The following is a 70,500-nucleotide window of genomic DNA, read 5'->3' on the forward strand; positions in this document are numbered from 1 at the left end:
CAACAAACTCTCAACCAACAAAATATCTTCAAATTGTGCGAACGTCGGACCTCTTGGCTTCACTACTTTCTTCCTTTTAGTTTGTGGTGTTTGTCTGCCTTCAAACATAGGGGAATTGACATCCCCCATGTCAAATTGCAAAGGTTCCTGACCATCATTTATCATGTTTAGCACTATTTGGTCCTGCAATATGCATCACAATTAAACTATCAACCTATAAGTACGATCGAATGGTATAAGGAACAAAAGAATCAAGTAATGCAAAATGGCATAGGGGTGAGTCGGCCATCATGGCCGCAACGGGGGCATCTTCTGGAAACCTCAAATTTGGATGCCCGTCCACTATTGATGAGTAGTTTTCCCTGCGTCCATGACAGATGAATTGGTTTGTGTCACTACACTGCTCGGGCCAAAGTTCATGTCATCATAACCGGACACCTCCGTACAGGTCATCTCCGCAACTACCTTCTCCGCTGCTCCACGCTCGTGCTGCTTCCGGCGACACTCCCTTTGGGTGACGTTCTCCGCCTTGCAACTGACTGCTACGGTTGGGATCCTGACCTATTCTGTCAAGGCATCATGCATGCTGGTGGTGGCGTACAGGGTTGTCGGCGACGACGCCAGTGATGGTGGACGAGGAATACTATGCGGAGGTCAAGCAAAGGAGGAGGTGTGCGACATAGAGGCGGGAACTGGAGGACAGAGGCATGAGGAGTGCGGTTGGAGTGGTGGACTAGTCAATTTTTAGAGGATTTGGGATAGGTATGGCTTCTCGGAGCCGATGTGGTGAGCGCGCTAGGGCGCATCTGGACGTCCCCATATCCGCCATAGGTATAAGCTAGGTATGGGGATTATCGGCCAACCCGGGCATGTGGGCCGAATTTTCCTGGTCCAGTTGGGTCGCTTTGACGAGCCGGGGTGTTTGCCGGTGCTGGAGCTCAAGAAGCAAAGATGGGAGGAAAAGTTGCGTTGAGGCAGATGAAAGATCGTGGATGTCGCCTAGAGGGGGGGGGGGTGAATAGGCGTTTTAAAATAATTACGATTAAGGCTTGAACAAATGCAGAATAAACCTAGCGGTTAATTTGTCAAGCACAAAACCTAAAACAACTAGGCTCACCTATGTGCACCAACAACTTATGCTAATCAAGATAAGCAACTATTGTGATAGCAAGATATATGACAAGAAACAATATGGCTATCACAAAGTAAAGTGCATGAGTAAAGGGGCTCGGGTAAGAGATAACCAAGGCACGCAGAGACGACGATGTATCCTGAAGTTCACAACCTTGCAGATGCTAATCTCCGTTTGGAGCGGTGTGGAGGCACAATGCTCCCCAAGAAGCCACTAGGGCCACCGTAATCTCCTCACGTCCTCGCACAATGCAAGATGCCGTGATTCCACTAAGGGACCCTTGAGGGCGGTCACCGAACCCGTACAAATGGCAACCCTTGGGGGCGGTCACCGAACCCGTACACTTTGGCAACCCTTGGGGGCGGTCACTGGTACCCGTCAAATTGCTCGGGGCGATCTCCACAACCTAATTGGAGACCCCGACGCTTGCCCGGAGCTTTACACCACAATGATTGAGCTCCGAACAACACCAACCGTCTAGGGCGCCAAGGCACCCAAGAGGAACAAGCTCTAGGGTGCCCAAACACCCAAGAGTAATAAGCTTCTCAAACTTCACTTCCACGTATCACCGTGGAGAACTCAAACCGATGCACCAAATGCAATGGCAAGGGCACACGGAGTGCCCAAGTCCTTCTCTCTCAAATCCCACCGGAGCAACTAATGCTAGGGAGGAAAATGAGAGGAAGAACAAGAAGGAGAACACCAAGAACTCCAAAATCTAGATCCAAGGGGTTCCCCTCACATAGAGGAGAAAGTGATTGGTGGAAATGTGGATCTAGATCTCCTCTCTCTTTTCCCTCAAAAACTAGCAAGAATCCATGGAGGGATTGAGAGTTAGCAAGCTCAAAGAAGGTCAACAATGGGGGAAGAACACGAGCTCAAAAGGTTAGGTTCAATGGGGAAGAAGACCCCCTTTTATAGGAGGGGAAAAATCCAACCGTTATGTGCTCAGCCCGCACACGAGCGGTACTACCGCTCCTGGTCCTGGTACAACCGGGACTCACAGTATACGTGCATAACCCTACCAGGCGGTACAACAGGGCGACCAGGCGGTAGCACCGGTTGAGAAGAACAACCGGACCAACCGCCCAGCCACCGCTCAACCACCGCATAGGAACAGAAGGGAGTCACCCCTGAGTGCGGTAGTCGAGCGGTACCGGGCCGGTGCAACCGCATGGCCTTGAGCGCTCGGGCGGCTAAGTCCTGAGCGGTAGAACCGCTACGGACACCGGTGGTACCGGTACGACCGGACCAAGCGGGCCACCACCGCCCGAGTACCGCATCAAAACAGAGGCCTGCCCGGTACTTGGGCGGTGCCTGGCCGGAACAACCGCCCAAGTCTTTGCTGAGCAAGTTGGCGATACCACCGCCCGGAAGCAGCAGTACACCGGCTGAGAGCTCCAAGCGGTACTACCGCTGGGGCACGCGGTACTACCGCTGGGACCAGACAAAAACCACTCTCAAGAAAACCAGAACTGCCAAAACTTCTGCATATGAGCTCCGAATTGAGCAAACTCAAGCTTGATGGAAACAAGACGACGAGTAGCATCAAAACTGCGACTGGATATAGAAGAAGAGTCAGGGGAGGTATGCCAACAAATAGAGGAGTGAAACCTCCAACCGAGAAGAACCGGCAAAACCTCCAACATCGAAAACATCATAGAAGATGCATGTGAACTCCGTTTTCGATGAACTCGAGCTTGTCATCAAGATGACCATAAGCTCTAAGACTCTCAAAGAGAACCAAACAAGAACCAAGAAAGATGATGCAAGGATGCAATGGTTTGAGCTCTCTACGAACGATACGATCAAGCTACTCATCGAGAGCCCCCCTTGATAGTACGGCAATCGATCCTATAACCCGGTCTCCCAACTACCATCATGAGACCGGTAAAATAGAAAACCTATCAAGGGCAAACCTTTGCCTTGCACATGGTCCACTTGAGCTAGATGATGACAATCTTGACTCCCTCAAGTTGGACCACCTTTCTTGATTGTGTTGACTCGATGAAGACTAGTTGATTGCTCCCCCATACTCCACTATGGGTGAGCCACTCTTCCGCACATCTTCACAAGTCCATTATCACCACAAAGGACGGCAAGCTTCAAGCATTTGATCTCTTCGTGATGCTCCACTTGAACTTGCACACCGCAACCTAACCCCACAAAGAACTCTCACGAAGACCATGGGTTAGTACACAAAGCATAATTGACAATTCTTACCATACCATGGGATCACTTGATCCCTCTCGGTACATCTTCTGTGCTTTGTGAGTTGATCAACTTGATTCACTCTTGACTTAGTCTTGATCATCCTTGAACCTTTCCAATTCTCTTCATTTGAATGATGTCTTGAAGGTAGACATGAATGATCACACAATCTTCTTCTTCAAGACATGCTTGCAATAAGCTCAACTCTCACATGACCAATCTTTGGATAATTCCTTGAATAACACCTTGGTCGACACAAACTCTCCTTGAAACCAACACATGTACTCCAAGAAAAGCCTATGGACAAAACCTTCAAATATAACTCAAGGCAACCATTAGTCCATAGAGATTGTCATCAATTACCAAAACCAAACATGGGGGCACCGCATGTTCTTTCAGCAGGAAAAGCAACATGCAGGGTGAACGGAAAAATTACCTCCCCTGACACTTTATACCCACCACGATAAGATGGGTCATGATGGGACTTTCAAGTCTCCGATAGTAAATTTGTGTGTTCCCCAGGTGTTATGCCTTGTTTGGAGCACGGATTGAGGAAAAGAAGTTAAAATTTTCGTTAAAAGTGGATCACCGGGCCCACCATGACTCCTTCCCGCAGTCATGGTAAGTTATGGGACCACAAAAACGACCAAAGGTCGTCGAGAGTCCTTGGAGAATAAAACTTCATTTACAAGGAATCAACCTCGTCCCTCCGCCCTTGGACCAAATAAAAATATATTACTTGCACAAAGGATCTTGTTAAAAGATGCCCGGATATCCGAAGTACGTCATCACTCGGATCTATACCTGAACATCGACAGCCAAGCACAAAATGAGGACCTCGGATCTAGAAACCGACGTGGAGGATGGAACTCGCCTACGAAGCTGAAGACCACAAGGCTGAAGTTGTTATGAAGATAGAACCCCAAGTCCTCGGCTTGACGACCAGTTCTGTGACTACTGACGGTATCCTAGATTAGGGGGTGCACACCATGTCGGCTCACCGATCATGGGCCAGGCCGAGGACCCGTTCACAACCAAAGAATGGGACTCATATGCCATGACCCTCAACGTACTCAAGATGGAATCCTCCAAAGACTTGACGTACACTTCTAAGACGTATTTGAATTATCAGCATGTTTATCCCTAGATTGTAACCGGTCATGTGTAAACTCTAAATACCCCGATGCCTATATAAGCCGAGGGGTTTGGTGTGTAGAGACATGCATTGAAGACTTAGAGGTTAGAACTCATTCATACAATCTCAAGATAGATCATCTGTATTTTTTACCACATCCAGAACCAATACAATACAATACAGGCAGGATGTGGAGTTTTACCTCTTCAAGAGGGCACGAACCTAGGTGAAATTGTGTCCATTTTACTTCTAGTGTACCAAGATCATCAGCTCGGGACCCCCCTGTCCGAGATCCGCTGGTTTAGCACCGACATATGTGATGACTTTGTCAATCTCAAATTGTGTCGGCTCTGTATCTCCGAGGTAATAGGGGTAGGATGTGTGTGCATACGTTCATAGAGATGAGTGTATGTGCATGTATGTGAGGTTCTGCGTTGTACTGTGTTCATAATAATAATAATAATAATAATATATGGCATGCGGAGGCTTTGGTGTTATCCTCCGTCTTGGAAGAAAATTAATGATCTTTGGTTTTGTTGTTCGTGTCCGTGGACTGTACTGGTACCGGTACCACCCGTATTTCTACTACTGCTCACTCGTAGTACTTGTTTTGTCTTTACCTGGCAAAAATATATGCGAACAAAGATATAAATCCATGAAATGTCGTAGTACTATATCCGTTTTGCCGCCTTAAAAATCGCTCCGCCGGTTCACTCCAAAGCCATCGAAACCTCCACCAAACGCAGAGCGAGCGAGAGCCACTTGGATCACCATGACCGCCACCTCGCGGCCACAGCATCCCAACGGGAGCCTAGCCCCGGCCTCCGACGGCGGCGAGTCCTTCGCCAAGTTCTTCGAGTGCTGGATCTTGGAGCAGTCGCGTGACCTGGCCGCGCTCCGCGCCGCGGCCACGGCGCGGCCCGACGACGCTGACCTCCGGCGCCTCGTCGACCGTGTCCTCGGCCACTACGAGCACTACTACCGCGCCAAGTCCGCGGCCGCCTCCGCCGACGTGCTCCCCATGTTCGCGCCCTCGTGGATCTCCGCCACCGAGAGCCTCTACCTCTGGTGCGGCGGCTGGCGCCCCACCGCCGCGATCCAGCTGCTCTACTCCAAGTCCGGCGTGCAGCTCGAGGCCAAGCTCCCGGCCTTCCTCGACGGCGGCAGCCTCGGGGACGGCGACCTCGGCGGCCTCTCCGCCGAGCAGCTCCAGGCCGCGGACCAGCTGCAGCGCCGCACCATCCGGGGGGAACGGGAGATCGAGGAGGCCGCCGCCGGCGCGCAGGTAAACCGTTTACCAACCCCTGCCCCCTCCTTTTTTTTGATCGGTAACTAATGTGAACATATAGGAGTCGTTGGCGACGACGAAGATGGTGGAGCTCGCCGGAAAAGGAGGTGTGGACGCGGCGGAGGGGATGGAGCGGGAGATGGATGCCAAGGCGGAGGCGATGAAGCGCGTGCTGGAGATGGCGGACGCGCTGAGGCTGGAGACGCTGCGCGGCGTGGTGGGGCTGCTCCGGCCTGCGCAGGCCGTGCACTTCCTCGTGGCCGCCGCGGAGCTCCACCTCGCCGTGCACAAGTTCGGCCGGCGCAAGGACGGCGCCGCCGCGGCGGAGTGAGCCTGTAGGCTGCTGCGGCGCGCGCGCACGTGGTTGCTCTGCTCCGCGCAACGCTCGTCGTCTAGCTAGCTCCGAGCTGCCTTCGTTTCGCCTGGTCAACGCGAGGTGTCGCGATAAGCTTTGACCATGATCCCCTTCTGCTTGGTCAACATGTGCGTTCTGCCGCAGTGTCAAATCTGTGGTAAAACTTGTACGAAGTGGGCATGTATAATGCACAAGGTCATGCCATGTTGGCTTAGCTACTTTGTATGTATGTATGGAGGCGTAAGAGCATAAATTTGGAGATGTAAAATAGAAGATGTAAAAATTTACATCTCTAAAATATGCTTTTACATTTAAAAAAAAATGTGACAACTCCAACAGATGATGCATATTGAAGTTGTAAAACTGTAACTCGAACAGATGATGCAAAATGGAATTAGGTGTAAAAACTAGTGGGCTCACATGAGCGGCCATGGTGTTAATGGCCAAATGGTTGACGGCCACGTCTACCCCGGCGCGGTGGTGTGTGGAGGCTGTGCTGCTTCAAAACCTACCTGTGGCACGAGGAGGATGAAGCTAAAACTTCGCTCCCGTGCTGACAATTGGGTTCGGAGTGAGCTCCAAACGAGTCCCCCGCGGTCTCCAAATATGGCGTTTGAGAGGTGGATACTAGAGAGCTGTTATTTTTTGTGCTCCGTGATCAGTATGATAGTTATTATGCAGTTTGAGATCTCCTTTGGTTTAAAGAAATTTCATAGGAATTCTAGAGGATAGGATTCTTATAGGATTTTTTCCTTTAGAGCCATTTGGTTCATAGGAATGGATTCTTATTCCTACATAGGATTGGTTCCTATCCTCCACATTTCATAGAAAAATAAAAAAGAGCCTAGACTCAATGAAAAAATTCCTTTGGTGTCAACCAAATGACATCTTGTTGAACCAAAAGAGGCCTGAGTGGATATGATAACTCTAATAGAGTTGCTCTTACATACTCCAAGCCACTCCAGGGCACACCAACAGGACACACACAAAGTAACATAAATTTGACTCCCCGAGGGAGTCCTGGATTAGGGGGTGTTCGGATGGTCGGACTATACCTTCAGCCGGACTCCTGGACTATGAAGATACAAGATTGAAGACTTCGTCCCGTGTCTGGGAGGGACTTTCCTTGACGTGGAAGGCAAACTTGACGATATGGATATGCAAATCTCCTACCATTGTAACCGACTCTATGTAACCCTAACCCTACCCGTGTCTATATAAACCGGAGGGTTTTAGTCCATAGGACAACATACACATCAACAATCATACCATAGGCTAGCTTCTAGGGTTTAGCCTCCTCGATCTCGTGGTAGATCAACTCTTGTACTACCGATATCATCAATATTAATCAAGCAGGACGTAGGGTTTTACCTCCATCGAGAGGGCCCGAACCTGGGTAAAACTTCGTGTCCCTTGTCTCCTGTTACCATCCGGCCTAGACGCACAGTTCAGGACCCCCTACCCGAGATCCGCCGATTTTGACACCGACATTGGTGCTTTCATTGAGAGTTCCTCTGTGTTGTCGCCGTCAGGCTCGATGGCTCCTACGATCATCGATAGCGATGTAGTCCAGGGTGAGACCTTCCTCCCCGGACAGATCTTCGTCTTCGGCGGCTTCGCACTGCGGGCCAATTCGCTTGGCCGTCTGGAGCAGATCGAAAGCTACGCCCCTGGCTGTCAGGTCAGATTCGGAAATTTAAACTACATGGGTGACATCCGCGGGGACTTGATCTTCGACGGATTCGAGCCACTACCGAGCGCGTCGCACTGTCACGACGAGCATGATCTAGCTCTGCCGCCGAACAGTGCCCTGGAGGTCGCATCCGCATCGGCTCCGACCCTTAATTCGGAGCCAACTGCGCCGATCGGGGATGGGCGGTTGGACGCCACCTCGGGGGCTGCAACCCCAACGGCGATTGAGCCAAGCACCAGCCCCGTACTCCGCGAGACCCGTGACTCCAAGGATCCGGACTCCTCTTCGGACTCCGAGCCCCCCGTGCCCCTGCCGATCAAATTCGATTGGGCGCCGATCATGGAGTTCACTGCCGCGGACATCTTTCAGCACTCGCCTTTTGGCGATATCCTGAAGTCACTGAAGTCTCTCTCTTTATCAGGAGAGCCCTGGCCGGACTACGGTCAGCAAGGTTGGGGTACGGACGATGAAGAAATTCAAAGCCCACCCACCACCCACTTTGTAGCCACTGTCGACGACTTAACCAACATGCTCGACTTCGACTCCGAAGATATCGACGGTATGGACGCCGATGAAGGAGATGATGAAGAACCAGCGCCTACTAGGCCCTGGAAAGCCACCTCGTCATATGACATATACATGGTGGACACCCCAAAAGAGGGAGATGGCGATGGAACAGCAGAGGATGACCCCTCCAAGAAACAGCCTAAGCGCCGGCGTCAGCGGCGCCGCTCAAAATCCCGCCAAAACAAACACGGTGATTCCAGCACGGGAGATAATAATACTCTGGGAAGCGCCAAAGAAAACCCCCTCCAGCAAGATTTAGCATAGGAGGATGGAGAAACCAGCCCTCATGAGAGAGCGGCAGACAGAGAGGTCGAGGACGATAATTATATGCCTCCCTCCGAAGACGAGGCAAGCCTCGACGACGATGAATTCGTCATGCCAGAGGATCCCGTCGAGAAAAAGCATTTTCAACGCAGGCTTATGGCCACGGCAAGAAGCCTCAAGAAAAAACAGCAACAACTTAAAGCTGGTCAAGATTTGCTAGTCGACAGATGGACTAAAGTCCTTGCGGCCGAAGAGCATAAACTCGAACGCCCCTCCAAGAGCTACCCAAAGCGCAGGTTGCTACCCCGATTAGAGGAGGAAGCACTTGATGCAGCTGACCGACCACCTTGTGGTCGCGACAGAGAGGCCTCTCGGCCCTCCACTCAAGCCGCACCCCGTATCAAGGCACGGGAATATGCGCCGAACTTACGAGACATGTTGGAGGACAAGGCAAGGCAAACAAGATCGATCTACGGATCGCGTGGGCGCCCCACGGCTCGAGACGGTAACCGTCACGCCGGCCACAAATTCGGTGGAGCCGAACACAGTAGACAAGGCTCATTGAAGCTACGTCACGATATAGCCCAGTACAGAGGCGCCGCACACCCACTCTGCTTTACAGACGAAATAATGGGTCATCAAATCCCCGAGGGTTTCAAACCCGTAAACATCGAATCATATGATGGCACAACAGATCTTGCGGTATGGATCGAGGATTATCTCCTTCATATCCACATGGCCCGCGGCGATGATTTCCACGCCATCAAATACCTCCCACTCAAGCTTAAAGGACCAGCTCGGCATTGGCTTAACAGCTTGCCAACAGGATCAATCAGTTGTTGGGAGGACCTGGAAGCCGCATTCCTCGACAATTTCCAGGGCACTTATGTGCGACCCCCAGACGCCGATGACCTAAGTCACGTAATTCAGCAGCCAGAGGAATCGACCAGGCAATTCTGGACACGGTTCTTAACAAAGAAAAATCAAATAGTCAACTGTCCGGACGCTGAGGCCCTAGCAGCCTTCAAACACAATATCCGTGATGAGTGGCTGGCCCGTCACCTTGGACAGGAAAAGCCGAAATCTATGGCAGCACTCACGACACTCATGACCCGCTTTTGCGCGGGAGAAGACAGCTGGCTTGCTCGTAGCAACAATATGACCAAGAACCCTGATAATTCGGACACCAGGGACAGTAGTGGTAGGTCGCATCGCAACAAGCAGAAGCGCCGCATTAACGGCGACAATGCTGAGGATACGGCAGTTAATGCCGGATTCAGAGGCTCTAAATCCGGCCAGCGGAAGAAGCCATTCAAAAGGAATCCTAGGGGCCCGTCCAGTTTGGACTGAATACTCGACCGCTCGTGCCAGATACATGGCACCCCCGAAAAGCCAGCCAATCACACCAACAGGGATTGTTGGGTGTTCAAGCAGGCAGGCAAGCTAAACGCCGAAAATGAAGACATGGGGCTGCATAGCGATGACGACGAGGAGCCCCGGCCGCCGAACAACAATGGACAGAAGGGTTTTCCCCCACAAGTGCGGACTGTGAACATGATATACGCAACCCATGTCCCCAAAAGGGAGCGGAAGCATGCGTTAAGGGACGTATACGCGGTAGAGCCAGTCGCCCCAAAGTTCAACCCATGGTCCTCCTGCCCGATCACCTTTGATCGAAGGGACCATCCCACTAGCATCCGTCATGGCGGATTCGCTGCATTGGTTCTAGACCCAATTATTGATGGATTTCATCTCACTAGAGTCCTTATGGACGACGGCAGTAGCCTGAACCTGCTTTACCAGGATACAGTGCGGAAAATGGGTATAGATCCCTCCAGGATTAAGCCCACCAAAATGACCTTTAAAGGCGTAATACCAGGTGTAGAGGCCAACTGTACTGGCTCAGTCACACTTGAAGTGGTCTTCGGATCTCCAGATAATTTCCGAAGCGAGGAGTTAATCTTCGACATAGTCCCGTTTCGCAGTGGTTATCACGCACTGCTCGGGCGAACCGCATTCGCTAAGTTCAATGCGGTACCGCACTACGCATACCTTAAGCTCAAGATGCCAGGCCCTCGAGGAGTAATTACAGTCAATGGAAACACCGAACGCTCCCTCCGAACGGAGGAGCACACGGCGGCCCTTGCAGCGGAAGTACAAAATAGCCTCTCCAGGCAGTTCTTCAGTCCGGCCACTAAATGACCGGACACCGTCAAGCGCGCCCGGAGTAACCTACAACAAGACCGCCTGGCATGATCCGAGCAGGTGTAGCAATGCGGCCCCAACCCCAACCCTTGCAAAAAGGCGACGCCAGTACTTCGCGTACATAACTACGCTCTAGAGATACCATGGGCACAGGGGGAGGGGTGTCGTGGTTCCAAGTCTGACAGCAGTGTAGGGGGGTAAGTATGGAGAGGCAAGATCTTAGCTATGGAGAAGTTGTAAGAACGCAAAGTTTACGAGTTCAGGCCCTTCTCGGAGGAAGTAATAGCCCTACGTCTCGGAGCCCAGAGGCGGTCGACTGGATTATGAGAGTATGAATTACAGGGATGCAAACCCTTTACACTGATGAGGGGGTGGCTTATATAGAGTCCGCCAGACCCCTCCGGCCCTCAGTTATGCAGGGTTTTAAGTACATTAAGGTCGGGCGTTACTGGTAACGCCCCTAATAAAGTGCTATGATGACCATAAAAGCTACTTAATGACCGACCGTTAGCGTGCGGAGTGACTTTAGGTCTCCTGGCCGTCGGGTGGTTGGATCTTGGTCGAGTGGTTGCTTCTTGGTCGAGTGTCTTCGAGTCCGTTGAGTGAAACACCGCCAAGTCGATTGAAATGTGATTTCTTCTGGAGGTGTCCTTGGGTAGGTCAGTTTGGACAGGTCCACGACCCTACCCTAGGTACATAGCTTCATCATTAGCCCCCGAATGGATCGAGGTTTGAGTGGGAAAGGGTTTGAGCACATCTCCGACTCATTTTTCATGTCGTGAGCATACCTTGTTTTGGATCAATGGACCAGAGTGATGACAACAACTTTCTTTCCAGTCGCCTTGATCCATTCTTAGGTTTTGTTGAGTGAGTTCTTATACTTGAAGAGTTCTGAGTGACGGTGCGGAGGAGATCTTCGGTCCGACGAGTTGTTCTGCTGCCCGCGGATTTCGTGGGATCCAAATTTCGGGAAGCGCGCGGGACGGGAGAGGCCGCAGTAAACGGATGGGATAGCGCGGAGCCGCCTCGATCCCCGCGCCACCTTTTTCGCCACGTATCGCGCGCGCGATCGCCACGGGATTTGGCAGGGCCGTCCGGGCCTACCAGTCAGCCACTCGGAAGCAGCCTCATATAAGGCGTTGGGCCGGGGCTCTGTTCCGCACGCCACCATTCTCTCTCTGTTTTCTCCCGATTTCTCCACCACCCTTGCTCCCGTCTCATCGCCGGATCTCCGCTCGAGCTCGAACTGCCACCATGGGGAAGGACAAGACAGCGGCGCTGGAACGCGCGAAGAAGGCAACCGCGAAGGCGAAAGGCAAGCGGACCAACCGGGGCGGATCCTCGTCGAGGTCCGGCCTGCCGGCGGGCTGGATCCAGGGCGACTGGATCCGCTCGGCAATCACGCAGGACGACCTCGACGACCTGGTGGAAGGGGGGTTTATCCCCCACAAGTCGGCTCGGCTCCCGGGAGACGAAACTGAGGCGCAGCCCAGAGAGGGTGAGTGCGTCCTCTTAGCAAATCACATAGATCGTGGGTTCTTGCTGCCTCCCCACCCTTTCTTCCGGGTTTTTTTGAACTTCTTTGGGGCTCGGCTCCACCATTTTACTCCGAATACCATAGTCTATCTGGCCGCTTTCGTGTCTATGTGCGAAAACTTCTTGGGCTGTCGACCGCACTGGGGGCTCTTCAAACATATCTTCACTTGCCATTCCCAGTCGGTCAAAAAGACCAAGTCGAGTGACGAGAGGACTCGGGTGATCCAGATGTGCGGTGGTCTGGGGATCCAGATGAGGAGCAAAAGTACTTTCCCAACGATGATCCTTCCTGACTCGGTCCGGGGCTGGTAGTCGACTTGGATTTACTGCAAGGATCAGCCGATCCCTGGCCAGTCGACTGGGCTTCCTCCTTTCTCCTTGGCTCGAATGGAGAAGCCTGCTCCCCTGAAGATAGTTCCAGAAGAGAAGGCGCAGTTCAAGGAGCTGGTCGAACGGGTCGTCCAGCTCGTCCGCGACGGAGTGACCGGGATGGATCTGCTGGAGGTCTTTCTCAGTCGACGCATCCAACCCCTTCAGGCGCGCGATCATCCGATGTGGATGTATTCTGGGCTCGAAGATACCACTCGCATCCACCCGGAGGAGGTCAGTGAGGATACCTTGGAGAGCTGGTTGAGAGGAATCACTGGCAACAAAGACAACCCTCGGGGATCCAGGAGGGTGACTCCATTCGACAACTCGCGTCAGCCGGAGCAGGTATGTTTCTGTAAGTAACTTTCCGACTCTCCATGTGATGTCCCGTTTGCGGTCGACTGAATGTCTTTTGATCATTATTTTTTCAGGCCCTCACTGAAATGTACTCGATGCCCAATGGAGAGCAAGGGCAAGACTTGGAAGGCGAGGCGAGCGGCGGCGACAGTGGCGAGTGGACTTCTGATGGTGAAGAGGATGGAGAAAGCGAAGACTCAAGCGACAAAGAAGAAGTCGAGTCGCCTCCTCGCAGGGAGAGGCGATCCAAACTTGCCCAAGAACGACCGAGCGTCCGTGAAAAGGCGATTGCTCAAGCTGGTCAATCTTCGAAGCGTCCTCGAATCTCTTCACCAACCCCGACCGAGAAAGCGCCCAAGCACCCCAAAGTTGCGGAGCCGAAAATCCGGAAGGCGTTGCCGAAGATTAAGATTGACATCCCCGTCGCTTCTGTGTAAGTGTCTTCCTCTGTATACACTCGACGCTCAGCGTCGTTTGTTTTTCTTGTTTTAACCGGACGAACTTTGGAACTGCCAGCGCTGCCACTTCTAGGACCTCAGCTTACAGGGATGATGATGAGGTGATGGAGGATGCGGTCACGTCAAAACTGGGTATGACTCCTGCCATACTGTCTTTATTTTGGTCGATTCAACTGCAACGTGTACCATTGGGTGATGTGATTTTCACGATTGAACTTTGCATAGCTCCCAACGTGATTGACCTCCTTGATGATGATGAAGAGCCCAAGAGGCCTTTGATGAGGAAAAATAGGCAGGCTCCTACAAGCGAGGCGCCACAGTCGACGCCAAGGACGGAACCAGTCGTTCAGGACACTGGCGACGCCAATCGGGGTTCTGTTACCTTTGTTGTGCCACTATTGAGTGCCTTGCCCTCTTCGTTGACTGCTCAGGCTCCTGTCAACCCACCTTCAGTTTTTGCGACCCATCATGTCCCAGAGGATGAAGCGAATGCTGCCAAGGAAGCCATACATCAGGCGGGCATCATGATGGAGAAGATGAGGATGGTGCGGGACGCCAGTCAGGCTGCCTACGACGCCAGCTCGGCCCTCCAAAGCAATGTTCAGGTTAATTGGTCACTGCTTGTTTTGTTAGGATATGTTATCTGAAGACTCTTTTCCGAAAATCTTTGCATCTGTACACCCACTGGGTGCGTCGATTGAAATTTTGAACCGGTGGGGGCACGCTGAGTGCACCCACTGGGTGTAGTCCCCGAGACTATGGTGGACTGCTGGCAGTCGACTGTAGTCATTGTATTTTTTAGAATGTATAAACCAAACTGGTAGTTTGTCTCTTCCACTCGGTCTGGTTGAGTGGGATCAGAACCGGTGGGGGCACGCAAAGTGCACTCACTGGGTGTAGTCCCCGAGACTACGGTGGACTGCTAGCAGTCGACTGTAGTCTGAGTTATACTTTCTCTCTGTCTACCTTTTTTTTTACTTCCTGGACTCGACTTCGGCGGGCCGGTCGAGTGGGGTCAGAACCGGTGGGGGCACGCAAAGTGCACCCACTGGGTGTAGTCCCCGAGACTATGGTGGACTGCGGGCAGTCGACCGTAGTCTTAGTATTTATTGCCTTTGTTGTTTTTCGCTGTAAAATAACTTCTCCTCTTTGATTGCAGAAATCTTGTGATCTGGGAGCTCGCTTTGCTGATTTGGAGAAACAGCAGATCCAACTGAACCTTGACTTGGAGCTGGCCAAGATAGAGCTGCAAAAGGCTAAGGATGGTGCCAATGGTTAGACGAGTTTGTCGACTGGTTTGCCTTGGGCTTGAGTACCCTTCTGCTCTTTCTGAATCAAGCACCATTTCTTTGCAGAAAAGCTGAGAGAAGCTCTGGCAAAGAAGGACCAGGATCTGGCTGCTGCCCGAAAGGAAGCTGACGACAGAGTCGCTCTGGCCGAACAGAAGCTGGCTTCGGTCGGCCAGTTGGAAGAAGAGAATACCAGGCTGAAGTCTGCTCTGAATGACTCCAACAAGGAGTGCTCGCGCTGGAAGAAGGCGAATCTCGTCCAGGGCGAGAAAATGGAAAGCATTGCTCGCAGGAGGGATGATCTGGAGAGCTATCTGAGAAGTCTTGCCAAGAAGTTGTTCATCAAGCTTGAAGGTGCTCATTCTGTTCCGACTAATTTTTTTTGTGTCGACTCAGTGTATGAAAATTGACTTATCCTTGGATCGTGAATGCGGAGTTTTGCCAGGACTTTGAAGAGGAGACTGGGCGGATCGAACCAGGTTTGGATCCAATCAACTCTCCCGTGAAAGATGAAACTGCCATGAATCTGCTCCGACTGGAATCTCGCATCGACGGTGTCGTGGACTACTTGGCTCGACTGAAGGTCGCCATGTCATGGATCGACCCGACACTTCGGCCAGAGGCCACACTCCAAAACGATCTTGAGTCTCTGATGACTCGACTCAACGGAATCCCTGACCGAGTGCAGGAGTGGAAGAAGTCTTCTGCTCGGTGTGGCGCTGATGTGGCTCTGTCTTTGGTTCGTGTCCACTGCAAGGAGGTGCGACAAGATAAGCTGGCCGCAATCAGGTCGCCAACACCCAGAAGCATGACTTCCGAACTTTTATGGAGACTTTCATTGCTACCGCCACTCGGATTGCCGATGGCGTCGACCTGGACGAGTTCGTTGAGCCTGCCAGCCCTCCTCCTGCGGAGTGAACAAACTTTTACGCCCCACCTTAAATTTGCCTCGGAATGCCGAGTGGTTTTTGTAACCGTTAAACTCTTTCGGGCTGAATGCCTGAGCACTTTGACCTATGGTCCGGACCCTTTAGGATTTATCTGAACTTGGTTTATTGTTGAATATCTTTATGAATCTCCCGTCGAGTGGAAATAGTTCTTCTTTCGAGATAACTTTTTTGTACTTGTGGCGCGGCTCCGAAGGGGAAGGTAGCAGTCGACCTGCACCTCGTTACTGCAGAGCAGGATGGAGTGCACGTTGTATTTGTGGCGAAGCTCTCCAAGGGGGAGGTGGTCGTCGATCTGCAGCTTGTTACTGCAGAGCGGGATGTGTTTCGTACTTAGGCGAGTACCTGACCGCAGCTAAGTCTTCAAACGAGAAAACTTAGGCGAGTACCGGACTGCAGCTAAGCCCTCGAGTGGGAGGACTGCTCTCCACTCGGTAGTATTTTTCAAACTTAGGCGAGTGCCTGACTGCAGCTAAGTCCTCAAGCGAGAGAACTTAGGCGAGCACTGGACTGCAGCTAAGCCTCCGAGTGGGAGGGCTGCTCTCCACTCGGTAGGATTTTTTGTTTTTCAAACTTAGGCGAGTACTGGACTGCAGCTAAGCCCCCGAGTGGGAGGGATGCTCTCCACTCGGTAGGATTTTTCCAAACTTAGGCGAGTGCCTGACTGTAGCTAAGTCCTCAAGAGAGAGAACTTAGGCGAGTACTAGACTGCAGCTAAGCCCCCGAGTGGGAGGGCTGCTCTCCACTCGGTAGGATTTTTTCAAACTTAGGCGAGTGCCTGACTGCAGCTAAGTCCTCAAGCGAGAGAACTTAGGCGAGTACTGGACTGCAGCTAAGCCCCCGAGTGGGAGGGCTGCTCTCCACTCAGTAGGATTTTTTTTCAAACTTAGGCGAAACGGATTCGCAGCTAAGACTCCGAGTGGGAGGCTGGCTCACCACTCGGTAGGAAATCGTTTTTATAAACTTAGGCGAAGCAGATTCGCAGCTAAGCCACCCACTGGGGGATTTCTTACGTAAACAAAAACAATAATAATCACTGGGAAAATTATAATGCTCTTGTCTTTGATAAATAAACTACAGGAGCTTTTTCTTATTACATCTTATCTGAATGATAACTCAAGTATAAAAGGGGCAGAGTAGCTCCGCATTCTAGGCTTGTGGCTCATCAATCTGGCGATCGACATTGTAGAGGTGGTATGCTCCATTGTGGAGGACTTTGGTGACTATGAAGGGGCCTTCCCAAGTAGGAGCGAGCTTGTGTGGTTTTTGCTGATCCACTCGGAGGACTAAGTCTCCTTCTTGGAAGGCTCGGCTCTTCACGTTTCTGGCATGGAATCGACGCAAGTCTTGCTGATAGATGGTCGATCGAATCAAGGCCATTTCTCTTTCTTCTTCTAGGAGGTCGACTGCGTCCTGCCGGGCTTGTTCTGCTTCATCTTCAGAGTAGAGCTCGACTCGGGGAGCGTTGTGAAGCAGGTCACTCGGTAAGACTGCCTCGGCTCTGTAGACCAAAAAGAATGGGTTTCTTCCGGTCAATCGATTCAGGGTTGTTCTTAATCCCCAAAGGATTGATGGAAGCTCGTCGACCCATGCACCTGCTGCGTGCTTGAGATCGCGCATCAATCGGGGTTTCAGTCCTTTGAGAATCAGGCCGTTCGCCCTTTCTGCTTACCCATTCGACTGGGGGTGAGCGACCGAAGCATAGTCGACTCGAGTGCCCTGAGAGGCGCAAAAGGCCCTGAATTTGTCAGAATCAAAGTTTGACCCGTTGTCGGTGATGATGCTGTGTGGAACTCCATATCTGAATATCAACTCTCTGATGAAACTGATAGTGGTGCAAGCATCAAGATTCTTGATAGACTTGGCTTCAATCCATTTGGTGAACTTGTCGACTGCTACCAGCACATGAGTGAAGCCGCTCCTGCCTGTTCTCAGTGGTCCAACCATGTCTAGCCCCCAAACAGCAAAGGGCCAGACGAGTGGAATGGTTTTCAGGGCTGACGCGGGCTTGTGCGGCATATTGGAGTAATACTAACATCCTTCACATTTGTCGACTATCTCTTTTGCCATCTCATTGGCTCTTGGCCAGTAGAACCCCGCTCAGTATGCTTTAGCCACAATGGTTCGAGAGGATGCATGATGACCACAGGTCCCCTAGTGGATATCGTTAAGGATCATCTGACCTTCTTCTGGTGTAATACACTTCTGGCCGACCCCAGTCGCGCTTTCTCTATATAACTGTCCCTTTATGACTGTAAAGGCCTTGGATCGACGGACGATCTGTCAAGCCTCTTCTTCGTCTTCTGGGAGTTCTTTCCTTAGGATGTACACGATGTACGGTTCTGCCCAGACGGGAGTGATAACCAAGACTTCCATGATCAGGTAGACCACAACTGGAACTTCAACTTCAGTCGGATCCGTGGAACTTTTTGGCTACGAGGCCTCTTCAGTGAAGGGATCCTCCTGGACTGATGGTGTGTGGATGTGTTCCGAAAACACATTGCTGGGAATGGCTTCTCTTTTGGAACCTATTTTTGCCAGATCATCAGCTGCTTGATTTTTCAGTCGGGGTATGTGATGAAGCTCTAACCCCTCGAATTTCTTCTCCAGCTTTCTCACTGCATTGCAATAACCAGTCATGGCCGGACTTCTGACGTCCCATTCCTTCATCACTTGATTAACCACCAAATCTGAGTCGCCATAGACCATTAGGCGATGGACGCCGAGTGAAATGGCCATGCGCAACCCATATAAAAGTGCTTCGTATTCTGCCTCGTTGTTAGAGGAATCAAAGTGGATTTGAAGAACATATCTGAGTTTATCTCCTCTGGGGGAGACCAATACCACTCCGGCGCCGGAACCATTTAGCATCTTGGAACCGTCGAAGAACATGGTCCAATGCTCCGAGTGAACCAGAGTTGGCAGTTGTTGTTCAATCCACTCGGCGACGAAATCCGCGATTGCCTGGGACTTGATAGCTTTCTTTGCCTCAAACTTGATATCTAGAGGAAGGAGTTCAATCGCCCATTTTGCCACTCGACCAGTTGCGTCCCTGTTATGCAAGATCTCTGACAACGGAGCGTCGCTGACGACTGTAATGGAATGATCAGAGAAGTAGTGGGCAACTTTCTTTGTGGTCATATAAATCCCATATACGAGCTTCTGATAATGAGGATATCTTTGCTTCGATGGGGTCAAGACTTCAGAAATATAATACACTGGGCGCTGAACTTTGAAGGTTTTCCCTTCTTCTTCCCGCTCGACCGTAAGTACCATACTGACGACTTGTCCTGTGGCTGCAATGTAAAGCAGCAAAGGCTCCTTGCTGATTGGGGCAGCAAGCACCGGCTGGGTGGAGAGCAGAGTTTTGAGCTTTGCGAACGCTGCGTCAGCTTCAGGAGTCCACTCGAACTTGTCAGACTTCTTCATCAATCGGTAAAGAGGCAATGCCTTTTCACCGAGAGGAGATATGAATTGACTTAGGGCAGCCAAGCAACCAGTAAGCTTCTGAACATCATGCACTCGCACAAGACTTTTCATTCGGAGTATAGTACCGACTTTTTTTGGATTGGCGTCGATTCCCTGTTCAGAAACGAGAAAACCGAGTAACTTTCCGCCAGGAACCCCGAATGTGCATTTTGATGGATTAAGCTTGATATCAAACCTTCTGAGGTTGGCAAAGGTTTCGGCAAGGTCAGTTAGTAGGTCGGAACCCTTCCATGACTTGACCACAATATCATCCATGTACGCCTCCACATTCCGACTGATTTGGGTGAGCAAACACTTCTGAATCATCCTCATGAATGTGGCTCCGGCATTCTTGAGGCCGAATGGCATGGTAACATAACAGAAGCACCCGAGTGGAGTGATGAAAGCTGTTTTGATCTCGTCAGGCCCATACAGACGGATCTGATGGTACCCGGAATAGGCGTCTAAAAAAGACAGTCGCTCACATCCTGCAGTCGAGTCGACTATCTGGTCGATGCGGGGGAGAGGAAAATGATCTTTTGGGCAGGCCCGATTGATATGTTTAAAGTCAATGCACATGCGAAGTGACTTGTCCTTCTTGGGGACCATGACAATATTGGTGAGCCACTCGGAGTGGTAGATTTCTCGGATGAACTCCGCCGCTAAGAGCCGAGCCACCTCTTCGCCAATGGCCTTTCTCTTCTGGACGGCGGACCGTCGGAGATGTTCCTTGACAGGTTTTACTTTTGAGTCGACTCTTAGGCGGTGCTCAGCCAGCTCCCTGGGAACACCCGGCATGTCAGAGGGCTTCCATGCGAAAATGTCCCACTTCTCACGAAGGAACCGGATGAGCGCTTCTTCCTATTTGGAGTCAAGTGTTGTCGAGATATGAGTTGGAGCAGCGCTGGGGTCGGTCAGGTGGATGTGAGCTGTCTTCGTATCGCCAGTCGACTGAAAAGCTGATTCTGTAGCGGGCTTCTTGGCTCGCAACAAATCACTCGGGTATGCAGTCTTCTGGTAGTCCTGCAATTCCACCACTGCCATCTGAGCATCAGCGATCTTCGAACCTTTCTGAAAACATTCTTCCACTTTCTTCCAATTGCCCGTAATAGTGATCACACCTTTGGGGCTAGGCATCTTCAATTTGAGATACACATAACACGGTCGGGCCATGAAGCGTGCATAAGCCGGCCTGCCCAAAATAGCATGGTAGGCACTCTGGAAGTCTACAACTTCAAATGTCAACTTCTCTTTGCGGTAATTCTTGGAATCATCGAAAACCACATCAAGAGCAATCTGGCCGAGTGATTCAGCCTTCTTCCCAGGAATGACTCCATGGAAACTCATGTTGCTGGCACTGAGTCTGGACATCGGAATGCCCATCCCTTTCAACGTCTCAGCATACAATATGTTCAAACCACTGCCACCATCCATCAAGACTTTGGTCAGTCGAGTGCCTTCAACCACTGGGTCGACCACCAGAGCTTGCCTCCCAGGGGTGGCAATATGCGTTGGGTGATCAGACTGGTCGAACATGATGGCAGTCTGGGACCATTTCAAATAACTTGGTGTCGCCGGAGCGACCATATTCACCTCTCGGTTAATAACTTTCAGTCGACTTTTGCTTTCAACATTAGCAAAAATCATCAGAGTGGAATTGACCTAAGGGTATCTGTCGTCACTGTCTTCTTTGTCCTCGACCTTGTCCGACTCCTTTTCCTTACCTTTGGGCTGCTTGCCCTGGAACTGCTAGATCAAGAGTCGACACTGTCGAGTGGTATGTTTCGGGTAAATGAAATTACCCTCTTCATCTTTCTTTGTGTGGACGAGACATGGTAAGTCCAACACATCATTTCCGTCCTGGTCTTTAACCTTTTTGGGGTTCCAAGGTCCTTTAGCTTTCCCTTTAAACTTTCCTTGGGTTAAAGCCAAGGCTTCCCCGGGAGCCGCTGGCTCGGCTTTCCGCTTCTGTTTCCGATTGGAATTTCCTCCGGTTTCTTGGGCGACTGACTTGAGCTTGCCACTCCTGAGTCGATCCTCATCTTCACCATTAGCGTACTTGGTGGCAATCTCCATCATCCGATTCAGGGACATATCTCCGGTTCGACCGAATTTCAAATTCAGTTCTCTGTACTTGACGCCTTCCTTGAAGGCACACACTGCTTGGTGGTCAGGCACATTCTCCACCGAGTGATGTAACGTGATCCACCTCTGGATGTAATCCCTCAAAGTTTCATTCGGCTTCTGCACACAAGACCGCAGTTCCGTCAGCCCTGCCGGTCGCTTGCATGTGCCTTCAAATGTGGTGACGAACACTCGGGAGAGATCTTCCCAAGTGTAAATGCTACTAGGCGCTAACTGGTTCAGCCACGCTCTGACCGAGCCCTCCAACATGAGAGGCAGGTGCTTCATGGCCACTTCATCATTGCCGTCGCCAATCTAGACGGCCACTCGGTAGTCCTCAAGCCAAGTATCGGGCTTGGACTCGCCAGTGAACTTACTGACTCCAGTCGCCAACCTGAAGTTGGGAGGAATCACAGCGGCCCTGATGGCTCTACTAAAGCACTCTGGCCCCGAAACATGTACTCTGCTGCTGGTAGGTGCATCTCTGTCGTGACCTTCTCAGTGAGCCCTGTTCCTGTCGACCAAACTTTGGACGAGAATGGATCTCGCATCAAAGTCCGGCCCTCTGGGGTCGACTGGAATCGTTCGCCCACCACTATGAGGGCGCCTGTCATCCTGCTGGCGAGGCACATACGACCCGCTCCTCGGGGAAGGCGTGGGCACTCGACGTCGACCGTCACGATCGACTCGGTGATCATACTGCTCATGGTTCCCATACTGGTCACGCCGGTCTCCACGTCCCTCACACCTCGGGGGCGATCTCGGGATGTGAGCCGACTGGACTGTGTTCGCAGCAACGGATCTGCTGTGAATCATGTTCCGCGACTGAGAAACAGCAGAATTCTAGTCTCCTGCTACCCGGAGTAAAGCTCTGATCTGCAGCAAGCCTCTGCCAGCCTCCGACTGGGAAGGCTGAATCGACTCTGCTATACGGGCCGCAGCTGCTAAATTCTGAATCGTAGTTCGATATACCTGCGGGGGCGGGAAGAGCTGACGTCGACTGGATTCGGGAACCCGTTGTCGCGCACGCTCGTCGAGTGCTCGCTGGAGGTTCTCCAGTCGAGTGCGCTCGGCCAAGTTTGCCAGGCATGCGTCTTCCAAGGTGCGAGCCTCGGGGGTTTATCCAACGATAGGAGTGTGCAGTGCATCCACGTTCCGGCGGTGAAGTTCTTCTCTCTGCAGTGACGTGAGAGGCTCGGGAAGATACTCCTCATGGGGACGCGACGGGTTGCCTCCACCCGCGCCTCCGTCGATGCGGGGAAAACCGGGAGGACTAGGCGATCCATCGACCATCAGAACCTTCGCCGCCAGATCGCTGCTGTCGCACTCGGATGCGGTCTCTGCGGAGCCAGTCGAATAGGCCGTAGAGGGATTCGTCGGGCTCGATCGCCGCAATTTGAGGGGTGGCCGACTGACGTGCCACCGCGTGTCTCACCCAGCGCTGAAGTCTCGACCGACCGGAGCGCTTGCGCCGGCGGGAGACTAGGAGGGAAGACAACACAGGAGCCGACCGGTAGGGGGTCGACGGTTGCCGCAGGAGAACGCCGTGGACACACGCGCTAAAGTGCGTTGCCCCACGAACAGGGCGTGCGTCCACGTCGAGCGGAGCCTCCTGGAGCCAAGCAGAGTTGTCGACGATGAACGTGAGCGCACCGAGACGGATCTCGCGGCCCTCCACCAAAACTCCGCCGAAAACCATGATGATTCGGGTCGGAAAAGGTCGCAACTCCTCCAACAAACGCTAAAACACTTGCCCCACTGTGGGCGCCAACTGTCGTGGTTCCAAGTCTGACAGTAGTGTAGGGGGGTAAGTATGGAGAGGCAAGATCTTAGCTATGGAGAAGTTGTAAGAACGCAAGGTTTACGAGTTCAGGCCCTTCTCGGAGGAAGTAATAGCCCTACGTCTCGGAGCCCGGAGGCGGTCGACTGGATTATGAGAGTATGAATTACAGGGATGCGAACCCTTTACACTGATGAGGGGGTGGCTTATATAGAGTCCGCCAGACCCCTCCGGCCCTCAGTTATGCAGGGTTTTAAGTACATTAAGGTCGGGCGTTACTAGTAACGCCCCTAATAAAGTGCTATGATGACCATAAAAGCTACTTAATGACCGACCGTTAGCGTGCGGAGTGACTTTAGGTCTCCTGGCCGTCGGGTGGTTGGATCTTGGTCGAGTGGTTGCTTCTTGGTCGAGTGTCTTCGAGTCCGTTGAGTGAAACACCGCCAAGTCGATTGAAATGTGATTTCTTCTAGAGGTGTCCTTGGGTAGGTCAGTTTGGACAGGTCCACGACCCTACCCTAGGTACATAGCTTCATCAAGGGGCACCATCACGGCACGCCCAAAACATGGCTTAAACCGTACCAGGGGCTGCCGATTTTTTAATTTTCTCTTACTTTCAGGACTCCATCCTTCGGAAGGCCCGTTCGGCAGCTCAATTGCCGCACAAATGATGCAAGAACCAGGGAAGCAAACAAGCCACGCCGCAGTACGGAACTCCCAGGTGGTCTCTATCACGAGCAGTATACCTGTTCCGCATATTATTCCGCAGCTTGCCCCTGGAACGGACATGTTAACTAGTCCAACCTTCCACTTATCGCATTATTTGTATCGTTCTGCTTTGATCACAACCTATTTTTAATAAACAATGCATAGCTTTTGTCTATTTTTGCATTATCCTTTTATAAATATATGTTCCTTAATGACATGTTGCACCCGTACAATTTGGTACGGCCAAAATACGCCAGGGGCTTCAGTACCCCTCAATATGGTGTGAGAAGTCCGAACACTTTCACAAGTGCGGCACCCCGAACTTATAGCATTATATGCATCGGCTCCGAATCATGTCTTGGGTCAATAGTTGGGTTTGCCCGGCTCCTATGTTTTGGTGCCTTACGTTCCGCTATATCGGCTAAGGTAGCACTAGGAGAACCACTATGATTGTGCCCCAGTTGAGCTGGGCCGAGCACCTCAGTGGAGAAAGCTAAAACTGACTGTCATGATGAAGCGAGAGCTGGTCGCTGTTCGAGAGGTTTTTTCGAGTCCCTAAAGACTTATGCCGTTTAGGGCGAGGAGTCGGCTCTGTCTGGCCAAGGCGTGGATAGCGCCCCGAACTCGGTCTTCCGAATACTAGGGGCTTCGCCGAAATTTAAAATTATAGAATTCTATGGCTAAGTGAGAGTGTTCACGCGTTATAGTCTGATTGCCTTGTTCGTTGGGCTGAGCGCCTCCCTCGAAGGACCCAAACACGGGAAAAAGAGCGCTCAGGTTTATCCCCGAACACCCCAGCACTAGCGGCAAGGGGGCAGAAGCTGACGACTCGCCATCTCTCAGAATTGATAAACAGCCGCACAGAAGGTAATATTTTAAATTCCAACAGCATTGCTCAGCGCATATGAACAAGTTTTCAGCGCACAGGACAAAAACGAGCGAGTTTTACTCAAAAATTACATCCCTAGAACATTCATCCGCCACAAGGCGGGCACCCTTCAGAACATTCTTATAATAATTTTCGGGCTTGCGATGCTCTTTCCCCGGCGGTGGCCCGTCCTTCACAAGCTTCTCAGCATCCAGCTTGCCCCAGTGCACCTTAGCACAGGCAAGGGCCCTACGGGCACCTTCAATGCAGACGGAGCGTTTGATGACTTCAAGCCTTGGACAGGCCTCCACCAACCGTCGCACCAGCTCGAAATAGCTCCCAGGCAGGGCCCCTCCAGGGCACAGCCGAACAATGAGGCCCTTCATGGCCTGTTCGTCCGTCTTGTGGAGTTCGACCAGTTGCTTCAGCTGGTCGCTCAGGGGCACGGGGTGTCCGGCCTCAGCGTACTGAGGCCAGAACACCTTCTCCGTCGAGCTGCCCTCCTCAGCTCGATAGAATGCGGCAGCATCGGACACACTCCGGGGAAGATCTGCGAACGCTCCTGGAGAGCTCCGGATTCGGGTAAGTAACAAGTAACTCACATTTATGTGTTTGCTTTGCATAAAGAATGCCTTACCCGCCACTATCTTCTTCACCTCATCCAACTCCTGGAGGGTCTTCTGGGATTCGGCCTTGGCAGATTTGGCATTTTCAATAGCCACCGCAAGCTCGGATGCTTGCATCTCAGAGTCAAGCTCCAAACTCTCATGTTTTTCCATGAGAGCCTGGAGCTCTTGCTGCACCTTGCCAACCTCGGCCTCATACTTCTCCCGCTCGGTGCGCTCCGAGGCCGCACTCTTCTCGGCCTCGACCAGTGCTTGCTTAAGGGTCGCCACCTCAGACGTGGCCCCTACAATAGCCACGATAATCCTGTCATTTTTTGCAATTGCACCCTTTTTATATATATTTAAAAACAAGGTATTTCTTACCTTCATTATCCTCGAGCTGCTTCTTGGCATGCTCGAGCTCTTGCTCGGACCGCTCGAGGTTCTGCTTTAGCGTGTCCACTTCCGTAGTCAGTGTGGCGAACGCAAGCAGGAAAGCCTGCATATGCATATTGACTCATTCGTTAGACTCCTGCGAATTCTATTTGATCCTCTACTCGGCTTTTCTTCCCGAACGCCAAACAGAGCATCAGAGGCTATTGTCTATGCGGTACTACTATTTACACATTCTTTACTTACCTCAAAGCCTGTCAAAAGGCTAGTACAAGCTTCAGTCAGTCCGCTCTTGGCGGACTGAACCTTCTGGACCACCGCACTCATAATAGCACGGTGCTCCTCGTCGATGGAGGCGCCTTGGAGCGCCTCCAACATATTGTCCGGCACCTCCGGTTGGACGGGGGCCACCGGCACGGCGGACTTACTCCTCTTGGAAAGAGGTCCCCCGCCGGACTCTGGAACCTCTGAAGGTTCCAGAGTGGTGTCCGGCCTAGAGCCAGACTTGGAGCCCTGGGGGGTTTCATCCCCTTTGCTCCTGGAGTCCGGGAGGTCGCCTTGCGGCGCCTCCAGGACCACCTCCTCCCAGCTTGGAGCCTGTTGGGACAACACTTCGGTGTCGTCCCTAGGGCGGGGGGAGGAAGCCGTCGGAAGCGAGTTCACATCCGACGAGTCCAGTGAGCTGCTCGACGATGCGTCGAACCGGTCTTTGGGTGGGCTGCATAAACATATTCGACATGAGGGAAAAGCTGTGTAATAAACGAATACTATGAATTACTCTGGTATCTGGATACTTACGATTTGGCCAGGGGCTTGGCCCTAGGCGCCCACTCCTCTCCGCCGCCGTCGGCGTCGGTGGAGCAGTCCGGAGGAAGGGTTTTCCCCTTCTTGGACCCTTCAGCCTCCCTAGTTGGGGCGGCCTTCCTCTTCTTCCCTTCCCCGCTGGAGGGGGAGGGGTCTCTTCTTCCTCCTCCTCGTCTTCGCAGGAGGAGTGCGTCTTGGATTCGTCGGATGATGAATTCGACACCTCCGGGCGTCGGGCACTCTTTCGAGTCCCCCATGGCCTTCTCCTTGACCTTCTTCTCTGGCACCACATAGGGTGCCGGAACCAGCAGCTTCGCCAAGCGAGCATCTGCTGGGCCTTCGGGTAAAGGAGCCGGACAGTTGATCTGTCTGGATATCACCTGCCAATCCTGTCAAAGGTAAAGGGAGTTTAGATCCCGCATGGAGTCAAACTATGAAAAACGGATACCCTGTAAAAGGAAAGAACAGCTTACCGCGAGAGCATGGCGCTGCGCGCTGAATCCGCGATCCTCGGTAGCGGATGCGGGAGCCTCGGCACCCTTGAAAAGCACCTCCCAGGCATCTTCGTACATCGTGGCGAAGAGCCTGCTCAGGGTTTGGTGCCGCGCCGGGTCAAACTCCCACAGGTTGAAAGCCCGTTGTTGACACGGGAGGATCAGGCGGATGAGCATAACCTGGACGACGTTGACAAGCTTGAGCTTCTTGTCCGCCAGGGTTTGGATGCATGTTTGGAGTCCGGTCAGCTCTCCTTTTTTACCCCACGACAGGCCCGTCTCTTTCCAGGACGTGAGCCGCGTTGGCGGTCCGGATCGGAACTCAGGGGGTGCGACCCATTCGGCGTCGCGCGGCTCGGTGATGTAAAACCACCCCGATTGCCACCCCTTCAGGGTCTCCACAAAGGAGCCCTCGAGCCAGAGGACGTTGACCATCTTGCCCACCATGGCGCCTCCGCACTCCGCCTGGCTGCCGTGGACCACCTTCGGCTTGACGTTGAAAGTCTTGAGCTAGAGCCCGAAATGGGGGCGGATGCGGAGGAAGGCCTCGCACACGACGATAAATGCCGAGATGTTGAGGACGAAGTTCGGGGCCAGATCGTGGAAATCCAGGCCGTAGTAGAACATGAGCCCCCGGACAAATGGGTGGAGGGGGAAGCCCAGTCCGCGGAGGAAATGGGGGAGGAACACCACCCTCTCATGGGGCCTAGGGGTGGGGATGAGCTGCCCCTTTTCGGGGAGCCGGTACGCGATGTCGTTAGACAGGTATCCGGCCTTCCTCAGCTTTTTGATATGTCCCTCCGTGACGGAGGAGACCATCCACTTGCCTCCCGCTCCGAACATGGCTGGAGAAGGTTGAGGTTGGGAGTGCGGACTTGGGCGCTGGAGCTCGAGTGCGCAAGAACGGATAGGCGAAGGAGGAAGAAGGCGTAGGTGAAAAGGTGGATCCTTATCCCCTTATATGGGCGAACGCAACTACATGTCCCCACCAGCCTGGTAAAACTCGCTTATCTCTAAGCGCCGTAATCAATGGCGCGGTTGGGTTACCCACGCCCGTATTGATGAGAATCCCGGAATAAGGGGACACGATCTCTGCTTTAACAAGACGTGCCAAGGAAACCACCTCGCATAACGCGTTGAGATGGGACAGTAAAACGGTTCGAATAAAAGCTTGGCCGTGGTGTGATGTCACACTACGGAATACGTCAGCAGATTAGATTTATGTAAATATTATTCTCTCTATGGCAATATGTGGAAACCTGTTTTTCAGAGTCGGACACTATCTTTGTGTTCAAAATCTTCTATGAAGTACTTGGAGGAGGAACCCGCCTTGCAATGCCGAAGACAATCTGCGCTCCGGACTCGTCGTCATTGAAGCCTGGTTCAGGGGCTACTGAGAGAGTCCTGGATTAGGGGGTGTTCGGATGGCCGGACTATACCTTCAGCCGGACTCCTGTACTATGAAGATACAAGATTGAAGACTTCGTCCCGTGTCCGGGAGGGACTTTCCTTGGCGTGGAAGGCAAGCTTGGCGATACGGATATGCAGATCTCCTACCATTGTAACCGACTCTATGTAACGCTAACCCTACCCGGTGTCTATATAAACCGGAGGGTTTTAGTCCGTAGGACAACATACACATCAACAATCATACCATAGGCTAGCTTCTAGGGTTTAGCCTCCTCGATCTCGTGGTAGATCAACTCTTGTACTACCCATATCATCAATATTAATCAAGCAGGACGTAGGGTTTTACCTCCATCGAGAGGGCCCGAACCTGGGTAAAACTTCGTGTCCCTTGTCTCCTGTTACCATCCGGCCTAGACGCACAGTTCGGGACCCCCTACCCGAGTTCCGCCGGTTTTGACACCGACACTCCCCTTTATTAGAGCATCTCCAACAGCCGCGCTAAACAAGCGCCGCGCCATAAATTTCGTTATTTTAGCGCGCGCGCAACCGGTAGAGTGGCTCCAGCGGGCACGCAATAACCGCGCGCGCGGCATACGGAGTTGGGCGCGATGTTCGAATCGCCAACTCGTGCTGTGTATTTGAGGCGCCTGCTTCCGCGCGCGCAACCGATAGAGTGGCTCCAGCGGGCATGCAATAACCGCACGCGCGGCATACGGAGTTGGGCGCGCGGTCCGAATCGCCAACTCGTGCTGTGTATTTGAGGCGCCCGCTTCCACGCGTGACACACACGAGCGCTCGCGCCGCACTCTCTCCTCCCCGCCACCTTCGCCCCGCACGCGCCGGTGCCGGCGAACTTGACCCGATGGACGCACGCGCCGGCACCCGCTCACCCCATCCTACAGCCGCGACCCCTCCACCGCCGCCGCAAACCCTAGCATGGGGAGCGTTGGACTCGCCTCCGCTGGAGCTCCTCCGAGCATCGGCCTCGCACGCGGCTGCTTCATGCCATCGCGGTTGACCTCGACGCGGGTGGCATCGCGCCGGCGCCGCCCTGTGCCGCCCCCCCCCCTCGAAGCTCCCCAATGCGGCGCGACCGAAGAAGGGTAAGACATCCGCGAAGAAGAACAAGGCGGCGGACGGCTCCGGCACCTCGAAGGCGAGGATGAAGAAGCTTGCAGGGTGTGTGACGGGCGCGGCGGCTACCGAAGTGCCGGCGAGCTCACTCGTTGAGTCGGCGGCCGACGATGCAATATATGGCAATGCCCCGGCGAGTCACGCGTGCTGCATTTTTTGCGCGCTGCTGAAGCGGCGCATGCGCTGCATTTTAGCGCGACTGTTGGAGCCAGCGCTGCCGGCCGCACAAAACCAGGCGAAGGGCGCACGGGAAAGTGTTTTTTAGCATGCGGCGTGTTGGGCGGCTGTTGAAGATGCTCTTAAGAAGAATGGGAAATATACCCATCAGGTGCTTGTGGTGCAGTGGCTCGGGACAACCGGGGTGATTTCATTGCTGCAGCAAGTTGGTTTGTTCCAAACATCAATGAAGTTGACTTAGCTGAGCTAACTGCCATTAGAAACAGGATATGCTTGGCAACTCACATTGGATGCAACAATATAGAAATTGAATCAGATTGTTTCTTCGCAGTGGACTCTATGGACCAAGTTGATGATTATTTAGGCCCGAAGGTAGCTATCATCACAGAGTGTAAACAGCTTATGATGGACTTTGCTTCCATATCCTTCAAACATTGCTATAAAGAGGCCAATTAGGTGGCAGATGAATTAGCAAAAAACTCTTCTACTACTAGATCCTCTAGTTCTTGGGATGATTAGATCCCTGATTTTATTTCTCATCTGCTTGTAAATGACATGTCTATTATTTGAGAAATAAAGTCTATTTGCGGTCAAAAAAAGAATGGGAAATATACCCTAGAATAAACTGAGATTATATCAGCATTCAACATCAATTCATTCCATACATCTCATATCTTACACGGAATCCACACAAAGCTTGGGTCTCAATTGTGCTCATGACCTTAATGTGCCACAATCTTCAGATCAGAATCATCATGACCTCGATGTGCCACAATCTTCTGATCATAACCATCAGCCTCTTGCACGGCCTCCAGTATGCACGATCATATATGTTCCTCAACTAACTCGATCTTGCCTACACGCAAACAACATTCACTCATTTTTCTTTTAAGTCTTAACTTTTGGAACACGTGTGCTGCAAGTGACGCGTGCTTGTATCAGTCGCTGCGTCATCAAAGAAACTCCGGTTCAGTTCATTACATACTGAAACTGCTCATCGCTTTGCAGGTTGCTGAGATTGTACAGAAGTTGATGTTGTTTTCCTGGCAGAAACATTCATTAGTAAGCACAGACGCAGATTAAAAACCGGAACCAGAGGAGCACAAATAAAGGATGTTTACTGGAAGCTTGAGCGCAGCTCATCTGCAATATTCTGTGATGAAGCACCACTTGTGAATCCTAACTGGAACATCATTTGCTCCAAGCGCTTGAAATTCGTGAGGTAAAGATATCCGATCTAATAGCAGTAACATCACCAACAATGTGAGAATTTAGTCCTCTAAGAAACAATGTGAGGATTAGTCTTTACAATTGAGGACACCACACTGCAACTTATAGTTAGTAAAGAAACATTGCAACTTATAACAGAAGAGAGAGATCCACAATTCTTTAGTTGTGAGGGAAAAAAGTCAGGATATTTGGTGAACATGACTGTTAGTTGTAGAACAAACCAGTGTTTCAAGTGAAGATGCTCGATTGTACACTGCAATTCCTGCCCGTTTTCTTGTACGAGTTTTGCTGCTAACGATGTTCCTTCCCCAACGAAGTATGTCCCTACAGAACATGATTATCTAAGTAACTCACAGGTCACAGGTACTAGACAGATGAGAAAGCATCAAACAATACTACATTTGTTCATATTCTATATAATGCAGAGAAAAGAAACGTGGCGCAGTACAAAGGCAACTCTAGGAAGATGAATTCATACGTCCTAAATACTGATGCACTAACACCGCATGGAAGTTCAATCATGTGTATAGAGGCTAGTGCATAGTGTTTCCTACTCCCTCCGTTCCGAATTACTTGTCTTGGATTTGTCTAGATACGGAGGTATCTAGCACTAAATGAGTCTAGATACATCCGTATCTAGACAAATCCAAGACAAGTAATTCGGAGCGGAGGGAGTAGTAGGCAGTAAAATGCTAGAAACATAGCTTTACTTTTTTTCTTCGAGAATATGCAAGAAAGCTGCATGTATCATATTATGAAACAAGTAGGTACAAGACACACATCGAAGACGGAAGAAGAAAGGTAGATTAACTAGATTTACCTTTCTTCTTCAGTTAGAAAATCCTCTCCCAGGAGTTTGTTCAGCAGCAGATCCTGAAGGAAGGAAACAAATGACAATTGATGTGAAAATATGCCTGACATTGTGATGCTTCAAAGCACTCTCTTATATGCAGCAAACAGAAGGGAGAAAAGGCAAACAAAACGAGTGCTCTTCAGAAATTGAACTACAGCCATTAAAATAGCAGTAATTGAAACAACATTAGGAGACAAAACCTATTGATATGTGCGGAAAATGTTAATATGAAGGCTATGATACAATAGATAAACATAGATGATAAAGATAAATTCTACATCACAATCAACGAACATACCATACTGAAGCATTTAGTCTATGTAAGCTGTTTGATCAGAGGATAAAGAAGAGCCATATCAGACCTGTGATTCACATTTCACAACATCCATCACACGCTTATTATATTCATTGATGCTCAGTGGAGGAAAGAAGAAGTGTCTCCGAGCATAGAGCTGTATCACAAAGAGCAAGAGTCAGATCTCTCTCACAACAAACAAGCTTGGAGTTGAAAACTAGTACACATTGTCTCAGCACCGTCAGGAACATCATATAGTAAACCCAGAGCAAATGAAGGTCAAAAGGGACAGCTATGTTGAGCTACATGTAATATAGTAACTACATAACAGTAACTGTAAAATGCATAAAGACCAAAGAACAAAATGACCAATTCTCACTTCATATATGCAGTCCCCCAAGTATGCCAGCGATGCCGCGTTGTAGAGTGAACGGGGCTTCTTCACCTCTGGCGCGGGCGGCAACCACCACTTCTCAAACCCCATGTATGTGCTCTTCTTTGCTAATACGAAGCAACCAACAATCAATTGACAGAATTACAAACTTCTCTGGCTAAATAGTGTAGTAACTACACGGCCCTAAAACTAGAGCAGGCACAGCGATATGGAACTAGTTTTCGTCAAGTTCTCGATGACCAGTTCTGTATGTAATTGCCTGATACCAACTGCCTCCAGTTGTTCACTGACAGCATATGCTGCCAGAGCTTCAGGGGATTAGAACGTGGAGCAAATGGCCGGGATGGCAGAGCTGAGGGAGGACAGACAGATACCTTGGCCCTCGCTGCTGCGCGCGAAGAGGTCGGCGTGCGTGGGAGGGGGCGCGCGCGCCGGGGTGGTCGCCGTCGCCGGCGACTGCCCCAGGGCGGGCTTGGGCTTGGCCTTTGAAGGCTTCGGCACGGCGACGGTGGCGGCGCCCGGATTCATGTCCCAGGCGGCGCGCACGCGGAACTGGCGGTGGCGCGTCGGCGCCGCCATGGTCGCCGCGACGGTGGCCATCGTCGTCGGTCGCAGGCAAAACTCTCGCGCCGTCGAGGATACAAATGGATAATAAACAGCCTCCCGCCGTGGATAATTTCCCCTCTTCCTCTGTTCGCGGCCCGAGCTGGCCCACCTGGCAGTGCAGTCATTCCCATTTTACGCTTCCGTTAGACACGGGAAGACGTTTCATTAGTCGGGTTGCGTATTTGTGGGAAATACGCCTACAAGGGTGAAATCTCTCGAGCACTACCCGAATGCCGCACGCGGAGCTCGCCTGTTGAACTTCGCCGCCTCCGCTTCACTTCCAATTCGAATCGCCTCCGCCGCGCCGCCGCCGCCATCAGCTTTGCTTGCTTCTTCTAGAATTCCTCGGCCTGCCGAATCGAGCCCTCCGCCGCCTCGGCGCACCCTCACCGGAGCCGAGCCCCCCACCGCCGGCCGCTAAACCCTAGCTGCCGCCGGCGACCGCCGCCATGAGCCGCTTCGACGGCCGTGCGGCGGACCCCAGCTCCTACCGCGACCGCCGCAGGTAACCCGCTCCGCTCCACACCCTAAGCCTAACAGCAGCCCTAGTAATCCTGGTTCTAGGTCCGGTTGGTTACCTATTCTGCCCGTGTTGGCAGTGAGGGGGCGTTCGGTGGCGGGACGAGGGCGTTCGCGCCGTCGGGAAAGCCGGATGCTGCCGCCGCGGCGGCCGCGGCGGAGCTGGACGGGCTGCCGCGGTTCGAGAAGAACTTCTACGTGGAGGTTCCCGCGGTGGCCGGCATGACGGCGGAGGAGGTCGAGGCCTACCGCCGCCGCCGGGAGATCACCGTCGAGGGCAACGACGTGCCCAAGCCGGTGCGCGACTTCCGCGACGTCGGCTTCCCAGGTTAGGCCATGGCGTTCTTCGTAGCTCCTTCTCTCCCCGTGCGCAACTGTTGTGTTTCAGGCTTTCAGGCGCACAAACTTGATAGAATCAGCAGGGAGTAGGATAAGTTCTCGTTAGCATCTGTGTTGAATTGCTTAAAATCGAATAACAGGAACGTCTTCATTTGGCTATGTGCCTCCTTGTATCACATGATGCTCTGTTTCTATCATACCACACTCAAAAAGCATAATATTGATGCACCTATATGTAATTCTAGCAAATACCCTCATGTCACTGGGCTGAGTTGGTCCTGTTAGCTGATTGGGAAAAGGCCTGCCCTGTGAAGCAGTGATTCTCATTGAATCACAAATTTTAGCTAGTTAGCTCTCCCATTTTTCCTACATATGTGAGTAATCAACAATAGGATATTAGGGCATAATAGCACTGGTTATCCTGCTCTTGCGTGTGCCAGTCACTGCACTTATTGCCAGAAGTTTAGATTTTTATTTTCATGCTTTGAAGATACTTGATGCATAGTATGTGTTCTATGAACTGAAAACAAAGTGGTAAAAGTATATTTATTACTGTACTTTTTTACCAACTAGGAGTTTCCTGGTCCTCACATTGCATCACATTATAATCAGAAAGCTCATGCATCTGGAGAAATTGTAGCACCATATTATGATACCCTTTGGCGTCTGCCTTTGTTTTCCTCCACCTTTGTTCTTAAATTTATATTCTTTATGTATAAAACTGTGCTGTTTGTTTAAGAAAAATGTTGCTATTCGTAGATACATGATTATTATTTTGTTTATGCTTCCTTAGCTTTATCATCTCACAGCCTCTGTTTCCACTTGCTTGCCTAAGGTCCTTCATTTCTTTTTTGCAGACTACGTGTTGCAAGAAATCACAAAAGCTGGCTTTACAGAACCTACCCCTATCCAGTCACAAGGTTGGCCAATGGCACTGAAGGGGCGTGATCTTATTGGCATTGCTGAAACAGGATCTGGAAAAACACTTGCTTACCTTTTACCTGCCATTGTTCATGTTAATGCTCAGCCTATTCTAGGTGCGAATATGGTGCTTATATTTCTTGATTTACTTTCCTGGAATCATTCTGGATAATAATAATCTGAAAGGCTGATACATTCTTTGTTATTCAAGCTCCTGGTGATGGTCCGATTGTTCTTGTGTTAGCCCCTACACGTGAACTTGCTGTCCAGATACAGCAGGAGACAACAAAATTTGGTGCATCATCAAAGATAAAAAGCACATGCATATATGGTGGTGTCCCAAAAGGTCCTCAAGTTCGTGATCTTCAAAAAGGTTCTCCCCCCTCCCCCCTCACTCACTCATGTGTGCATGACTGCATGTGCCTGTTTGAAAGGATTTTCTGTTTGTCTATACTCAACTGATTTAGTTACTTGCTATTTGTGTTGGTTTCTATTGGTTCTTTACATGGCTGGTGATAGTCCGATTGTTCTTGTGTTAGGTGTTGAAATTATTATAGCCACGCCAGGAAGACTAATTGATATGATCGAATCACATCACACAAATTTGCGGAGGGTCACATACCTTGTTTTAGACGAGGCAGATCGAATGCTAGACATGGGTTTTGAACCTCAGATTAAGAAAATTGTGTCTCAGGTAAGCCTCTTCCTTTTCCTACCACACGATTTATTGCATTTAAGGGTAAAAATCCTGAATGTACGTGCAAATCAATGTTCTGATCTTCTCCATTTGATGTGTGCCTTTTTGACTTGCACATTGTCATTTTCGCTATAAATTGAGTTATTATGATGAGGTTGTCAAATCATTTATCCACCATATAGTTATTATCCATTACCCATCAATATTAGTATTGGCTTCACTGAAACTTGGCAAGTCTAAAAAATGATGTCAAAAGATTATATCCTGCTTCAGATTCGTCCAGATCGACAAACTCTTTACTGGAGTGCTACCTGGCCAAAGGAAGTTGAGCTGCTAGCAAGGACTTTCCTTTTTGATCCATACAAGGTGAACATTGTACCCACAGTTCGTTGTGCTAGCTGATTTCTTACATACTACTAGTATTCGACTTTATGTGTTGCATTTCAGCAAATTTTAATTTGGCGTGATGCAGGTTATAATTGGTTCTGAAGAACTGAAAGCTAATCATGCTATTTCTCAGCATGTTGAGATATTATCTGAGAGTCAGAAGTATAACAAGTAGGATTCTGTTTCATTTTCAATTACATAATATGTACTCAAAATGCTAATTCAGCGCCTTAATACTGAACCATTGTGACATAAAGGTTGGTCAATCTACTGGAGGATATAATGGATGGCAGCCGAATTTTAATATTCATGGACACCAAGAAAGGATGCGATCAGATCACCAGACAGCTTCGAATGGATGGTTGGCCTGCTCTGTCTATCCATGGTGACAAGAGCCAAGCTGAAAGAGATTGGGTTCTTTCTGAATTCAAGTCGGGGAAAAGCCCTATTATGACAGCTACTGACGTTGCTGCTCGAGGCTTAGGTATACAGAAATTCCCTCGGAAACAATAAGTTATAAATTATGTAACACAGGGAGATTAACATGTGTTCTGTATATCTTGAAAACAGATGTTAAGGATGTCAAGTATGTCATTAACTATGACTTTCCGGGGTCTCTGGAGGATTATGTCCATCGCATTGGTCGAACTGGCAGAGCTGGAGCAACAGGGACAGCCTACAGCTTTTTCACGGCTGCTAACGCCAGATTTGCCAAGGATCTTATTAGCATTTTAGTTGAAGCTGGGCAAAAGGTCAGCCCTGAATTAGCTAATATGGGCCGTGGTGCACCACCTCCTTCTTTGGGTAAGTTTTCTGTTGGATTGCTTTTTTTTTTTCAAGATATACAGATCCGCTGATTCTTTGTTCTGCACCCATTATTTTGTTTACCCCAAGAGATTGTTGAAAGCCATCTTGTTGAGTTGGGTCTGATTATTATTGCATTTCGCAGGTCATCGTGATAGATACAGGGGGCATGGAGGTGGTCGTTCATGGAGCTGACATTAAAATATCAGTTGTTGCAAAGAGCGGTATTTGAGCTTTCTTTGTGGATGATCATGTATTTCTGGCTCACTAGATCTTTTGGCTAGTGTCCGGTAAAAGTGGATTTATTTACTTTGGATACCATGTTGTGTTGACTGAAACCTGTTCACCCATTCTGTCTAATAGCTAGAAATGTGTCACAATCATGCAGTTTCAGTAGAAAATAGTTCAGTTGTCAGTTTTGCTGAGTGACAGCAAAACTCATATTTTGGTCCCATCAATGTCAATACATGGCGTAATTTATTTCCATAATACCGCACTCACCTACGTTGGGTCCGTAATACTGAATATCAATGCATCATTAGTTTTGTGCAGTTCCTCTTCTGTTTCTTTTCCTCTTGTGGTACTAGCACCACTAATGAGAAATAGCTGTTATGGTTGTCAGCTGGAACCTAGAATGGGGTTTCTTCCGATCGGTACAGTGGGATTTTTTTCCCCTCTCACCATGTCACGATAAATGTAGATCGTATGGTCACAGCTTTCCTTCATAAGGTTGTGGTCATAAGCATTGTTCGAACTAGATGGGAATGATAGGTGTACTGATTTGCTGTTTGCCCGACATAGGATACTTTTGACACCATAACTGAGTTAAAAGTTCTGCACACGATGTAAGAAACATCTATGTCAGAATGTTGTCCCATAGTGTTCTTTTGCTTAGATTTTGCATGGAGTGCCATGACAAGTCAATGCCCCTACATGAAAATTGCAGTGTGAAGTTAATGACCCTGCTGGGCAGTGCCTCCCTCTAGTGGTTGCCGCTGATATATCCACATCTTTGTGAGTACCATCCTCAGCTTCCCACCAGCTTTTGCTGTACTGGTCCAAGATCTTATGGTAAATATAAGATCTGCCAGAACAAATTGATTTGTGGTCCTTGCTGCTGTTGCATGTCTAATATACTACATCTGTCATTTGGAGTTATCTATCATGATGCCTGAAAACCGGATTTTGTTTCTACGAAGAGACTCTCTTTGTTGCAGTCGGGTCCACTGTTACTTTGCAGTTTGTACCACTGCCTTGTTGAGTGTATCTTATGGCCATTTCTACATTGAAAATCTGTTGTTCCTGCTATACATGTTCTTAGTACATCTGCACAGTCTGTCTATTAGTCCTCGGGCCTCAAAGTTTGTTGGGTGCTATCTGCATTACAAGTTCTCTTCGGTGACTTGTATTTCATTATCAGTATTTACATTAAGTCGCCACTGTTTGAAAACAGAACATGACAAGTTCCGGTCATGATTGAAGTTGGAGTTTCAGTATGAAGTTTCTGGTCAAATACTGAATGTGGAGTCCATGGTACCAGCTAGAACCATGGAAACCTTACTGGCCTTATTATCTAAAATAATCGCCGCGAGCTCCCACAATGTTTTTTTAGTTCAGTTTGTGTTATCCCAGTTGATTGATTCCTGATTAGTAATAGCATGTGGATTCCCACTTATTTCAGCTCATGGTCTTAGATCAGTGTCTCTGAACCTTTGTAGTCTGCCATTTCACTTTGCGTTAGCATTATGGCGTCCATGTGGCATGTCTTGTGTGTGACTGCATATCTATGTCGCGGAATGGTCGTCGCGGACGAGTATGCAACTTGCGGGGCATGTGTTTGTTCATTCAGCAGGCCTCTGCTTGTTCTTGTTGTGGTCCGTGCTACAGCTTTTGTGTTGCTAAATAACGCTTCAAGTTACCTCAGGTCGGCAAGTTTATCTAAGTACAGTATATACTCCTAGATCATCATCATTGTGCCCGACAGAGACAGCCTGTGCCCATGCACATGCTCTGCCTCTCGTGCTCCCCAAAGCCCGTCTCACTAGTCGCTGCCGGGCACACCGGTCAGGAAGCTGCAGCAGAGGCCAGCCGAGCTAGAAGATAGTGGTGTTAGATCGGCGTAGCTGCTGGTGATCCGACCACGCTCGGGACACCTTGGCCTAGAGGGAGGACCCCTCTTAGGACGCTGGGTGGAGCTTCTTCGCGATCGCGAGAAATGGCTCGCGTTGCAAACAAACCCTCGGTTACTCTCTAGCACGCTTCATAGAAACCTACTCCTAGCTTACAGAATGGAAACACGAGAGGACAAGTACTGAAAGGAGGAAACCTCTGATCTTGGGATGCTACTGTCTACTATTCCCTCTATAAAGAAATATAAGAGCATTTAGATCACTGCTTTATACTGATCTAAACGCTCTTGTATTTCTTTACCGAGAGAGTACTATAATACTTCTACAGCAGTGTTTATGCTTGGCATCCCCCAAAAGGATGCAGCTCCTTTGCCCTTTCTTGCAGCGGATGTGACACCGTCTCTTTGCAGCTGCAGCTGAAAATTTGCAGGATCGCAACAAAGCTGAGCTCACACTATCCATCCATCCATCCATCCATCGTCCCCATGCTGGACTTCTCTCTCTAGGCCGTATGTACTCCCCTCTCCCCTCTTCGCCGCCCCAAAGCAAAGCAGGCGCAGCCCCAGCTTTGCAGCAGCCGAAGTCCCATCAGCCCGGTTCATTGCGTTGCCATCGCATCCACTCACACCACCTAGCATTTCAGTTGATGAAGCAGACCAGACGGTCTACTCTCTCCTCGTTCGAAATTACTTGTCACAAAAACATTCATTTTTATCCATTTTTAAGACAAGTAATTTGGAATGGATGGAGTAGTACGTACAGAGATCTATTCCGAACTTTGCTTTAAGTTGCTATATATATATTGCTTATACTACTATAACAGCGTCATCGATCGGAGATTCAGGAGTCCTCCTCGGCTATATATTGCTTAACCCTGCTACAGCGACCAGGTTCCATCCACCCCACGGCTACTTCTCGGCTAATTAACCCTCCCCTACAACACTCATACATACTTCGCCCATACGGCCATACCTATGTGCTCAGATCAGATGTTGCCTGCCTGCCTGCCTAGCTAGCTTCCTGAAGGACCCTTCAACCTTGCGATGGAAGATACCACACCATGCGTGTGGAGTTGTGGTAGCATTGAACCCATATGTATATGTGCACGTTTAACTTGACTGCTGAGCTGAGTTGCTTGAAGGATCCGGCTGACAGGCGGCTAGTCCTTGGCGGTGACCCTGATGGGCATGCCTCCCTTGAGGCGCACGGTGGGGAAGTTGACGATGTGGTCCTCCTCGGCCACCCACCTGCATCCATCCATTCCAATCCAACGTCATTGTCATTGTCATTGTCAGGCAACAAACGATACATCATACGGACATATATGTGGTGGATCTCATCTCGCCGTCAGCCACACGATCTCGATGCGCATCCATGCATCTCAACATTTTATTGATAATAACTAGCGTGCGGTGCAGTGCCCACTCGCATATACTAGTACCATGCAATAGGTTATAGGGGTGTAAAAAATATGTGCAAATCTTGATGGGCACTACGTACTGGGCAAGGTGAAAAACGTAATGAAAGGGCTATTGTTGTGGTCGTGGTGCTACAAATGCAAAGAAACAAAAACAGCCATGCTGCCATGCAGCGGCGCCATGCCCTGGCGCGCCGGTCAAAGCGCGAGGCGCATGCGCGCGCATATTTTATTGGGTTTCATGCAGGCATGCAGCCGAGCTCAATCACGACCCGGACCGGAGCAGACACGAAGCATGCCATCCGTCTGATCCAGCCGGTCGAGCCCATTTTTTTTACCATCACATTACATGCATGTCGCCCAACTTTTCCACTACGTACTACAGTATACGTACGTAGGAGTGCTCCACAGGCCGATAGACATAGACCGATGGCGTGCCCGTACACCAGGTGCGCTTGGACCGACTTTGTATCATACCGCCGCCCCACTGGAGCACCACCACTATCGGCCTACTACCTACTACGCCGACCGGCCGAAGCGTGCGTGCGGGCACTGTGCGGCGGCGGCCGCCGACGAGTGGCACGTGTGGATGCCGGCGCCGCAGCGGCAGGCACAAGGGTGGGTGCCCCCCCTCGCACGTGCTGGTGGGGGTCGTGCCGACGCCGCACGCACGCGTACACAGCTACCAGCACGCACCGGCCATGAACGAATGATGCTGCTCATACTGCTCATACGACGACGACGACGACGACGACGACGACTACTACTATATGCTCGTGTACACACGTGCGGCCGGCGTGCCGTTCTGCTCGGTCTCACGCCTAGCCTAGCCTAGCCTAGCCCTATAGCATTTTTTCTTTGAGGGGGCCTAGCCATAAAGCATAGCGTGATAGCGAGTACGTACTGCACTACGCGTGGTAGGAGTCGGCGGCGAGTACTTGTTGGTGGCCGGCCGCGTCGCACGTGTGGCCCCACGCGCCAACGGAACGGACCCCCCCTCGACGCAAAGCCCAACCCATATAGGCAGGGTCCGTCGGTGTAGGGTAGTGTAGGGGTCCGTTCTCTCGGCCTGGTCCTCCCTAGCTAGGGATTCATCTGCCTGTACCGGCATAGATTGAAGATCCGAACCTCCCTCCCTTCCCAAATTATTGGCGACCCCGGTGGTCGATCCATCCCACGTCAATGCACGTAGTACTACACACAGTATTTTCAACGAAGAATGCGCGGCGTAATTTCAATCTTTGAAAAGGGGGAATGTAGTGTTTTTGATAAATGGGCGCATTACACCCGGCCCCTGCATAACTGAGATGCACACACAGCCAGATGTAGTGTTACCCGACATTCGGTTTCGAGCAAAAGAATGGCTTGGCCAGGGTGGTGAGGTTGTAGATTCATGACACTAGTTGTGCAGGTAAAATATCTCTTCGTACCACTACTTCTATTACTAGGGCATTGTATACATGTGTCCTACATATATTCACACATGTGCATTAGAGTGGCAAAGAAAGCAAAGCTACGTGCTAGGCTCAAGTGATGTGATGGGGAGATGAGAGACAAGCAAGTCTGTCTGAGTGAGTCTCGAGATCATTCGTGCAACGAACGATGAAGGACCGGAGAGTCGCTGGCAGGCAGGCTAGGTGGTGTGATGTTTGCATGCACGGGTGAGAACGAGAACGGGAGCGACGAGAGTGATCCATGCATGCATAGTTACATACCTGAAGCTGGTGACCAAGTGGTGGAGAAAGATGGAAGCTTCCAGCCTGGCCAGATCCAGGCCCGGGCACAGCCTCAACCCACCACCAAAAGGGGTGAAGCTGCTAGTGCTCATGTCCTTCTCCTGTTGATCCACACACATTGTATTTTTTCAGACCGATAAACACATTATTAGGTTTCCCAAAAAATCAAATGGCAATCATATAAAGCTCCACAAGTATAGTAATACCCCACCATTTTTCATCATTTTCTGATATATAGACATGAGAAAAAACCCACATGCCAGGAGTCCCACAAGACCCACTCATCGAACCCCTCTATCATGTTGGTGCTGCCTAAAGGAGTAGCAATTGGATCAACATCTCTACCGAATGTGGGGCTCGTCCTCACCTTCCACCTCCATGGATTGAACTTGCAGGGGTCCTCGTAGAGCATGTCGTCGAGGTGGACCGACCGGAAGTACATGAACACGCGCCATCCTTTGGGGATGAGATGCCCCTTCACCTCGACGTCGCGGACCGCCTTGCGCATGATCCCGCTGATGATGTTCCCAACTCGCAGCGTCTCCGTTATCACCTACACATGCACCCCCAAAATGTTATGTAAATCCAGTTGTTGGTAGGATAGAAACCAAGATATTACGTAAATCAAGGTGCTGATCTTGATAGTATTTCTTACATGCTGCGTGAATGACAAGGACATGTAGTCAGTCCATTGCAAGGTTTCACCCAGGTCGGTTTTCCTCATCTTGAGCTCCATGTTCTCCTCCTGGAATCGCCAAAATGTGTCACCAATCATTGTCGCATAAAATGGTTACCGAAATCAAAAGTTCAGTTCCTTTTTCTACCGCAGGAAAATCGAGATAGCTGCCGCTACCTAGCTAGGCATGTTCCCTAACAGTACCTGGCCCGCGGAGGCTTGAATGAGTTCATTGCTCACATGGCATCAAAGACAGAAACAGAGTCGACACACGAGTAATTTCTACGCACTGTAGCGCTGTAAATGGAAACTAGTGAATGGCATGATGCTGATGCTGCTTCTGCTGCTTGCGCAATAGGATGTACTACATCCTAGCTAGGGAATGTTCACAGCCCTTCTATTTCACCAACTGATGAAACTGTATCTCAGAAACATACATGTACTACTTCAGAAACAACAATAGTGATTGGTTTGATTTACCAATAATGTTGTTCTGTGCAACATAGTTTTTCATAGGGTGGAAGTTACTTAACAGTGGCACATGAGTAGATATTTTGGTTGCACTAGCTGGACAAATTAGCACTTGCCATCATGCCATCAGGTGTCAAAAGCTATGTGACAAGGATTAGGTGGCATGTCCAAACTCTAAAGCAAAGCGACGGCATAGAGTAAGTAACAACGTGACTGATGAATCGACCGAGTTAGATGCCACATCTCATGATGCTAAGCACTTGAGTTGAAGGTGGTGGCCAATTTCGATGGGATGTGTGTGTAGCTGACATTATCCATTAACAATGTGAGTGTGTGTGCATGTCTTGTTGCATGCTAGCCCACACACACTCACTCACATTGTTAATGGATAGTGCACTTTTTTAGGCACATAGGTAGTGTAAACAACAATAGTTAATCCTCACGTCACTTAGATGCCAACAAGAAAGGCATGGACCAAGGTTGGCACGATCCTTTATGTCATGATAACGATCTAAAAAATTCTTCTGTGGTATGCAGGCTCTCATAATTATAAACAGGTTTTGGTCGAGACACAGATGAGTTGAACATGTCTGGCTTGAATTGGCAGGTTGCAATGTTCATACACATTCAGATGTTATAACTGTTGCTTTTAATTTGTGCAGATTAATCAGTCGGGCTCTGGCTCCGGCTGACCAGAATGCTGATAGAAACTAAGTAGGAGTATGGGAAGTGAGATGGAGTTTTAGTAGGGTAGGTACCTCGAGCTGTTGCAGGGCGAGGGGGCACTCGCTGAGGAACTTGACGGCGAGCGTGATGAGCACCGGCACGGAGTCCTCGGCGGGGATCATGAAGTCGATCATGTTGTCGGATATGAGCTCGTCGGTGAGCTCCTCGCTGCCGGCGCCCATGAGCACGTCGATGGCGTCCCTCGGCGGCCCGTCGAGGGCCCTCCTCCTCCTCTTCTCCTGTATGATCCTCTGTATCACCCTGGCCATCCTCTTCTTGGCCTGCACGCACGGGCGCACCAGAGAGAGAGAGAGGTGAGCAGAAGGAACAACGATGGTGGCCTTGTGACATTGATGCCTTTGGTTTCGCTGCCATATTGGCAGATGAGATGCATGGGGCGGGGGAGACAGTTGCAGCGTGTGGGTGTTGCATGCATGGATGAGGATGGATGGTGAGGGAGTGAAATAAAAGAGCGTAGGACGTACGTACCTGGAGGGATCTGTAGAGCCTAGTCCCTGGCAGCTTAATGGGAAGGGACATGAGTCCGACAATAAATTCCTGGAATTGCTGCTTGAGCTGCTGCATCTCTGGGCCTGCCTCCAGCCCGATCAGACCCCGCACCAGGATCTGGAACACAATCTGCAACACGCACACACCACATTCATCATTCATTCATTCATGTCCCTCCGGTAGTACTCCTAAATCGTTTTCATGTAAAATTTCAAGGTGCCTCCTCGTCATGATTTTGCTTGAAATCATCTAAAAAAAGATTTTGCTTGAAATGCAGTGAATTCGGCGCAAAATTTCGACATGGAGCTCAAATTCACCACATGCAAGTTGCAAGTTTCTTTTCCCCCTCGCAGGGTGACTAGGGAAAGTCTTACTCCTCTTGATCTCCGCCGGTGAGTCTGTGGATTCGCCTCCCTTACGTCTGCCGTTCCGGTGGCTGGTGGCGGGTGGGTAGGGTAAATCCTGGTGCCTCGACTCCGGCTAATAGATAAGTTAGGGTTTTAGGATGTTTTGTACTCCCTATCTATAGTGATCTAAACGATCTTATATTCTTTTACAAAAAAAGTACCATGAACCTCTATAACAGGTGTGTTTTTTTATTTTAAAAAAAATCACCCCACGGTATAACAAGTACTCCTTCACACCAGTACGTATCCCTAGTACATCTCTTGCGAGGAGAGATGATTTCTTTTACTGTTTTCTTTTGCCCGCTGGTAATAGTAATAATCAAATCCTGCGTGTGGGCCCCACACGAGGGTAGGGAGGGGGGGTGGGGGCGGAATTGAATGGGGAGGAGAAACACAGGGCAGGGCAGGCACCAGCAGCGGACTCCCCACAATCTCATTAAGATACCGCACCCGCACAGTCACAGTCTCCCAACCCCCCCTCCCCTCCCCTCCCCTCCTCTCTCTCTCTCTCTATCTCTAGCACACGCACGGGCACGGCACAGGCATGGCGAGGAGAGGAAAGAGAGAGACCCCACGCCCTTTCGGGCCGGGCTTCCCCTTCCATGTGGTGACACGGCGCCCGCACGTGTGCACGCCGGTGCGCGCGCCATACGACCGCTACTTGTAGTAATCCAATCCAATCCATCCCGATTCTTTCTTTCCTTCCTCTCTGACGCACGTACGCACACGTCGTCCTACCTAGAGCCTAGACTCGCTCGCCCTCGCCGTCGTGCTACAAATCGAGCTATCAATCGACCGATCGGGAGGCGGTGGTACGATGAGATGAGAAAATGGATGGATGGAGGGAGATGGTGTGTAGGCAGAGGGACGTACCGTCTTGGCGTGGTCCTGGATGCGGAGGCGGGCGCCGGGGCCCTGGTGGCGCCAGGAGGCGAGCGCCGGGGCGAGGAGGCGCTGCATGTCGGCGGTGACCTGCGCCTTGAGCTGCGGCGACTTGAAGAAGGCGCCGACGAGGCCGTGGACGCGCCGCTGCAGGCCGCCGTTGATGACGAGGATGGAGGACTTGCCCATGAGCTCCGTCAGCGACCGCGGGTACCACGGCACGAACGACCGCGCGTCGCTCTGCAGCACGAACCGGTTCACCTCCGCGTCCGCCGTCACCACCGTCGCCGACCCGAACAGGTGCGACCGGAACACCGCGCTGCCGTACCTGCATGCACGCGCCCACGGTCCGCGTCAGTACAGTACCACGCACGTGCATGCGCGCGCGCTGCCATGCCATGCCATGCCATGGCATCGATGGGTGGACGGATGGTGCCACGCGCACGCGTGCCGCCACTGTGCTGCGCCAGGGAAAAGAGACGGCTTAATTTCACTCACCGGAGGCGGCGCTTGTCGACGAACGCCTCGGGGCGCGGGGAGTAGGAGCAGGAGACGAAGTCCAGCGTCTCGCCGACGACCGGCCACCCGAAGCTGCCGGGAGGGAGCTGCGCCCCCGTCTTCATCGCCCGCCTCCTCGGCCTCGCCACGGCCGGGAGCAGCCTGAAGCACAGCAGCCACGCGGCGGCCAGCAGGGCCCCGGCGGCCGCGCACGTCGACGGCGCCGGCCAGGAAACGGACATCGCCGGAGGCAATTGCTGTCACACCGTGTCTGTGTGCGCGCGTGTCTGCGACTATCCTTGCACCGCCCGGCCGGCCGCTTACTTCTGATGGTGCGGTGCGGTGCGGTGGAGTGGAGGTGGAGATACGCGACTACGAGAGGACGAGGGGTTCCGAGGGGAGGAGCACCTATATGTAGGCGGCGAGTGGGGAGGAATGGAAAGAATTGGCAGCCGCCGAGCGCAAAAGGTACGGGCGGGGGCGAGGGGAGAGATTTTCCGAATATAAGCAATTGGGAGGATTGAGATTTCGTAGTACTAAATCAAATCTTACATTAAGATTTTCTGAATATAAGCAATTGGGGAGGGGATTGAGATTTCGTAGTACTAAATCAAATCTTACATTTAAGATTTTCTGAATATGTTTTCTCTTTTTGCGTAGCCCCCAACATCTATCAAATCATTGTGTATCGTGGCACAGTGCTGGTACTACTACGGACGGAGGACTGGCTAGATATATCTTCCTTCGCTATGTTTGTGTGTTTCCTTCTCTGTGTCCGGGGTCCGGAAGATTGTGAGCCCCGAGCGGAACCAACCGATGCTGGTGATGACTGATGCCTGATGCGGGGCCCAACAAGGATATCTCTACTATTAAATCACTACTACCCCTCCGTTCCTAAACATTTGTCTTTCTAGACATTTCAACAAGTAACTACATATGAAACAAAATGAATGAATCTACATTAAAAATATGTCTACATACATCCATATGTTGTAATCATTTGAAATGTCTAGAAAGACAAATATTTAGAAAACGGAGGCAGTATTAATTAGTATTATTAATTAACTAATTACTAATTTTAAAAGATATATACAATTAATTAATAATTAATAACCACTAACCTAAAAAAGATCTCTACTATTAAATCACTACTATTATTTCCCCGCAAAATGTTTTCTTTGCATCTTTTATTTCGCATTTACTCGAGATCTATTTATCCAATCTATCACAATTTTATCCCGTCAACTTGCCAATTTCCTACGTCGTTACCCGGAAGAGGGATTGACAACCCCTCATAAGCGTCGGGTTGCAAGTATTTGTTCTTTGTGTGCAGGTACCGTTTACATAGTGTTGCTGGGTTCTCCTACTAGATTGATACCTTGGTTTCATAACTGAGGGAAATACCTATCACAGTTGTGCTGCATCATCCCTTCCTCTTTGAGGAAATACCGACATAGTTCAAGCGACATGAGTACATACCCTCAGCCCCGAGGGTGAACTACTCCCTCCTCATCATGGAGACCGCCGGGATGATGAAGATGGCCTCCGGTGATGATTTTCCCCTCCGGCAAGGTGCTGGAACGGGGTCCCGATTGTTTCTTTGTGGCTTCGAAGGCTTGCGACGGCGAAACTTCTCATCTAGAGTTCTTTTCGGGAGTTTTGGTATTTATAGAATTTTTTTGGTGTCGGGTATCATGTCAAGGGGGTGCCCGAGGGGCCTAGAAGCCGGGGGGCATGCCCTAGGGGGTGGGCGCGCCCCTAGGCTTGTGGCCTCCTCAGTCACTTCCTGGCCTAGCTTCGCTGCTTCAGGGGTCTCTTTTGGTCCATAAAAAATCACCATAAATTTGCAGTCCATTCCGAGAACTTTTATTTCTGCACAAAAAATGACACACAGTACTTCTACTGAAAACAACGTCAGTCCGATTTAGTTCTAATCAAATCATACCAAAACCATATAAAATTGTTGTAAACATGGCATGAATACTTCATAAATTATAGATACGTTGGAGACATATCAGTGGAGTCTTCTCTTAACTCTTTTATGCATGATTATTGTAGCTTTGTATTTCTCTTCGATCTATTGATTTGGTTTGGCCAACTAGATTGATTTTTCTTGCAATGGAAGAGGTGCTTTATGATGGGTTCAATCTTGCAGTGATCTATATCCCGATGACAGAAAGGGACAAGACACATATTTGTGTTGTTGCCATTAAGGATAAAAAGATGGGGTTTATTTATGCGTGAGTTTACTTTGTCTACATCATGTCATCTTGCTTAAGGCGTTACTCCATTCTTTATGAACTTAATATTATAGATGCATGGTGGATAGCGATCGATGTGTGGATTAATAGTAGTAGATGCAAGCAAGAGTCCGTCTACTTGTTTCAGACGTAATGCCTATATACATGATTAGTGCCTTGAATATCGTCATGATTATTCGCTTTTCTAACAATTGCCCAATAGTAGTTTGTTTACCCATCGTATGCTATTTCCAAGAGAGAAGCCTCTAGTGAAAACTATGGCCTCCGGTATACTTTTATCATATATTAAAATACAAAAATACCTTGCTGAAATTTTTCTTTACTTTATTTCATTTTGCGTTTTATTTATCTATCTACCATTATAAGATTTCATCTTTGCAAATAACCACTGAGATTGACAACCCCTTGTTCATGTTGGGTGCAAGTATTTGTTATTTTGTGTGCAGGTACTGCTAATAAGGTGTTGCTTGGTTCTCCTACTTGACTGGTAATCTTGGTTCTTAACTAAGGGAAATACTTATCTCTACGGTACTGCATCATTCTCTCCTCTTCGGGGAAATCCCAACGCAGCTCACAAGTAGCAGGAAGAATTTCTGGCGCCGTTGTCGGGGAGATATCATCAACATCTATCAAGTACCTACACATAAACTTTCATCTCCTTGCGTTTACATTATTTGTCATTTGCCTCTGATTTTCATCTCCCCCATTTCTAAAATGTTTTTACAAAAATACAAAAATATTTTCTGTTTGCCTTTTTCGTGTTTGCCTTTTTGTTTGCTTGTTATCTTGTTTGCCTTGTTGCAATGTCTCAAGAAAATACAAAATTGTGTGATTTTTTAAATACTAATAATAATGATTTTGTTAGTACCCCAATTGCTCCTTCTGCCGCTAGTGCAGAGTCTTGTGATATAAATGTCGCTTTGCTAAATCTTGTTATGAAAGAACAATTTTCTGCTAGTCCTAATGAGGATGTCGCATCGCATCTTAACACTTTCGTTGAATTGCGTGTTATGCAAGAAAAAAAGATGTGGATAATGATATTGTCAAATTAAAATTATTGCCGTTCTCATTGTGAGATCGCGCTAAAACTTGGTTTTCATTCTTGCCATGAAATAATATTGATTCTTAGGATAGGTGTAAAGATGCTTTTATTGCCAAGTATTTTCCTCCCATGAAAATTATCTCGCTCAGAAATCAAATTATGAATTTTAAACAATTTGAGCTGAACATGTGGCCCAATCTTGGGAGAGGACGAAATTAATTTTAAGAAATTGCCATACTCATGATTTAAGTTTTTGGATGATCATACAAATTTTTTTATGCGGGATTGAACTCTGTTTCTAGAAATCTTTGAGATTCTGCCGTGGGTGATACTTTTATGGAAATTACATTGGGAGAAGCTATCTAATTTCTTGATAATATTATGGAAAATTATTCACAATGGCATACTGAAAGAACTCCTACTAGTAAAAAAGTGAATTCTTTTGAAGAAATTAGTACTTTGAGTGATAAAGTAGATGCGCTTATGAAAATGGTTGCTAGTAAAAGCGCTCATATTGATCCCAGTGATGTTCCATTGTCTACTTTGATTGAGCAAAATAATGATCCCGTAGATGTGAATTTTGTCTCGCGAAACAATTTCAATAGTAATGCTTATAGAGGTAATTTTAATCCTAGGCCGTTTTCTAGAAATTTCTCTAATAATTATGGAAAATCCTATGGTAATCCTTATAATAATAGTAGGATGCCCTCTGATCTTGAAAGTAATATCAAATAATTTATTAATTCTCAAAAAAATTTCAACACTACGATAGAAGAAAAATTGAGTAAACTTGATGATATGTCCAAGAGCATGGACATAATCATTCATGATGTGGAAGATCTTAAAACTAAACTTTTGACACCCAAGCTTGATATTAATGAATAAATTAAAGCTCTTTACGTCTTCATGGATGAATGTAAAGAAAGAACCGCTAGGTTGGGGGCCAAGCGAGAATTCTTAGAAAAAGCGATTCCGCCCGGTTTTTATCGTAGTAATGATGAAGATATTAAAATGATTGGTGTTACACCCATTGAATCTTTGTTTAGTAATATTAAACTTGATAAAAGGGGACTAAATAAGACTCAACTTTACCTAGAGGGGGTCCCCATTATTCGGAGGGTGAAAATCTTAACGAAAAATTGATAAAAGTGGGTTTGGAAAGGTAAAAACTTTAAATAGCGATGTGCCCACTCTTTTGGATTTCAAGGATTTTAGTTATGATAGTTGTTCTTTAATTGAGTGTATTTCCTTGTTGTAATCCATGTTAAATTCACCCAATACTTATGAAAAAATAAGGTTTTCACTAAACACATCGTAGAAGCGATGATGAAAGCTTTAGAAGAAAAGCTAGAATTGGAGGTTTCAATACCTAGGAAATTATATGATGACTGGGAACCCACCATTAAAGTTAAAGTTACAAATTATGAGTGCAATGATTTATGTGATTTGGGTGCTAGCGTTTCCACAATACCAAAATCTCTATGTGATGTGATAGGTTTTACCAATATGGATGAATGTTCTCTTAATTTGCACTTAGCGGATTCCACTATTAAGAAACCTTTGGTAGAATAAATGACATTCTTATTCTTACTAATAGGAATTATGTACCCATTGATATCATTGTGCTTGATATTGATTGCAATCTGTCTTGTCCCATAATACTTGGTAGGCCTTTCCTACGAACCATAGGTGTTGTTATTGATATGAAAGAAGGGAATATAAAATTCCAATTTCTGTTAAAAAAGGTATGGAACATTTCCCTAGAAAGGAAATTAGTCCACCATATGAATCTATTATGATGGCCACCTATGGAATTAATTTGAAGGATGACAACACTTGAACCTATGCATTACACCTAGCTAGGGGCGTAAATCAATAGCGCTAGTTGGTAGGCAACCCTATAATTATCTCAATTTTCTTGTTTTTTCTGTTTTTTTGTGTACGCACAATTATGCTATTGTTATGGTTGTGTTTTTGTGTTTTAGTTAGTGTTTGTGCCAAGTAAAACCTTTGGGATAATTTGGATGATAGTTGCTTTGATTCTGTGCAAAAACAGAAACTTTTGCATCCAGTAGAAGAATTGTTAAAATTCGCTGGAGTGTGATAAAGTTTTGAATTTTTTACACGTAATTGATATAAAAATTGCCCATGTTGTCCTAATGTTTCACAATTTTTGGAGTTACAGAAGTATGGCCATTGTTTGAATTACTACAAACTGTTCTATTTTTGAAAGCTTATGTTTCGTTGCGTTGTTCGCTTGTTTTATGAATCTATGGATTATATCAGGGTACAAGCCATGGTGAAGTTAGAATACAGTAGGTATAATGCAATAATAAAATATGAATGGGTTTACAACAATACCTAAAGTACTGATTTCCTTTATTATACTAACGGATCTCACAAAGGTCTTATTGAGTTTTGTGTGTTGAAGTTTTCAAGTTTTGAGTGAGATCACGATGGATGATGGAATAAGGAGTGGCAAGAGCCTAAGCTTGGGGATGCCCGAGGCACCCCAAGGTAATATTCAAGGACTCCCAAGCAAGTAAGCTTGGGGATGCCCTGGAAGGCACCCCCTCTTTCTTCTATCGAGACCATCGGTAATATTATTTGGAGCTATATTTTTATTCATCATATGATATGAGTTTTGCTTGGAGCGTCGTGTATTATATAAGTCTTTGTTTTCTTTTTAGTTTGTCACAATCATCCTTGTTGGACACACCCATTTGAGAGGGACACACAATTTTCGTGATTTATTAGAATACTCTATGTGCTTCACTTATATCTTTTGAGCTAGGCAGTTGCTCTAGTGCTTCACTTATATATTTAGAGCATGACCTTGATTATATTTTGAAGAAATAGATTAAATCTCATACTTCACTTATATTATTTTGAGAGTTGACAATAGTAATGGTAATATGCACAAGATATGAATTTGGTCCTAATGTGATGAATATTCAAAATGGATATAATAAAAACTTTCATGTAGATCATCGGATACGATAAGTTTGATTCCTTGCAATAGTTTTGTGATATGGAGATGACAATATGTGAGTTATGCTAGTGAGTAATTGTGATTTAGTAAGAATATTGGTGTCAAGGTTTGTGATTCCCTATGCATGCACGTAAAGTCAATAGTTATGTAACAAAGTTATATCCTACTTATGGTGCGTTATTCAGTGTTAGTTATTCTCAATGGATGTTTATGACTGTTTTTGTTTTCTAGTTGGTTGCTTCTCAATCTATTTGCTAGCCTCCATTTGTACTAAGCAGGAATGCTACTTGTGCATCCAATTCCTTAAACCCAAAGTTGTGCCAAATGAGTTCACTATACCTACCTATATGTGGTATTTACATGCCGTTCCAAGTAAATTTGCATGTGCCAACTCTAATAATTTAAAAAACTATCCGTTTTGTGTGCCCGTACCGCTCATGAAACAATATGGGGTTGTCAATATCTTTCATGCTAGATAGATTATTATCAAGATGAGTGTTTATTCACTTGTCATTGCACAAGAAAGTGTTAGGTAATAGGGATGCCAAGTCATGAAATGAATTAAAATGAAAATGAAATAAAATAATAAACTCCCCCTTGGAAAGTTGAAAGTTTGGACGGCACCCGTGGATACAGCTAACCATGGATTGTGAAAGAATGGTGGAGGGGGAGTAAACTTTATTTTCTGTTTGGGAATCACCTATAATGTGTCTAGGATGAGAGATATTGGAAACTTTCGATCGTGGCGTTGACAGGAAAAGAATGCCTCTCAAAAATAATTTTATCTCTGATTTAAACTTTGAGCTCTGGCACCTTTGCAAATCTCTGCTTCCCTCTGGCCTCTACGAAGGGCCTATTTATTTTACTTTTATGCATTTTTATTTTTATTTTGAGTCTCCATCTTCTCTTATAAAGCACCAACTGGGGAGCACTATTGTCATACTTGTGCATTGAGCGTAGTTAATGTTCAGTGTGTTTCATGAATGGATCAATGACTGAGCATAATGGGCTAGGGATAACTTTCTCTAGCGTTGATATTTTGAAAGACATGGTTGCATTGGTAGTTTGTTAGTATGCTTGAGTATTTATATCTTCATGTCAAACTATAGACTATTGCTTTGAATCACTCGAATCCAAATATTCATGCCACAAAAGAAAAGATTATATGATGAATATGATAGGTAGCATTCCACATCAAAAATTCTGTTTTTATCATTTACCTACTCCAGGACGAGCATGAATTAAGTTTGGGGATGCTTGACATGTCTCCAACCTATCGATAATTTTTTATTGTTCCATGCTATTATAGTATCAATCTTGGATGTTTTATATGCAACTACAAGCAATTATATATCATTTTTTAGGACTAACCTATTAACTTAGTGCCCAGTGCGAGTTATAGTTTTTTTGCCTGTTTTTCGTTTTTCAGAATATCAGTACCAAACGAAGTCTAAATGCCACGAATCTTTTTTGGAGATTTTTTCCAGACAAAAGAGACCTTGGAAGCTTCGGAGAGGGCCAAAAGATGAAGGAGGGGCCCATGAGGCACTAGTGCGCACCCAGGGGGTAGGCGCACCCTAGTGGCTTGTGGGGTCCATGTTCACCCTTTTGACCTAATTTCGCCTCTATAAATTCTGTAAAATCAGAAAACCAACAGAGAGCCAACTAATAGGTCTCCAACATATCTATAATTTTTGATTGTTCTATGCTACTATATTATCTATATTGGATGTTTTATATGTTATATGCTATTTTATATGATTTTTGGGACCAACCTATTAACCTAGAGCCCAGTGCTAGTTTCTGTTTTTCCTTGTTTTTGAGTTTCGCGGGAAAGGAATATCAAACGGAGTCCAATTGACCTGAAACTTTACGACGATTGTTTTTGGACCAAAAGAAGCCCACGGAGTACCAGAGATGCACCAGAGGAGTCCCAAGGCCTCCACAAGGGTGGAGGGTGCCCACACCCCCTAGGGCACGCCCTCTGACTATGTGGGCCCCTTGTGGACTCCCCTGACTTGTTCTCGATGCCAACACCTCTTATATGTCCCCAAACCTCTAGAACAGAACCTAGATCGGGAGTTCCATCGCCGCAAGCCTCTATAGCCTCGAAAAACCAATTGGGAGCCCGTTCCGGCACCCTGCCGGAGGGGGAAACCATCACCGATGGCAATCTTCATCATCCCGGCGCTCTGCATGATGAGGAGGGAGTAGTTCACCCTCGGGCTGAGGGTATGTATCAGTAGCTATGTGTTTGATCTCTCTCTTTCGTGTTCTTGATTTGGCATGATCTTGATGTACCGCGAGCTTTGCTATTATAGTTTGATCTTATGATGTTTCTCCCCCTCTACCTTCTTGTAATGGATTGAGTTTTCCCTTTGAAGTTATCTTATCAGATTGAGTCTTTAAGGATTTGAGAACACTTGATGTATGTCTTGCATGTGCTTATCTATGGTGACAATGGGATATTCACGTGATCTACTTGATGTATGTTTTGGTGATCAACTTGTGGGTTCTGTGAATGTGTGAACTTATGCATAGGGGTTGGCACACGTTTTCGTCTTGACTCTCTGGTAGAAACTTCAGGGCACTCTTTGAAGTTCTTTGTGTTGGTTTGAATAGATGAATCTGAGATTGTGTGATGCATATTGATACGTCTCTATCGTATCTACTTTTCCAAACACTTTTGCCCTTATTTTGGACTCTAACTTGCATGATTTGAATGGAACTAACTTGGAGTGACGCGGTTTTCAGCAGAGTTGCCACGGTGTTATTTTTGTGCAGAAATAAAAGTTCTCGGAATGACATGAAAATCAACGGAGAATATTTCTGGAATATATAAAAAATACTGGCGAAAGAATCAAGGCCAGGGGGCCCACACCCTGTCCACGAGGGTGGGGGGCGCGCCTACCCCCTGGGCGCGCCCCTTGCCTCGTGGGCCCCCTGATGCTCCACCGACCTCAACTCCAACTCTATATATTCACGTTCGGGGTGAAAAAATCAGAGAGAAGGATTCATCACGTTTTACGATATGGAGCCGCCTGTCAGATTTTGGGTTCCGGCAAAACCCTTGAGGTTCGAACACTGGGTTGCGCACGGAGATCTCTCCCCCCTCTCTAGCTCGCACACATCATGATCTCACGGCCTAGCTCGACGAACCCAAAGAACAAGAGATACAAGAGTTATACTGGTTCGGTCCACCGATGTGGTGTAATCCCCTACTCCACTGTGGTGTGGTGGATTGCCTCTCGGGCTGAGGATGAACAGTTACAAGGGAAGAACAGCCTCCTGAGGAGAGGTGTTCTTGTGCTTGGTGAACTTGCATGAGGCTATGGATGGAATGGCTCCAATCCAATCTGAGCTGCCTCCTACAGTGGTGGCTAGTCCTATTTATAGAGGCCCCGGTCCTCTTCCCAAATATTGAGCGGGAAGGGATCCCACAACGGCCAAATTCGAAGGGAGACAACTAGTATAAGTTATCCTGACAAAAGTAGTCTTCGCCTGCCAAAGACTCTAGTGGTGACGCCGTCTTGGGTACCACGGTGACCTTCGTCCTGCCGTCCTGCTGGTCTTGGTCTCGTTGCACCAATATGGAAACCTTTGCCTGATGCCTCAGGACTCCTCGCCTGTGCTTGCCTCTTTAGAACCAAAGAGGAAAGAGGACACTGCGCGTGCTGGCGCCCGCCTGGCTCCAGTCGTCATGGCTTGCGTCACAGAAACCTCGCGAGGTGTCCCTTGCCTTGATCTCTCCGCCTCTTGTGAGCCGACCTGGTGAGGCCGCCCCTGAGGAGGTGTTGCCTCGTCTGCCTCATGAGGCTTGGCCCCTTGCGAGGGTCTTGAGTGTTTGCTGGTGAAGATGGGCTGTACAGGGCCGCTGGTGGAGCCACGCTGTGGGCCGCAGGCAGGCATGTCTGGGGACCCCCGTTCCCAGGACGCCGACAATAGCCCCCGGGCCCAAGGCGCACTCGGACTTGGCTTCGAGGCAAAGCCAAAGGGCAAGTGCAGAGTGCCGCGGGCCCCAACAGCCTGCGGCCCCGTTTGACGCGTGGCGATTGATTGGACGTCGGCGTCTCCGCTTCCCCATGCTACCTCGGCAACTGCCTGACTTGATGAGTCCTTGCTGCATGCAGAAAAATATCATTATTACCTTAGATCATGGAGGCCGGTGGTTGGCCTCCCCTTGGCTGTAAATGGGAAGAGGGGCGGAGCCCCTATCACCCATCTCCTCCTTCGCTTCTCCCGCTCCTTCTTCTTCCTCGCTTGCTGCATCGACCATGGCACCGATATGAAGGTTCTCGACCGTAGAGAAGGGAAAGACTCCCCTTAACGAGCTCGAGCCGCTTCCGCCGAAGAGGAGGCTGTCCTATCATCGCGACATAGTCGTGAGGCCGGAAGTGTCGCGGCCATGGTACGAGCGGCCTCCTATCGGGTACTCGCTGCCTTTGTACGCCCAAGCTAAGGGCTCTGGAGGGAGGGGCGACGAGCGCCGCCGCCCGTGCCAGGGCCGTGGTCGCCGCGCCGTGGTGACGCACGCCGTCGCCCCAGGAGTCCACGCCGTGGACTCCTCGCACGAACTCGTGATGTGGGCGGCGATGCCTCCGCGCACTTGGATCCGCTTCCCGCAGTTCTTCGCCGCCGAGGGGCCCCCTCGAGATTTTTTTGCAGCACGCCAACTGTGACGCCCCGGCGACTGGGGCGGAGGTTGAAGCCATCTCCTCCGGGAGGATCTTCATGACTCGTGGTGATAACCCAAATTTATTGATTCGACACAAGGGGAGCCAAAGAATATTCTCAAGTATTAGCAGCCGAGTTGTCAATTCAACCACACCTGGAAACTTAGTATCTGCAGCAAAGTGTTTAGTAGCAAAGTAATAGGATAGTGATGGTAACGGTAACGAAAGAGTGATGAAAGCAAAGTAATGTTTTTGGTATTTTGTAGTGATTGTAACAATAGCAACGGGAAAGTAAATAAGCGTAAACCAGTATATGGAAAGCTCGTAGGCATTGGATCAATGATGGATAATTATGCCGGATGCGGTTCATCATGTAACAGTCATAACATAGGGTGACACATAACTAGCTCCAATTCGTCAATGTAATGTAGGCATGTATTCCGAATATAGTCATACGTGCTTATGGAAAAGAACTTGCATGACATCTTTTGTCCTACCCTCCCGTGGCAGCGGGGTCCTAATGGAAACTAAGGGATATTAAGGCCTCCTTTTAATAGAGAACCGGAACAAAGCATTAGCACATAGTGAATACATGAACTCCTCAAACTACAGTCATCACCGGTAAGTAATCCGATTATTCTCACTTCGGGGTAAATGAATCATAACACATAATAGGTTACTATAGACTTGCAAGATAGGATCTAGAACTCTCATATATTGATGAAAACATAATAGGTTCAGATCTGAAATCATGGCACTCGGGCCCTAGTGACAAGCATTAAGCATAGCAAAGTCAAAGCAACATCAATCTCAAAACATAGTGGATACTAGGGATCAAACCCTAACAAAACTAACTCTATTACATGGTGAATCTCATCCAACCCATCACCGTCCAGGAAGCCTACGATGGAATTACTCACACACAGCGGTGAGCATCATGAAATTGGTGATGGAGGATGGTTGATGATGACGACGGCGACGAATCCCCCTCTCCGGAGCCCCGAACGGACTCCAGATCAGCCCTCCCGAGAGGTTTTAGGGCTTGGCGGCGGCTCCATATCTTAAAACGCGATGATTTCTTCTCTGCTATTTTTCTCTCCCCGAAAGCAGTTATATAGAGTTGGAGTTGGAGTCGGGGGGTTTCCAGGGGGCCCACGAGGTAGGGGGCGCGCCCTAGGGGGGGCGCCCCCCACCCTCGTGAGAAGGGTGTGGGCCCCCTGGTCTTCATCTTTGGCGAGGATTATTTATTATTTATTGTAAGATATCCCGTGGAGTTTCAGGTCATTCCGAGAACTTTTGTTTTCTGCACATAAAACAACATCATGGCAATTCTCTTGAAAACAGCGTCAGTCCGGGTTAGTTCCATTCAAATCATACAAGTTAGAGTCCAAAACAAGGGAAAAGTGTTTGGAAAAGTAGATATATTGGAGACGTATCGTGGCCGGGGAGAGGTCGCTTGAGTCTGCCATGCAGAAGGCGCCCTCGCCATCCACTTTGAGTATGACGGTGTCTCCATGATGTTTTTCAAGGTCTTCGACGAGGAAGGCCGCCGCTTGGAGTGCTGCCCTAAAGGAGGGCGTCAGGACGGCGCAGCGGCCTACGCCGAGCCTGCCGCTGGGCTCGCCAGCAGCTCCTCCAGCGACAATGGTGACTCCTGGTGGTCCAGCGACTCTCCCGAGCTCGTCGAGACTTTGGAGACAAGCAACGACAGCTACGTGCCCCCGAGCTCTCACCGGGCCTAGAGCAAGGCCGCAGCGCCCGGCCGCCGCCGTCGCTGATCTGGATGGGGTTGGCGCCGGCCCCTGGAGGCCCATTGTTGATGATGGCATCGGCTACGTTCGGCGGGTGTAGATAGGGCCCCTAGAAACTTCCTTCTCTTGTTCCCTGCGAGGAATCAAGACGGACCCTGTGGGGGCGTGTAAAGGGTTTGTAATGTCTTTTGTTGATATTATCCCTATTATGAAAATTTTGCGGACGCATGTCCTGCTAAGGCTCGGTCTCCCCTTTCCAACCCCGCGGCAGCTTGGTGCTCTACGCCGACACGCCCCGGTCCCCAGGCAGGATGCAGCCGTCGCTGGTATGCCAGGTCGTGATGCCGTGGTCAAGGCCAGGAGGTGAGCAGCCCGAGGTCCAGTAAGAGCTCCTGAGGCGCGATGCTCAAGAGGTCCCCTTTAGCACGCAAGCAGCTACCTAAGGATGGGAAAGGGAGGCGACGTTGCTGCAGCAGGGCAGCGAAAGGCGAGGATCTTATGCCGTAGCGCTGGGTCGATCCAGGCGTAAGACTTATCTTGGCATTCCGGAGCTGGTTCCTCCTGTTGCGCCAGACTTATGCATCGACCACTGTTGCATAGCTAGGTTAGGCCCGTGCGAGCCTCCCCCTCTTTTGCACGCTCTTCTATGTGATATACATCCTTAGGTCCCGGTCCTCGAGCGAGCTCAGCCGCCACTGGTATGCCAGGTCGCGGTGCCGTGGTCAAGGGCAGGGGGTGAGGGCTGGAGAGCCAGTAAGAGCTCCTGAGTCGTGATTCTCAGGAGCCCCCCTTTTAACGCGCAAGCAAATTGCATGGGAGAAGAGGGAGCCCGTGGTACCGCCCGCTGTAGGCCTCAGGAGGTTCCTGCAAGTTAGCGCGAGGAAGGGCACAAATTGCCATAGTGATTGCCGGTCCGCCACTGGTTGCTTCGCAAGGAGGTGAAGGCATTGAGGGTCTGGTGAGGTGACGTGCGCGGGCGTGCCGCGAGCCAGAGCTCAACCACTCAGATTGTCAGCATTGCAGGGACGGACCCGAGCACAAGCGCCGTGCCGGCATGAGAGGTTCCCGTGGCGGGCGATAATCAAGCAGGTGATAACCATAGATAGATTATGCATGAAAAGCAAACTAGCCTAGGTAGATGCAAGAATGATACATGCCACTGGGTCGGACCTGAGCGGCCTGGGGATGATGCAGTCCGAGGGGCGCCCCCAGCAGGGTGAACTAAAGACGTAAAGCGATACATGCCGCAGAGATAGACCCACGCGACCTGGGAAGATGCAGCCCAGGGGGCGCTCCCAAATAAATAAACTTGGAAAATGTCACCTGGTTTGGTTGTTGAAGGAGTGTTGGGGTAGCTGAAGATGCGTGGCGAAGAAGTCGCTCCTCACGAGCCATCGAGACCCAGAGCCTCGGGAGGATCTGGAGGCTCAGGTGGCCTCCTGAGGTCCGTCTCCGTCTCCGCCAGGACTGCGTGATGCCTGGCCTCCTGACCTGCCAGGATGCTCCGCAGGTTGCGCTGGAAGGCGGCTGGCACGCTCGGCAGGCCAAATGGCATGCGAACATAGCTGTGAGGTGGACCCTCACACCGTCCAGCACACGAAGGCCAGAATCACTCCTGAGATGCGACCCTGTTGAGCCCTGGGATGTCGAAGCAGACGCGTAGCTAACCACCCTCGCCTGGATGGGGAGTAGTGCCACGTGGGCGGCAGTCGCCGCGCATGGCTCTTGCATCTTGCAGGTCCTGAGTGGCCTTGGTGATGAACTCCTGAGCGTCGGGCGCTCCTCGCCTGGTCTCCTCCTGAGGGAAACGTCCCACAAAGCACACCTCCACGTGGTGCCCGAGCGCCTCCCTCATGATGCTGGCTAGGTCTGAGGCCCTCCAAAAGAGAGCCCCCGAGCCCTGCCCGAGGAGAGCGCCAGGCGCGCCTCCCTATGCGAGGGAGGGAGGCACCGCAGGCACGGGCGCCGATCCTGGGGTGGCGCCGCTGGAGGCGCCGCTCCCCTGAGGCCCAGTGTGGAGTAGCTGCTTCTTCTTCTTGGGGTTGGCCTCAGGAGGGTACTGTACACCTGTGCTGTTAGGGTCTTTGATTGCTACAGCTTGGAAGGCACACTCGAGGGAGCACACCACATCTCTTTCTTCGCAGGGGATTGTGATGATTTTGCCACTTCCCGACATCTTAAGGATGTTGTAGCCATGGTGGGTGACTGCCATGAATTTGGCTAGCGCTGGGTACCCGAGGATGGCATTATACGACAGGCGGATGTGGGCGACGTCAAAGTCGACGAGCTTGGTGTGGTAGTTGTCGCACTGACCGAAGGTGACAGGGAGACGAACTTACCCTATCGGGGTGGTGGAGCTGTCAGTCACTCCTGAAAAAGGCTTGGTGGGCTGGAGCCGATCGTATGGCACTTGAAGGCTGTCAAACTTCTCGATGGACATGACACTGAGCCCTGCGCCACCGTCGATGAGGGTCTTGGTGACTTGGACATTGCTGATGATAGGTGAACAGAGCATCGGGAGGACGCCGACGGTTGGCGCGCATTTGAGCTGGTCCGCCGAGCTAAAGGTGATGGCATACTTGGACCATCTGAGCACGCGCGTGGCCTCGAGCTTGTGGAGGGCAGCATTCACCTCACAAGAGAACTGCTTGGAGATGCATTGGGAAGCTGGGGCCTGAGCGCCACCCAAGATGTAGGCGATGGCGCGCAGCTTCGGGAAGCTCCCAACCCCTTCGTCCTGTTGGTGGTCGTTGTTCCTCCTTGGTGGCGGTGGCAGCGGAGGGAGACCAGGGTTGCCCTGAGGACGGTCCTCGCGAGGCTGGTCCCTCCAGGCGCCCTCACGAGGCTGGTCCTGCCAGCGGTCCTCGTGAGGCTGGTCGCGCCACTCCTGGCGGGGCCCGCGGTTGTCCCAACGTCCTCCACCTCGTCCACCTCCTCGGTCGTAGCCCCGGTCATTGCGCTCGGGCGTCGACCAAAGCATCCATGTCGAATGGCCCTCAGCTCTTGACATTCGTTGGTGTTGTGGCTGCACATGTTGTGGAAGGCGCAGAACATACGGCTGCCCTTGGAGGACTCGGGAAGGTCTCGGCTGCGCTTTGTGTCTGGCTCTGCCGCGAGTACAACACACCCCTTTGTGCTTTGCGTCCTTGACCTTGGCCTTCTTCTCCTCTGGATCCGCAGCGGGGAGCTCGAGGAGGGAGAGACGCCCCTCCTCAGCTCTTGCACACTTGGTTGCTATGTTGAACAGCTTCAAAGTCGTGCATAGCTCCTCATGGATGGTGACCTCCTCCTTCATCTTGATGTCGCGGACGCCATCGAAAAATGCTGAGATGATGGCCTCGTCCGTCACCTTGGGGATCTTGAGACGCACGCTGTTGAAGCGCTGGATGTACTTCTGCAGGGTCTCTCTCGGCTGTTGCTTGATGCGGCGCAGGTCACCCGCGGCCAGGGGGCGGTCGCGAGTGCCCTGGAAGTTGGCGACGAAGTGGTCGCGCATCTCATCCCAGGAGGAGATCGAGCCCGGGGACAGGTTCAGGAGCCACGAGCGGGCGCCGTCTTTGAGAGCCATGGGGAACCAGTTCGCCATGACCTTTTCGTCGCCGTTGGCCGCCTCGATGTTCAGCTCGTAGAGCTGCAAGAACTCCGCAGGGTCGGGGGTGCCATCGTAGCGAGGAGGCAGGTCCGACTTGAACTTGCCTGGCCAGACGATGCTACGCAGCTCAGGAGTGAAGGCGTGGCAGCCCGCTGTGGCCATCGGGGCCCGTCGTGGAGGCGGAGCTTGATCTTGGTGTCCCTGCACCGCCACGGCAAGTGGCGCATGGCCCTGCCGCGGCAAGCGATCATGACGTGGCGGTGCTGGGAGCGGTGGAGTGTTTTCTTGCAGACGGGGAACCTCTTGGCAGCTTCTTTCTTCGTGCGCGAGCACACGGCGCGGTGGATCATGCCGCGAAACCGCACATCTTGGAACGAGGATGCCGTCTTGATGCGGAGGGGCGGAGGAGCTCCATGAGCCGCGCGTCTCGGCGCTAGGGCACCGTCTTGATGCAGAGGGGGCAGAGGCGTTCCATGAGCCGCATGTCTTGACATGAGGGCGCTGTCTTGATGCGGAGGGGGCGGAGGCGCTCCGTGAGCCACATCGCCCGCAGCCGGGGGTGGGCGAGGCAACGAGAGGGATGGTGCAGGAGCAAGGTAGTCAGAATCCTGATTCGACTACTAGAATCCTACGACTTCACGACCCTATAGAAGCATGTCGATCCAAATCCCACTATGAATCCGGATCAGGTAGAATCCATGTTGAGTCGCGATCTAAATCATAGAATCCTGTACAAAACTGTACAATCCCGACTATGCTATGGACTACATGCGACTCTACTAACTTATCTAAGTCGTTTGTTTAGTTGTAGAAAAATAATATGCCATCATCCAAACCCCTTTTCAAATATCTCATGGACCCTCATTCCCCTCCCAAGTCCAAACGCTCAGCCGCAGACACCTTTGATCCAGCTCTCAGAAACCCTAGATCGAAATTGAGGATCAGGCTTGTCGACATATGAAATTGGCGTGAAAAGGAGGATGCTTCAAGATTGATCAGAGAAGGAGAGCAAGACCCTTCAAGGTTTAGCATTGTAGGTCAGATAGACAAGTGATCGACTATTCACGCACTCTAAAAAGAATATTAGTAAATTTCATGCATTGAAGGTTTAAATGTTCTATATATTTCCCTCTCATATATGTTCCAGACATGCGAGCTACATGGTAGGTTAGCCATAAAAAGAAGTGGAATACAACTAGCATTGATGTGTATGTTCTTTGCTCCATATTTAGTGTCAAAACACTATAGAACCCATATAAATTTCTTGTGTGCATACAAAATATCTTATTCGAGTAAATCTAGTAGAATCCTCGATTCCATGACTCAATCTTACGACTCGACTCTGTCTAAGGAAAACCGATCCGACTCCGAATATGACTACCTTGTCCAGGAGAGCCCCCCACAGCGATGACGAGCTCAGCGATACAGTCCAACCAGTCCTCGTAGAGGTCGTCGACCGGGCGGTAACGCAGGAGCTCACGTGCCATGAGCAGCGCGGCCTGCGTGTCCATGGGTGTGCGGCGAGCGTGAGACGATGAGCCGGCCGGAGTCAGCGACGGGGTGGCGGTGCGGCTGTCTTGCCGCACGGAGGGGTGCACTGAGGAGGCTTGCTGCTCATTTGCTGCTGGGCCGGTAGCGGCGTTGGCGGCGGGTGACGGAGAACGACGGGGAGGCCCACCGACAGGAGCTGCCGGAGCGATACGGGTGGCGAGAGCGGCCCGACGCTCAGCGCGGGCCCGGCGAGCGTCGGCCATGAACTTGGTGGAGTGGCGAAGCGCAGATTGACGAGAGGAAAGCTTTGATGCACCCCTACCTGGTGCGCAAAATATCGGATTTTAGGTTCCGGCAAAACCCTTGAGGTTCGAACACTGGGGTGCGCACGAAGTTCTCTCCCCCCTCTCTAGCTCGCTCACATCATGATCTCACGGCCTCGCTCGACGAACCCAAAGAACAAGAGACACAAGAGTTATACTGGTTCGGGCCACCGATGTGGTGTAATACCCTACTCCAGTGTGGTGTGGTGGATTGCCTCTCGGGCTGAGGATGAACAGTTACAAGGGAAGAACGGCCTCCTGAGGAGAGGTGTTCTTGTGCTTGGTGAACTTGCGTGAGGCTATGGATGGAATGGCTCCAGTCCAATCTGATCTGCCTCCTACGGTGGTGGCTAGTCCTATTTATAGAGGCCCTGGTCCTCTTCCCAAATATTGAGCGTGAAGGGATCCCATGCTACCTCTTAAGCTTGCGTTGGTTTTCCCCGAAGAGGAAGGGATGATGCAGCAACGTAGCGTAAGTATTTCCCTCAGTTTTTGAGAACCAAGGTATCAATCCAGTAGGAGGCCACGCTCAAGTCCCTCGTACCTGCACAAAACGATAGCTACTCGCAACCAACGCGATTAGGGGTTGTCAATCCCTTCATGGTCACTTACGAGACTGAGATCTGATAGATATAATATTTTTGGTATTTTTGGTATAAAGACGCAAAGTAAAAAGTAAAGGCAAAGTAAAAAAGCAAAACAAGATTAAAGTGATGGAGATTGATATGATGAGAATAGACCCGGGGGTCATAGGTTTCACTAGTGGCTTCTCTCAAGAGCATAAGTATTCTACGGTGGGTGAACAAATTACTGTTGAGCAATTGACAGAATTGAGCATAGTTATGAGAATATCTAGGCATGATCATGTATATAGGCATCACGTTCGTGACAAGTAGACCGAAACGATTCTGCATCTACTACTATTACTCCACTCATCGACCGCTATCTAGCATGCATCTAGAGTATTAAGTTAAAAACAGAGTAACGCCTCAAGCAAGATGACATGATGTAGAGAGATAAATTCATGCAATATGAAATAAACCCCATCTTGTTATCCTCGATGGCAACGATGCAATACGTGCCTTGCTGCCCCTTCTGTCACTGGGAAAGGACACCGCAAGATCGAACCCAAAGCTAAGCACTTCTCCCATGGCAAGAACTACCAATCTAGTTGGCCAAACCAAACGGATAATTCGAAGAGACTTGCAAAGATAACCAATCATACATAAAAGAATTCAGAGAAGATTCAAATATTATTCATAGATAGACTTGATCATAAACCCACAATTCATCGGTCTCAACAAACACACCGCAAAAAAGAAGATTACATCGAATAGATCTCCATAAGAGAGGGGGAGAACTTTGTATTGAGATCCAAAAAGAGAGAAGAAGCCATCTAGCTACTAATTATGGACCATTAGGTGAATTTCTTGATGAACAACTTGCTAGGGTTAGAGAGAATGAAATTATTGAAACTGATAATATTGATGAAAGTGATGATGAAGATTCTCCCCCTAGATATGAATTGCTTGTTGTGCCTGAGGGTTATGTTATGGATGAAGAAACTTCTAGAGATTTTTTAGCTTGCAATGATAGATATGATCTTAAGAAATTATTAGCTAAGATTAAAGAAAAATCTTTGAATGCTAGAATGAAATATGACCCTGTTTTGCTACTTCACCTATCTATATTTCCGATAAGGATTATGATTTCTCTGTAGATCCTGAGGTAATTACTTTGGTTGAATCTGATCCTTTCTATGGCTATGAATCTGAAACTGTTGTGGCACATCTTACTAAATTAAATGATATAGCCACCCTATTCACTAATGATGAGAAAACTCGCTACTATTATATCCTTAACTTATTTCCATTCTCATTAAAGGGTGATGCTAAAACATGGTTTAATTCTCTTGATCCTAGTTGTGTGCGTAGTCCCCAGGATATGATTTATTACTTCTCTGCTAAATATTTCCCCGCTCATAAGAAACAAACTGCATTAAGGGAAATATATAATTTTGTGCAAATTGAAGAAGAGAGTCTCCCACAAGCTTGGGGGAGGCTTCTCCAATTACTTAATGCTTTGCCTGATCATCCTCTCAAGAAAAATGAAATACGTGATATCTTTTATAATGGACTAACTGATGCTTCCAGAGACCACCTGGATAGTTGTGCTGGTTGTGTTTTTAGGGAAAGAACTGTTGATCAAGCTGAATTGTTATTGAATAATATGTTGAGTAATGAAAATGATTGGACACTTCCTGAACCAACTCCTAAGCCAACTCCGAAGAAAAGGGGTATTCTATTTCTCAGTCCTGAAGATATGCAAGAGGAAAAGAAATATGTGAAAGAAAAAGGTATTAAAGTTGAAGATGTTAAGAATTTACCACCTATTAAAGAGATACATGGTCTTGATAACCCGACACAGGTAGTAAAGGTAAATTCTCTCTATAGATTTGATAAATGTGAAATCCCATCTACTAAAATTGCTAGCTAATGCTTGGATGAGTTTGATGACTTTATGGTTAAACAAGAAAACTTCAATGCTTATGTTGGTTGACAATTGAAATATAATGCTTATATGATTGAACACTTGAGTGATTATATGTCTAGAGTTAAAGGTGAACTTAAACTCATTAGTAAACATGCTTCTATGATTACCACTCTAGTAGAACAAGTACTTAAAGCTTAGAATGATTTGCTCAATGAATTAAATAGTAAGAAAAATGATAATGCTGTTAGAGTTGTGACTAGAGGGGGTAAAATGACTCAGGAACCTTTGTATCCCGAGGGCCACCCTAAGAGAATTGAGCAAGATTCTCAGAGAACTAATGTTGATGCACCTAGAACTTTGCATGCTTTTAGTGAACCTGTTGTTGACACACCTGAGAATCCCAATGATATTTCTATTTCTGATGCTGAAACACAATCTGGTAATGAACATGAACCTAGTGATAATGTTAATGATGATGTTCATGTTGATGCTCAACCTAGCAATGACAATGATGTAGAGATCGAACCCGCTGTTGATCTTGATAACCCACAATCAAGGAATCAAAGTTATGATAAGAGAGACTTCGTTGCTAGGAAGCACAGTAAAGAAAGAGAACCATGGGTTCAGAAACCCATGCCTTTTCCTCCTAAACCACCCAAGAAAAAGGATGATGAGGATTTTGAGCGCTTTGCTGAAATGATTAGACCTATCTTTTTCCGTATGCGTTTGACTGATATGCTTAAAATGAATCCTTATGCTAAGTATATGAAAGATATTTTCACACAAAAAAGATACCGGAAGCTGAAATTTCCACCATGCTTGCTAATTATACTTTTAATGGTGCAATACCAAAGAAACTAGGAGATCCCGGAGTACCAACTATACCATGCTCCATTAAGAGAAACTATGTTAAAACTGTTTTATGTGATCTCGGAGCCGGTGTTAGTGTTATGCCTCTCTCTTTACATGGTAGACTTGATTTGAATAAGTTGACACCTACTGAAATATCTTTGCAAGTGGATGATAAATCAACTGCTATACCTGTCGGTATTTGTGAGGATGTGCCTGTGGTGGTTGCAAACGTTACTATTTTAACGGACTTTGTGATTCTTGATATTCCCGAGGACGATAGTATGTTTATTATTCTTGGTACCCTTTCTGAATACTGCAAGGGTTGTTATTGATTGCAACAAAGGCAATGTCACTTTTCATGTTAATGGTAATGAGCATATGGTATACTTTCCGAGGAAACAACCTCAAGTCCGTAGTATCAATTCTATTGAAAATTTTTCAATGATTACTATTGGGGGTTTTGAATTTCCCCTTCCTACTGTCAAGAAGAAATATGATATTCTTGTTGTTGGGGACATGCATATCCCCGTTGAGGTAACCTAGTGTTATTCGAAAATTCTCTGGTTTCATGCGATTCAGAATGAGTTTGTTAACAAGACTTGGTCAACCTTGTTAGTGGATTCCTTTGGATGAGCATGAGATGGATGAAGTTAGAAAACACAACTCTCTGTACCCTCTTTTTACATTCTGTTATTTAGATTTAATAAAGCAAAAATAGTATTTTCTGTCTGTTTTCTGAATTATCCTTGCAATAAAAAATACCCCGAAAATAAAAGTCCTCCAAATGTCCTGAAATTTTTATATGATTTTTTCTAGAATATTTAAGAATTATTGGCATTGAGAACACACCTGGGGGCCACACCACCTGGCCACGAGGGTCCAGGGTGCGCCCACCCCCCGGGGCGCGCCCCCTGCCTCGTGGCCCCCACGTGGGCCCCTCCACTTATTCTTGCACCCACACACTTCGTCTTCCTCCAGAAAAAATCATCCACCAGCTCAAACCCGAGTTCTAGCTCATCTTGCTGCCATTTTCGATCTCCTTGCTCAAAGCTCCATTCACAAAACTGCTTTGGAGGATTGTTCTTCGGTATGTCACTCCTCCAATGGTCCAATTAGTTTTTGTTCTAATGCTTTATTTGTTGCAATTTTTTGCTGCTTAGGTGACATTGTTCTTGAGCTTGCATGTCAAATTTATATGGTCCCAAGTAGTTTTAATGCATGATATAGTCTCTAGGCACTTGTAGGAGTAGTTGTTATCAATTTTGTTGAGTTTGGATCACTTTTATTTTGAGTTACTAAAAATTTCAGAAATTTTTCAGAGGAAGAGATATGTTTAGGAAAATGTACCAAGGTAGTTCCTCAAGGAAGCAAGGACCTAGGCTCGCGATACGTGAGCCGGATTATGAACTACCAAGGGAAGCTCAAGTGCGGCCTTGTGAATGGCTGTCAGAAGATTTTATGGTCCAAGTAGGAATTAAGGAGGAATTTGACGTGTATGTGCGTAATACTGAACTTGAGGGCTTCGTGTCCGATAAGTGCCCCCAATATTATCACCTAACTGATTCCTTTGTGAGAAGGTTTAAATTTACATCATCACGCAATTCTCACACTGTCCTGTTTGACCTCTATGGTAAATCTTATACCATAGATTTAGAAGATTTTAATACTGCTTGTAAACTCCCGCGATGGGGTAATGTTAGTGAGCCTCGCAAATCTGAATATAAAGAATTTCTTGCTAGTATTACTGTGGGGGAATCTAGGGCACACAATCTACCATAGGGACCATTCATTTTCCTTCCATACATTATTTTGCTCTCTTCGTGGGTAGATGCATTAACGATAAAGATGAGGCTTGTCACATGTGCATTCCAAATCTTAGTGTCCTCAAGAGTGCTGTATTAGGTGATAAACAATATAAATTGGGGGCTATTATTGCACGTAGGTTGCATCTTAATAGTTTAAGTGGAGACTTGTTTGGTGGAATTTATGCAACTCATGTAGCTAATTTTCTTGAGATACCCATACATGAGAATGATATTGAGTTGCCTCCTGCTTATCTAGATTTTAATGCTATGGTTTGCCATCAGTTTATTGAGAGGAATGAACAACCTCTTCAGTATCGACTAATCTTTGACAGGCGTCGCACTGTCCATGTTGCTCTCCCTGCTCCTGCTTTCTTTGACTTTCAGACAAAAAGAATATATATTATAACCAGGGAGGAGGCGAACGAGTACGAGAGGAGGACGGAGGAAGCTCGCCTCCAAGCTACAACTCTTCAGGCAGTAGCTGCTACATCTCAGTACGAGCCCAGCTTCAACTTCGGATATCCACCAGGACATTCGTGGCCATAGACCAACTTAAGCCAACAGCCTAAGCTTGGGGGAGTACGTATTTCTCACTGACATTACATTCATGTTCACACACTCATTCCAGTTGTTGGTGCTCATACTTTTTCATATCATCGATGCTAGTTTATTTTCTTTTAAGCCTTATTCTTGTGTGTTTGAAAACCCTTAATAAAAACCAAAAAAATTAGTTGTAGCTTTTAGCTACTTTACTTTCCATGCTTGTAGTAGTAGTAATTAAAAGAAAACCCAAAAATATTTCTCGTTCTTCGTTTACTTGTTGGCAGATTTCCCGTGTAAATAGTTTTATTTCTTTTCTTTTCTTTGGGGGTCGAGAGGAGAAGACCATGATGAAAATGTTGAGTGGATCTCATTTGAATTATTGTTGACCTAACAAAGAGCCCATATTACCTTGTC

The 70,500-nt window shown here is 49.0% G+C and overlaps 4 protein-coding genes across 4 annotated transcripts; 2 read left to right on the forward strand and 2 right to left on the reverse strand.

Moving 5' to 3' along the window:
- The first annotated feature begins 5,173 nt into the window (after positions 1–5,173).
- On the forward strand, positions 5,174–6,335 carry LOC119267178 (protein DELAY OF GERMINATION 1-like). Its single transcript, XM_037548526.1, has 2 exons — positions 5,174–5,763; positions 5,828–6,335. The coding sequence occupies exons 1-2, from the start codon at positions 5,251–5,253 to the stop codon at positions 6,095–6,097; spliced, it is 783 nt and encodes a 260-aa protein (XP_037404423.1). The 5' UTR covers positions 5,174–5,250; the 3' UTR covers positions 6,098–6,335.
- Positions 6,336–30,312: 23,977 nt separating this feature from the next.
- Positions 30,313–33,184, reverse strand: LOC119267179 (mini-ribonuclease 3-like). Its single transcript, XM_037548527.1, has 7 exons — positions 32,918–33,184; positions 32,529–32,650; positions 32,217–32,306; positions 31,822–31,874; positions 31,223–31,325; positions 30,893–31,008; positions 30,313–30,814 (listed from the first exon to the last, which is right to left on the reverse strand). Exons 1-7 carry the CDS (start codon positions 33,141–33,143, stop codon positions 30,766–30,768), a joined length of 759 nt encoding a protein of 252 aa, XP_037404424.1. The 5' UTR covers positions 33,144–33,184; the 3' UTR covers positions 30,313–30,765.
- A 205-nt stretch (positions 33,185–33,389) lies between these two features.
- On the forward strand, positions 33,390–37,334 carry LOC119267180 (DEAD-box ATP-dependent RNA helicase 20). The gene is made up of 10 exons (XM_037548528.1): positions 33,390–33,654; positions 33,749–33,996; positions 34,865–35,044; positions 35,140–35,301; positions 35,468–35,622; positions 35,899–35,991; positions 36,098–36,183; positions 36,270–36,496; positions 36,583–36,816; positions 36,962–37,334. Exons 1-10 carry the CDS (start codon positions 33,599–33,601, stop codon positions 37,009–37,011), a joined length of 1,491 nt encoding a protein of 496 aa, XP_037404425.1. The 5' UTR covers positions 33,390–33,598; the 3' UTR covers positions 37,012–37,334.
- Positions 37,335–39,712: 2,378 nt separating this feature from the next.
- Positions 39,713–46,641, reverse strand: LOC119267182 (cytochrome P450 90D2-like). The gene is made up of 8 exons (XM_037548529.1): positions 46,269–46,641; positions 45,762–46,098; positions 44,461–44,610; positions 44,004–44,252; positions 42,754–42,843; positions 42,466–42,651; positions 42,078–42,199; positions 39,713–40,192 (listed from the first exon to the last, which is right to left on the reverse strand). Exons 1-8 carry the CDS (start codon positions 46,508–46,510, stop codon positions 40,105–40,107), a joined length of 1,464 nt encoding a protein of 487 aa, XP_037404426.1. The 5' UTR covers positions 46,511–46,641; the 3' UTR covers positions 39,713–40,104.
- Between the last annotated feature and the right edge of the window lie 23,859 nt (positions 46,642–70,500).

Source organism: Triticum dicoccoides, chromosome 3A (assembly GCF_002162155.2).
Source record: "Triticum dicoccoides isolate Atlit2015 ecotype Zavitan chromosome 3A, WEW_v2.0, whole genome shotgun sequence".
NCBI classification, from domain to species: domain Eukaryota; kingdom Viridiplantae; phylum Streptophyta; class Magnoliopsida; order Poales; family Poaceae; genus Triticum; species Triticum dicoccoides.

What these genes read in the sequence shown, in the direction of transcription:
- LOC119267182 (XM_037548529.1), bottom strand. Translation starts at nt 46,510, where the DNA reads ATGTCCGTTTCCTGGCCGGCGCCGTCGACGTGCGCGGCCGCCGGGGCC. An exon ending in CCTTGTCATTCACGCAGCAT is followed by an intron (nt 42,652 to 42,753) that starts GTAAGAAATACT and finishes GTGCATGTGTAG; the next exon opens with GTGATAACGGAGACGCTGCG. An exon ending in TCAATCCATGGAGGTGGAAG is followed by an intron (nt 42,200 to 42,465) that starts GTGAGGACGAGC and finishes GTGGATCAACAG; the next exon opens with GAGAAGGACATGAGCACTAG.
- LOC119267178 (XM_037548526.1), top strand. Translation starts at nt 5,251, where the DNA reads ATGACCGCCACCTCGCGGCCACAGCATCCCAACGGGAGCCTAGCCCCG. An exon ending in AGGCCGCCGCCGGCGCGCAG is followed by an intron (nt 5,764 to 5,827) that starts GTAAACCGTTTA and finishes GTGAACATATAG; the next exon opens with GAGTCGTTGGCGACGACGAA.
- LOC119267179 (XM_037548527.1), bottom strand. Translation starts at nt 33,143, where the DNA reads ATGGCCACCGTCGCGGCGACCATGGCGGCGCCGACGCGCCACCGCCAG. An exon ending in TTGTGAAATGTGAATCACAG is followed by an intron (nt 31,875 to 32,216) that starts GTCTGATATGGC and finishes TCCTTCCTTCAG; the next exon opens with GATCTGCTGCTGAACAAACT. An exon ending in CATCTTCACTTGAAACACTG is followed by an intron (nt 31,009 to 31,222) that starts GTTTGTTCTACA and finishes TACTGCTATTAG; the next exon opens with ATCGGATATCTTTACCTCAC.
- LOC119267180 (XM_037548528.1), top strand. Translation starts at nt 33,599, where the DNA reads ATGAGCCGCTTCGACGGCCGTGCGGCGGACCCCAGCTCCTACCGCGAC. An exon ending in CCGCGACGTCGGCTTCCCAG is followed by an intron (nt 33,997 to 34,864) that starts GTTAGGCCATGG and finishes TCTTTTTTGCAG; the next exon opens with ACTACGTGTTGCAAGAAATC. An exon ending in TAATGCTCAGCCTATTCTAG is followed by an intron (nt 35,045 to 35,139) that starts GTGCGAATATGG and finishes TTGTTATTCAAG; the next exon opens with CTCCTGGTGATGGTCCGATT.